Source organism: Palaemon carinicauda, chromosome 43 (assembly GCF_036898095.1).
Source record: "Palaemon carinicauda isolate YSFRI2023 chromosome 43, ASM3689809v2, whole genome shotgun sequence".
Classification (NCBI taxonomy): Eukaryota; Metazoa; Arthropoda; class Malacostraca; order Decapoda; family Palaemonidae; genus Palaemon; species Palaemon carinicauda.
In genome coordinates this window covers 58989934-59062022 of record NC_090767.1, presented here as the reverse complement: position 1 = coordinate 59062022, position 72089 = coordinate 58989934, and the positions used below count along the sequence as shown (strand labels likewise).

The following is a 72089-nucleotide window of genomic DNA, read 5'->3' as shown; positions in this document are numbered from 1 at the left end:
ATTATGCCAATAGTATTCACATTAGCTTCGGCGATTTAGGTAGCCGATCTTGTATACGCTAGGCTTCCTAGCCTAGGCGTTCTAGTTTAATTTCTTGCATGTTATTGGAATTAAATGAAGATATTAAGCAATTCATACATGTAAGATATATCGACTGCATATAAATTTTCCTCTTCCAAGATAGTATACGAGAGAGCTTCGATGAATTAGGTAGTCGATCTCACTGTCATTAGGCTAGTAGCCTGGGGGCTTTAGTATACTTTCATACAATCTCCCCGGTTACCCTCATGTATAGGGTAATCCCTCCTTCCCTCTCAGTGTAGCCTAAGGCTACAATCCTAGTTGGTCTTGCCTTGAGTTGTCATTCAGGCAAGACTAGGCTAGGGTTTTTTCTGCCCCTTCCCCTAGCTACAGATGGTGAGCTTTGGGTTTAGGTCAGACCCTCAGAGTACATGTCATGTGCTGGCAGCTGGTCGGCAGGATGAATAGATTCCTATGTCGGTTTATGTTGTGGGCATAGGAGGCTTAGCCTCCCTAGACTGCACTTGAAGGGGTCATATGATTTCTCCCCTTCTCCCTGTGGTTTAGCAGACTGGTCCTGTATTTGCAGACCCTAGGCTGATGAATAGATATTATTCTGCTGCCTAGGAAGGTACCAGCACTGGAACTCTGTTTCTCTGATTAAGGGTGGTGGCTAGATGACTGCCGGCCCCCTTACTGTATTGGTAGACCCTAGGCAGGGAATAAATTCTCTGTCCGCCTAGGATGGCGCCGATACTGAAACAGAGCTTCCTTAAGGTGTGGTAGGACCGGCATGCTGCCGTCTCCTCTCACACCTTATACAGGACCCTCTTTCCCCCCCCCCCCCCCTGTCCTTTAGTGATGGCCTAGCCATCACAACCCTTTGGCCGTCGTCCTGCAATCTCACCGCTTGCCGGCAGGTTGTAGGGCCGGCTTGGGCTTCTGCTTGTATGGCCTAGTCACTCAGCTTCCCTTTCGGACACAGAGCTCCGGGATAGCTGTGTCGGTGGGACCAGTTGCCGGCAGAAGATCCCTTTACTATAGAGTGTTCTTCAGTCCTCCCTTGGACTGCCATTCACATCCTGTGCCCGGCAGTGACCGGCAACGGAGGTGGATGGGTGGAAGCTTGATTATCTTATATTCTCTCCTTCCATTAGAACCCTCATTCCGGAGAAAGGAAGTGAGACAGTGCTCTTACATCACCCTTCACTCCTTGCTTTCTCTCTCTCTTTCGGCTAGTGCCGCCAGGTACTAACCTAACTGGCGGCCACTAACCTAGTCGGCAAGACGCTGGCTAGATTTGGGTTCCGACAGCCAATGATTCGCTGACACAACTGACTTAGCCGGCCAAGTTCTGTCTACCGGCCACCACCCTGTCACATAGAATGCCGACTGGGCTCGTGTGCCGACAGCCGGTGACCCACCGGCAATCTGCCGGGCCGCCGGCCACCATTTTAGTCAATGTTGTGTCAGTTGAACTGTGCCCTAGGTGCTAGCCTTGCCGGCAACATGCCAGCGGCAGCTACAGTATGTGTCTATACAGTAGTCAGTACATTTGCAGTATAGTTCATACTGCAGACAGAAAACTAAGGTATAAAGTAGTTATTTTCCAACATACTCTGTGTGTCCAGGCGCAGTCTATTGTTGAGACCTTAAAAGAAAAGGAATTCTCTTTCCATATACTGATAGATGATCAGTTAATAATGACCCTCATTATTAATCCTTATAGGCTAGACTCTTCCAATGGGCCTCCTGAGGAGGATGACCCTAGGCTTTAATATTGAGGAAGGTCACAGCAATTGGCTGGGCGGGAAACACACGTATGTGTCTTTCCTAATTAATTTCTAGCTTATCTATCCTAAGCTATATGCAATAAAATAAAATGGAAAATATTATTAATATTTATTAGTTTATCTAGTGAGATGAACTACTTTATACTCATTTATTTTCCTCTCTTTACAGGAGGACCATGTGAAGTGTGGCAGCGTCTTCTGCAACGTGCGTAGCAGGGACTTCTGCGGCCACCTGGAGTGTAGGACGCACTCCCATTGTTCCATCACCAAGGGACCTCTCAAATATTGGGACCCCCAGGTATGTACCGTGTGCAAGGACTTGGTTACTGAGGCCTTTGATGACCCCAAGACAACGGAGTCAAGGGATGCAGCTCGGAATAAGCTGCGCAGATGGGTTCATGGCTTTCAGAAAAATGCCACGGGGCCTTACCTTCCGAACGAGCGTATGAAGGCCTATCTATTCCCCAAAGCATCTGCGGATGCTGTTATTCCACAGCCTCACCCTGAGATTCCTTGCGTCCAGATTTCCGTAGACACGGATGTCTCGGATGCGATGAAGGACATCCATCTAGATAACGAGAGGATGTCAGAGGTGTCAGAGGACACCGAAAAGGACCTTCTGGCTGAAGGTTAAGAAGAGGAGTCAACGTTGGCTCCAGAGACGGAAGAGGATGAAGTCAACACAGTGTCTGTTTCGTCGGTTCCAGCCCCAGAACCAGTGCCCTCTACGTCCTCCGCTCCTCCACCTGATAAGTCGGATAAGACCCTGTCTGCCATCATGGCCATGATGGAGACCTTTCAGAAGATGAGCGAAGAAAGGGAAGCTGCGCTGAGGAAGGAGATTCATCAGCTTGCAGCGGCCCGTGGGTGTCATAAGAGACTCAATGTCAAGGATCTTCCCTCGTGCTCTGAGGTAAACCCATGGAGGTATGCAGAGTACATGCCAATCACGAATGGAAAGATCTTTATCTCAGAAAAGCTGGGAGCTGTCCTAATCGAGGACAATGAGTTCTGGCCCAGCTTTGAGTCCTATCCTGACTGCTTTGTTCGTCTAAAGGCGGAACCTGTATCCAAGGAGGAGACAGAGCCCAAGGAGGTCATAGTGCTTGACCATACAAAGGCTCAAGCTCTGTTGGCCAGCAGTCTGAAGGACAGGGGCTTCACCAACTCTAAGGTGCCAGCCCTGAGTAAGAAACACCCTTCCTTTCTTGCTCCAGCGAAAATGGCCTTCCCCTTTGCAGAAAAAGGGTTCAAGGCGGTGATCAAGGCAGTGGAAGCTGGGAAACCTTGCCCTACACTGGAGGAGTGTAGGCCCCTTTCCCTAGCACTGCCTACAGATCACAAGGACTGGAAGGATATTCAGCTTACCTTCTCAGTCGTGAAGTTGGAGGCCGATATCGCTGGACGTCAGTTTAGCGAAAACCTCCCTAAGTTGTCTGATTTTCTCCTGCGTAGGGAGCAGGATACGAAGGAGAGGCTTGCTGCCTCTCTGTCCCTCCAGGTTACCTTGGAGGCAATGGCCAGTGAACATAGGTCCCCAGATATGTTCATGGTCGTAGCCAAAACACATTTGGCAACCCTAATTAAAGACTTTTATAGCTTTGTTAGGGCTAGAAGGGCTTGCAGGGAGTTCGTGTTTGCCTCGGCTGCGGTAAGACACGAACCCAGGAAGTTGATATCTTCCAATATCTGGGGCAAAGACCTCTTCCCGAATGAAGTGGTCAAGGAGATAGTTGACAAGGCCGCCACGGAGAATAGGACTCTTCTCCAGAAGTGGGGTATGTCGGCTAAAAGGAAGTCTTCCCCGGATGAGGGTCCCCAACCGAAACGGAAGACAAAGAGGCGAAGGTTGCCCTCTCGCCCTGCTAGAAAACAACAGCAACTTCCCATGACTGCGGTGCCCAAGATGGTGGCACAGCCCCAACCCACCTACCAGATGGTACCCCAGCAGGTGGTGACTCAGTCACCAGCCTTCACTCCCGCCTATGAGAGGCAAACCACTACCTTTCGCCCTAAAGGTAGAGGATCATATAGAGGTTCCTCTGGACGTCCCTCAAGAGGAGGAGGGGGTGGGGGAGGACGCGGTCAAGGAGGCAAGCCCTCTGGAAACCAGAAGCAATGAGATGCTTCCGGTAGGAGGAAGACTCCGATTATTCCGTGATCGTTGGACCTTCGATCCCTGGGCCCGCAGCCTAATCAAGAACGGACTAGGTTGGAGCTGGAAGACAGCTCCACCATCATTTCCTCAATTCTTCCAACACTCCACCCCTTTCCTAGAAGAATATACCCGAGAACTCTTGAATAAACGGGTGATAAGGAGGGCAAAGTCCATCAAATTCCAAGGAAGGCTGTTTTGTGTTCCCAAGAAGGACTCAGACAAACTCAGAGTCATTCTGGATTTGTCGCCCCTCAACAACTTCATAGAAAACGACAAGTTCAAGATGCTGACCCTTCAACACATAAGGACCCTATTGTCCAAAAGGGCATACACAGTCTCCATAGACATGGCAGATGCCTATTGGCACATTCCAATCAATCGCCAACTCTTCCTACCTAGGATTCAGGCTACAAAAAATTAAGTACCCTTTCAGAGCCATGCCCTTCGGACTAAACATAGCCCCAAGGATCTTCACGAACCTTGCAGGAGCAGTCGTTCAACAACTACGCCTAGAAGGTGTCCAGGTGATATCCTACCTGGACGATTGGCTGGTGCAAGCATCCAAGAAAGTGATCCAGTTCCTGGAACTTCTGGGATTCAAGATCAACAGCAAAAAGTCTCGATTATCGCCAGCTCAGAAGTTTCAATGGCTGGGAATCCATTGGAAATTACAGTCACATCTCCTCTCCATTCCGTCAAAGAAGAGGAGAGAGATAGCGGGATCTGTCAAGAGACTACTAAAATCCAACAGGATATCAAGACGCCAACAGGAGAGAGCGCTGGGCTCCCTTCAGTTTGCATCAGTGACAGACCCAGTGCTAAGAGCGCAGCTAAAAGATGCATCAGGAGTCTGGAGAAGATACTCATCAAACGCTCGAAGAGATCTAAGAAAACCAATACTGATCCGACTACGATCACTTCTCAAGCCATGGTCGGAAGCCAAGAACTTGAAGAGGTCAGTGCCTCTGCAACCGCCTCCACCCTCATTCATCATCCACACGGACGCATCATTGGAAGGATGGAGAGGTCACTCTCATCAACGGAAAGTTCAGGGAACTTGGTCCTCTCTATTCAAGACCTTCCACATCAACATTTTGGAGGCCATAGCAGTCTTCCTTACAGTGAAGAAATTATCCCCTCGCCCTTCAGTCCACACAAGACTGATTCTGGACAGCGAGGTGGTAATGAGATGCCTGAATCGTCAAGGCTCGACATCACCTCAACTCAACCAGGTAACGTCGGCCATCTTCCGCTTAGCGGAAAAGAAGAGATGGCACTTATCAGCAGTTCACCTTCAAGGGTTCCGCAATGTGACGGCGGACGCTCTATACAGGCTAACGCCGATAGAGTCAGAGTGGTCCCCAGACGCAAGATCATTCTCCTTCATCTTACATCAAGTCCCGGAACTGCAAATCGAACTCTGCGACGAGCTACAACAAGAAACTTCGAGGACCCTCTAGTGTTTCCCAAACATTTTTAAATGATTACCCCAAAATTTTATTTCCAACTAATCAATCACCCGATTGAACATATACCCGGTAACATCGGATGTTGTTTTGCAGCCACCTGATGAACTGTATGGATCATGTAGCCCGCTACTGGCTGCTTATAGTTAAGGATCCAAAACAAATGCAAACTTTTCCATTTTAATGGATATCAAAATGAACCATCATCAGTGCAGGGGGGGCAGCGTTGAGCTGCCTGCCACACGGACCAAATTATTGTACAGCAATGTTAAAATTATTGAGTTTTCCTATAAAATAACTATTGCAGATTTTGTGTATGAATTATGGCAATAATTATGGGAATGCGAATAACTCAATTTCAGAACATCTTGATTACCCCAAAAATACGGGTCCATTTACCCCACTGGGGTAATATACCCCAGGGTTGGGAAATTTAAAGACATCCTTTAACAATTCGGTTTTGATAACACTCTCTCTCTCTCTCTCTCTCTCTCTCTCTCTCTCTCTCTCTCTCTCTCTCTCTCTCTCTCTCTCTCTCAGTATCAAATCCATTTAAATATTAAATATTCGGAAGTGTATCCCAAGATATAAATTATTTGTAAGTTTAGACTAAGTCAGCCTCATGTCATCTCATCACGTGCATTTACACAGAAGTGTTTGATAGAATAAGAGGCTTAATTTTGATCTTTAAGGGACTTACATACCACCAATACATTAAAAATAAGTCAATTAAAGTAGGAAATTACCGTGATAAAAGCCCAAGTAGAAACACGGCTTTATATTTAAGTTTTTTAGAAAATGTTCTTGGGAAAACGATTTATAGAAACGATCTATTTTGATAGCAGAAGTCATGGACGCCATGTTCCTCGACTGGAACAGATGGACCAGGATTTATCTGTTCCCTCCATACAAACTGCTGATGAAGGTCCTCAACAAGCCAAGATCCTTTCAAGGAACAGCAGCCCTAGTGGCTCCCAAGTGGCCCCGGAGCAACTGGTTCCCTCTAGGATTGGAATTGCAGCCGAGGCTGATTAACCCTGCCGGACCCAGTTCTGTCTCAACAAGTACAGAAGTCGACTGTCTTCGCTTCATTACAGAAAACCCAAGACCTTCATCTCATGATTTTCTGTCCCTAGCAATAAGAAAACGGTTTGGGATCTCGAAAGAAAGTACAGTCTTCTTAGAGGAATATAAGAAAAAGGTTTGGGATCTCGAAAGAAAGTACAGTCTTCTTAGAGGAATATAAGGAAAAGGTTTGGGATCTCGAAAGAAAGTACAGTCTTCTTAGAGGAATATAAGGAAAAGGTTTGGGATCTCGAAAGAAAGTACAGTCTTCTTAGAGGAATATAAGAAAAAGGTTTGGGATCTCGAAAGAAAGTACAGTCTTCTTAGAGGAATATAAGAAAAAGGTTTGGGATCTCGAAAGAAAGTACAGTCTTCTTAGAGGAATATAAGGAAAAAGTTTGGGATCTCGAAAGAAAGTACAGTGTTCTTAGAGGAATATAAGGAAAAGGTTTGGGATCTCGAAAGAAAGTATAGACTTCTTAGACGAACATAAGTCTAAATCTACCAGAAGGCAATATGAGTCGTCTTGGAAGAAGTGGGTAGCCTTCGTCAAGGCAAAGAAACCAAAGGAAATCTCAACCGATTTCTGTTTATCTTTCTTTATTCATCTTCATGAACAAGGTTTAGCAGCCAACACGATAACTACGTTTAAATCTGCCTTGACTAGACCTTTGCTTTACACTTTCCAAGTAGACTTTTCTAATGAAATTATTAACAAGATCCCTAAGGGCTGTGCTAGGCTTAGGCCTGCAGCACCTACAAAGCCCATTTCATGGTCTTTGGATAAAGTACTACATTGTGCTTCGATATTGAACAACGTAAAATTGCTCTCTGAAAGATTTCACTCAAAAGGTTATATTCTTGTTTGCTCTAGCCTCAGGGGGCTAGAGTTAGTGAGATAGTGGCCCTTTCTCGGGAAGAGGGCCACATCCAGTTTACTGAAACGGGAGAACTGAATCTCTTTCCTGACCCAACGAGGGCCATATCCAGTTTACTGAAACGGGAGTACTGAATCTCTTTCCTGACCCAACGAGGCCCATATCCAGTTTACTGAAACGGGAGAACTGAATCTCTTTCTTGACCCAACGAGGCCCATATCCAGTTTACTGAAACGGGAGAACTGAATCTCTTTCTTGACCCAAGGAGGCCCATATCCAGTTTACTGAAACGGGAGAACTGAATCTCTTTCTTGACCCAACGAGGGCCATATCCAGTTTACTGAAACGGGAGAACTGAATCTCTTTCCTGACCCAACGAGGGCCATATCCAGTTTACTGAAACGGGAGAACTGAATCTCTTTCCTGACCCAACGAGGGCCATATCCAGTTTACTGAAACGGGAGAACTGAATCTCTTTCCTGACCCAACGAGGGCCATATCCAGTTTACTGAAACGGGAGAACTGAATCTCTTTCCTGACCCAACGAGGGCCATATCCAGTTAACTGAAACGGGAGAACTGAATCTCTTTCCTGACCCAACGAGGCCCATATCCAGTTTACTGAAATGGGAGAACTGAATCTCTTTCCTGACCCAACGAGGGCCATATCCAGTTTACTGAAATGGGAGAACTGAATCTCTTTCCTGACCCAACGAGGCCCATATCCAGTTTACTGAAACGGGAGAACTGAATCTCTTTCCTGACCCAACGAGGGCCATATCCAGTTAACTGAAACGGGAGAACTGAATCTCTTTCCTGACCCAACGAGGCCCATATCCAGTTTACTGAAATGGGAGAACTGAATCTCTTTCCTGACCCAACGAGGGCCATATCCAGTTTACTGAAATGGGAGAACTGAATCTCTTTCCTGACCCAACGAGGCCCATATCCAGTTTACTGAAACGGGAGAACTGAATCTCTTTCTTGACCCAACGAGGGCCATATCCAGTTTACTGAAACGGGAGAACTGAATCTCTTTCCTGACCCAACGAGGGCCATATCCAGTTTACTGCAACACGAGTACTGAATCTCTTTCCTGACCCAATGTTTCTCGCCAAGAACGAGCTACCCACCAAGAGGTGGGGTCCCTGGAGAATCTGCCCGCTGAGGGAAGATGTCTCGCTGTGTCCAGTGGAGAGTCTAAAGGTCTATCTTCGTAGAACTTCAGACTTCAGGGGAGGACAGCTCTTTAAAGGAGAAACATCGGGCTCAAACTTATCCCTGAAACAACTAAGGGCGAAGATCACCTACTTCATTCGCAGAGCGGATCCTGACAGTACACCCGCAGGTCATGATCCTCGGAAAATTGCTTCATCGTTAATTTTTTTCAAGCTCATGGATTTCGGGAGCCTTCGCTCGTTTACTGGATGGAAATCATCCAGTGTTTTTCAAGCACTACGCGAAGCAAGTGCAAGAATTAAAGAAATACGTGGTGGCGGCAGGTAGTGTACTAAAACCTGGAGCCTAGTGCTGCGAGGAACAGTGAATTATTTGGGACTATAATTCTATAGGGTGTACATGTTAGCACATTATAGTGTAACATGGTAAATGAAATGTCATCAAAGTGACATTATGGACTGTTCCAATGTGTAAAGGTGAAGAAACATAGACTTAACACTAGTGCCGTGTAAACACACAAGTGTAAATAGACAGACTTTCTCAGAAAAGTATTAGAAAATTATTAAATTTCCAATTAAGTGGCATGAACTTTTGTTTTCAGATAAAACAAGTATTTCTGGTCCGGCATGTATTTTCTATGTTTATAAGAAATTTTATTCGCTTGCATTTTTTATGTTATGAAATGTATGCTGAAGTATTCATTGATTGACAATAAATGTCTAATTGTTTTTGCGTCCTATTTCGCCCCAAACATATATAAATATTAGAAAATCTTTAACAGGGGGCAGTACAAAAATTTTAGTGATGAGTCATGTAATATCAAGGCTTGATTATTGCAATTCTCTATACTACAAATTGCCCAATACACTACTAAGAAAGCTTCAAAATGTGCAAAACCGGGCGGCTAGACTGATAAAAGGCATTAAACTAAGTGTCTGATGGAGGGCGAGAAATAAACCCGTAAAAGTAAGTATGCATGAGCATTACTTTTTATTCCTTATTATTCTGCATAATAACACTGAACAACGGTAGTACCTTTGTTCCTAAATGTAAACAAACCCTTTTCTGGCCATGCTTACCTTGTTTCGACATGGATATAAACTTGTCTGTTGTGGTATACAGCTGATATACCTTAGATGCTACGGTGGCTTATGAGAACCTGTGTTCGTTTTTTTAAAATGCGAACTTTGGCTAAAGGCATACAGCGAGACCTGTATGCCCCCTTGGTTGCTAGGTTCGTCGTATGAAATATGCAAACTTCGAGACTTTTCCCGAGTCTAGGATGACTCTTCCCTGTAGAGGGCAGGAAGCACTAACATAGTTCATGATTAGAAGCAATGACGTGTAACGGTAACGTTATAGGTCTCTAAGGTCTAAGTGACCAAGGAAATATTGTCTTGAGGTTTAAGGCACTACAAGGAAATCCACAGATACATTAATGCTCTGGTAAAGTTCCATCAGGACGACATGGCCTGAGCCCAAAAGCCCAAATCTATTTTTGGGTGAGATAGCCATGTCGTCCCGATGGACCCGCCCTCCTTTCCATGAAAGGCCTTGGCAGGATCCCTCCCAATAATACTGTACCTATAAGTACCGACTCAACGCTACAAGGAATAAAGATGGCGGCAATTATGGCACCGAGTACTCAAACAGTAACCGAGGAAGCGAACCTTATTAACGGCTCCTCTTTTATTTTGCCACTTTTCCCCCTCGAAGCGTAAACGCTATGCGGGGTGCAGATTGCTATGTGGCGTGTCAAGAAAACGTCCCCTGATATTATGCGATATCATAAAAGGAAACTTTAAGGATATTCGCGCCAGGAGTTAGAATTCTGGAGACCTTAAGTTAAATTCTCTGGGAATATCACTGTAGTCAAATATACCCTAGGAAGCTACTCTTAAAGGAACCTTCCATCAGGACGACATGGCTATCTCACCCAAAAATAGATTTTTCGCTTCGCTCAAAATCCGTTTATTATTGTTATTATTTCAACCTAATAAGGTGAAAAAATAATGCTCTGCCCTATTCCAGGTCAATACTTAATGAATTTACGAAGTAACATAAATGGATAAAAACAGAAATAACTATTACAACAGGTTGGTAGCAAGATTCATTATATTTAGAAAAGCACCATACCTGGTGTTAGATAAACGCAAGTAGTCGATACTGTAAAAGGAACAGAATAAAAAATAAATGAGGGTAAGTATGTTAGCAATGGAGAACTCGGTAAAGACGCCGGCCGTGACGTCATAATTCTGAGACCCAGGCCTTCTATATCGAGACGGCAGTGGTAGAGCCCCATAAACAGTAGAACTTCAAGAGTTCAAAGTTGGAGCAAATGTTTTTATGTTGACCAGGCTGAGATGAGTCTTTTTATAGTTTATATATGACATATCTGTTTTTGATGTTGTTAATAGTTTATATATGACATATCTCTTTTGACATGACTTTTTTTAGAATGATTTATTGTTAATTTGTTCTCTTCAGTTATTTATTTCCTCATTTCCTTTCCTCACTAGGCTATTTTTCCCTATTGAAGCCCCTGGGCTTATAGCATCTTGCTTTTCCAATTAGGGTTGTAGCTTGGATAGTAATAATAATAATAATAACTGCCAGTGGAGTCTCTACCACCTCAGAAGCTGGGAGAAGGATCCCTTGGGCAACCAGGAGCCCTAAGTCTGGGAACCTGAAAAGGAAGGTTGATTTAGTCACCTTACTTGTAAGCAAATTCATTCTAAAAAACGATTAAAGAAACAATAACTAAATTGAATATAAAAGCAGAAAAAATATAAACAAGAATATGACAAAATCAAATGGTAAAAATAAAGAAATGCTGAGTTGGCATATTTTGCCGGGTGCTGGTCCCTCAAGCAAATGCTCTGCTTCGGTGCCTCCCTATGTCGATCGCCCTGAACACGAAGGAACTCTCGAGGGGAATCCTCAACCAATTGCTCACGGGAGGCGAGCTGATCTTGGTCGGCGACTTTCCCTAGGAGACAGGCGCTTGCGAGCCTGCGAGAGAATCAGAGCAGTTGGTCTCTGTGACACCTGCAAGGGTAATTGAGGAGGAGGCAAAGAGCCGCCTTGTGGCAGGCGAGTTCCAAGATAAGAGTCTGCAACCTCTAGGAGAGAGTCAACGGCGCTTGACTGGAGAGCACCGGAGAAGTGGAGAATGCCGCTCAAGCGGGTGGCGAGACTGGTGATCGTCTCACCTAGAGTCAGGGTTTTTCTGTAAAAAGACGATCCCTCGTCCCCTGGAAGAGTGACGGTGGCTCATCCGGAGACGAGTGGCTCATCTGGCGAGAGCCCGAACGCTCAACGAGACGAGAGCACGAAGGCTCAGGATCACGAGAGCCCAAAGGCTCAACATGACGAGGCCCCGAAGGCTCAATGGGATGATAGCCTGAAGGCTCAGTGTGACGCGAGCCCGCAGCTTCTGCGTCACGAGAACCAGGAGGTTCAACCAAACATGAGCACAGAGGCCCAGGGTCACGAGAGCTCGAAGGGTCAGGGTCATGAGAGCCCGGAGGCTCAGTGTAACGAGAGCCAAGAGTTACAAGAGCCTGAAGGCTCAGCGCGACGAGAGCCGGAGGGCTCAAACAGGCATCTCCTTATCGAGGGGGGGGGGGGGGGAGAGCACGCACAAGGTGATGAGGAGTTAAAAACACCTCCACCCGACGCGACGAATCCCCGAAGTAACTGGTCACCAAATCTCACTCGAGGATGAGAGGGATGTCCTCCCGAAGGAGGACACTGCTTTTCCCCAGCCCCAGGGGGAAAAGCACTATCCTCAGCGTCAGCCACAGGGGACCTGAAGTCAGACTGTTAAGCAACAACAACACCAGTGTAGTCCAGTGCCGCGCCAAAAAGGGGAAGGACCCACCTCTGAGGAAGTTGGAATACGCTTCCTCTCAACACCCAAGTGAAGGAGTTAGAAGAGCTTTCTTCAACGGAGGACAACGGAGGACCATCTACATCCAGCGACGGCCACATCTGCAACAAATACGAAAAGGAGCAGGCGCTCCAAAGGGGGGAAGATGCGGAACTGCATTGCTAGGGGAAACGGTACCGTCCCTCGAACCTCGAAGTTGAACTGGTGTTAATAGGGCTGCGCTATTACTCGCCTGCTCCCGAGAGATGACCGGTTCGGGAGCAGCTTCGGGAAGAAATTGGGGGGGTAAAAGAAGTCAGAGATTTCTTCGAGTTTGAGGAAGACCCAGGAGAAGAATCTCGCTTAGACTTCATTTTCCTGCGACCAAACCTCTCCCACTGGGAGCCAGACCACTCCCGACACTTCGGACAAATGCTGTCCGTGTCACATCGTTAGCCTCGGCAAGACGGACACAGTTGGATCCATCTCAAGGCCGGATATGAAGGTACCGCAGGAGCGGTAAGAATGAAGTACGCACACACTCTAAAAAGAGAAAGAAAAGACAGAATTAATTGTTGATAAACCAAATGGCATGTCGAGTTTAAGGCAGGAAAGAGCGGCAACGACCACACTCTACCAAGCCAAAAGCAAAGTGGGTGCTCACCCAAGGTGTGTGAGAGAGCGGCCCTCCCGATAACTAGCAGTTGGGGTAGTTATCTCTCGCAGAAATCTTATAGCTCTAGTTTCATCTATGCCGAAAGTAATATCCCCTATAGATAGCGAGGGTTTGTATGGAGTAATGGAACAAAATTATGATTCATTTCCAGAGCATAACTACAAGTACTAAATTATGGATGACATAAATATTAAACACCAATCAATTACTTTTACCCCAGCTTCACCGATGTCACTCGTATTGGAGCACGATGGTTTGAATTCATGTAGGAACGAATTAACAGACTCCTCAGCCTTTCCATTTAAGTGCAGAGAAAACGGCAGAGAAAAAGACACTTCAAGTTTTTATTTATGTTTAATATTTTGGATGAAGACATCAGCCTTGCCCTCGAACGCTCACGGACGAAGGGCGGCGTCATGTTAAGAGTGAACCGTCGTCGTCGTCGCTTCTCGTACGCGCGCACTACGGCCTCTCGGCAGTCGTTGGGAGAGTCCGAACTCAAGGCCGATCCCCGTACAAAAGAGAACGCGTCGGAACGGTGCTTGCAAAACTCCTGTTCATTCTTCACCTCTCGCCATCCTCCTCCTCCTCCTCCCGTTCTTCGTTCTTCCTCCTCCTCCCGTTCTTCGGCTTCTCCCTCTTAATCCCCTCCACGTCGTTCTTCTCTGGAAGAACAGACAGACACCTGAAACCAGTTTTCAATCATTATCTGAATAGAAGCGACGATAAGCGGATGCGGTTAGTGAAAGCGGTCATGCATTAACACAGAAGACCATTGGGAGTGTAAGGGGAGACTAAACACTTTCCATTCAAGCGTTAGAGATCGCCAGATGACGAATCAAGTTGGCGTCACAAGCAATGATGGGATAAGATTCGTGAATCTGGACAGATTGGCCATTCACGAATCGCATGCAACTACAGCTGAAAATTGTTGGATAGGAAAACAGAGCAATATGTAAGAGGGGATACAGAATACAATGGGAACGAGCATTCTTGGTGCAACAGGGAAATTTGCCGACTCGTCATTTTTTTATCTGATTTTGGCATACTTCTTTATTAACTATTTTTCTGCTTTTCTGTTTAATTTTAACTATTGTTTCTTTAATCATCATTCTTATAAATTTAGTCTGGTGTTCAACCCTTACCCCCAGGCTCTTTGGAAATTTCCAACCCTTAACCCCCAGGGGTTAATTTTTTTTCAAGCACATTTTGCAGTATATTTCTTTTAAATTGCTCTAACAGCCTCAATTTTTGTCATAGAGAGGTCAGGTTGGTCTCATTCTCTTGGAAAATGCCTGAATTTTCTCAAAAAATTATCAAAACTATGAAAAAAAAAATTTTTATAGCATTTTTTGCAAGGACGTACCGGTACGTCCATGGGGGTAAAGGGATGAGTTTTGTGAAACGTACCAGTACGTCCTTTGAGGGTAAAAGGGTTAAGGTTATTTTCCTCTTGATTTTATACATTTTTCTAAAAAAATTAAGTTTGTTTCTAATAAAGGGATTTTGACAAAGGAAAAATCTATTTCTGGGCTCAACCTGTGTCGCTCCATGAAATGCTCCTTAAAGCACCATTTCAAAGGTATCAATACTGCTAAATATACCGGAGAAAAAAGTTGCATGGAATGCTAGGAATATATCCAGCTCGCTCACCCCTAAAAGGGTGTCGGAATTAAAACTGGGGCGAGTGATACCACTACCAGAGGTCCCTTTCCAATTAGACTTCTCCCTCATGAAAATCACCCGTTACTACGAGGTGTCTACAGCTACTGCCCCCCCGCACCCCCCCCCCCACCACCACCACCACTAACTAACCTTCTCCCATCATTCCTTGTTGGCACCCGTGAACGTTCGGACGTGTTTTTCGTAGCTCTGTGTTATTTTGTGCTTTGAAGATGTGAGGCGTTTTGGAGATCCCTGCTCCCAAATCGAGTATTATATTTGTCTGTTTGGGATTTCTAGGTAGCGGAACATGCAACTACAACATTGAAATGCTGGAGAGCAAAAGAGAGCTAAGGTAGAAGGCTAAATATCATTGAAACTATGGACAGGCGGGAGAATGCTAAGCCATTCAAACTAATATCTACAGCGCACAGCATGAGGTGGACTGGCGACACTATCCTGTGAAGACAAGCCATCTTGAATTTACAAAAATTAACCCCAATACAAAAGCCAAAGTTCTTGGAAAGTATTACCATATGAAGGTCATGTATTTCAAGATATTTCAAGATACAGTGAACCCTCGTTTATCGCGGTAGATAGGTTCCAGTCGCGGCCGCAATAGGTGAAAATCCGCGAAGTAGTGACACCATATTTACCTATTTATTCAACATGTATATTCAGACTTTTAAAACCTTCCCTTGTACGTAGTACTGTTAACAAACTACCCTTTAATGTACAGAACACTTAATGCATGTACTACAGTACCCTAAACTAAAACAGGCGCAAATATTAAAGGTGATTTTATATCATGCATTTCCTAAACATGCTAAAAAGCCCGATAAAAAATGGCAACCAATGTTTTGTTTACATTTATCTCTGATCATAATGTAGAAACAAACTGGAGGTAGAGCTTTGCTTATTACCCAGACATATTTCCCATACTTTTCCTTTAGAACTACATCACATCTTCCTACTTTAGATATATATATATATATATATATATATATATATATATATATATATATATATATATATATATATATATATATATATATATATATATATATATATATATATGTGTGTGTGTGTGTGTGTGTGTATATATATATATATATATATATATATATATATATATATATATATATATATATATATATATATATATATATATATATATATATTTATATGTATACACATATACATACCTACATATATACATAAATACATGCATACATATATATATATATATATATATATATATATATATATATATATATATATATATATATATATATATATATATATATATATATTACTGTATATATATGGGTTATGGAAAAAATCTGCGAAGTGGTGAATCCGCGATGGTCGAACCGCGAAGTAGCGAGGGTTCACTGTAACTATAATCGTATTTGGTGAAATTAAATACAGTACAGAAATTGAGTTTGTAAATATATCTTTATTCTTTTCATCAAAATGGAAAAAGAAGAGGTACGAATTATTCCAACATTAACTTTGTTTATAAAAAATGTTAAATTATTGCTCATATTAACTGAATATGTTGAATCTTTATAGATATAGATACTAAAGTTAATACTTATATTTATAAATAAAGATTATGAATTAAAACAAGGAGACTTATACTAAATACTTATATTTATAAATAAAGATTATGAACTAAAACAAGGAGACTTACGCTAAATACTTATATTTATAAATAAAGATTATGAATTAAAACAAGGAGACTTATGCTAAATACTTATATTTATAAATAAAGATTATGAGTTAAAACAAGGAGGCTTACGCTTAACACGACTTTCGTAGCTGAAACAATACTAAAGTGTTTTAAGATAACGATGATAACATGCCGTCGTGACAATTAACGTACCAGTTTTATTTTGTGAGTTTTATTCTATTCTACCTTTCTTCTACCGATTGGTTCCATTGTTCAATTCAAATTGAAACAAAACGGAGAGAAAGATCTAGGGTCCGATACAAATTGGTGGTCATGTGACACTTATCGTACCAGTTTTATTTTATAAATTTAATCTATTTTACCTTCCTTCTACCGATTAGCTCCATTGTTCAATTGAAATTGAAACAAAACGGAGAGAGAGATCTAGGGTCCGATACAAATTGATGGTCATTTTGAAAATAAGAATAGATCACTTGAAACATTCGAATGATTGAAGACATTAAGGCTTTCAAGAGGAAACTCAACTCTTATTTCACAGTCATACAACAGTGACGATTTAACAGTAAATGAACAATACGCGATACGAAACGTTAAATACTCTGAACGAACGAGGTAAATCGACAGTGGTAGTCCTGTAGAGAGTGGGGTTCCCCTGCTGTATGGGACCGGAAAAGCAGCCATTAAAGTAAGTAAAGTAAGAAGAGATGCTTATCATTTATTATCATTATTACTATTATTATTATTATTTATTACCAGCTGAACTCGGTTGAGTCCCTTGTTAGGCTGGGAGGAACGTAGAGAGTAGAGGTCCCCTTTTTTGTTTTGTTTCATTTGTTGATGTCGGCTACCCCCCAAAATTGGGGGAAGTGCCTTGGTATATGTATGTATGTATTATTATTATCATTGGTTCTCCAGTAACAATAAACTTATAAGAAACTATCTCAATGTTTGATATTAATTTCCTTTCAGCACTTGTATTGTATTCTGTGAATTGTGTATCTAATTGTCGGAAGGGACGTGTATAACCATGTGGTCTCGAGAGAGAGTGAGAGAAATGGCTGGTGTTGAGGACACAATTCTGATTAGAGTGGAAGATATTCAGAGGAGATGGTTTGGGCATGTACAGAGGATGGAACAGGACAGATGGCCAAAGATAGTGCTTCATGGTCGAGTGGCCGGAAATAGACCAAGAGGACGACCAAGAGATTCATGGGTGAAAACCTTCAAGAAAGCAAATAGAGGCGAGACATTTCAGCAGCTGGCACAGATGGCATTGGATAGGGGCTCTGGAGAGAATGGCGATATCAAATGCGGGACCCAACCCAGAGAATTCCGGACGGGATTTAGTGAGTGAGTGTGATAGATTGTACAGAAATAATTAAAGGACGTAGAGTGGTGTACGATAAGTAAATTCCAACCAAAATAAAAGGTCTATATCCTATAGCACAGTAATAAGACCCGTGTTAACGCATGGATCGGAAGCGTCGACTCCAAGACGAAAAGAAGAAGCAAAACTTGAAAGAACAGAGATAAGAACGCAGAGGTTGGTTGAGGGAATATCACTGTTTGGAAGATTGGAAAAAAGATGAAATAAAAATGGCAGGAGTAAAGATTACAGAATAAGAGTTTCACAATGAGATGGTGTGGACATGTGGTGAGGATGGATGGTGGAGAGAAGAGTTTTAACTGAAGAGGATGCCTTTGAAAGAAGGCATTGGAGACGGCAAATTTACAGAAGTGGTAAGAGTTTCACGACTGAGATGGTGTGGACATGTGGTGAGGATGGATGGTGGAGAGAAGAGGTTTAAATGAAGAGGATGCCTTTGATAGAAGGCAATGGAGACGGCAAATTAGGCAACCGACCCCTTAACCCTTTTACCCCCAGGCTATTTGGAACTTTCCATCCCTTAACCCCCACTGGTTATTTTTTATTCAAGCACATTTTGCAGTATATATTTTTCAAATTGCTCTAACAGCCTTAATTTTCATCATAGAGAGGTCAGGTTGATCTCATTCTCTTGGAAAATGCCTGTAATTTCTCAAAAAATTATCAAAAAAATAAAAAAAAATTGTAAATAGCATTTTTTGCAAGGACGTACCGGTACGTCCATGGGGGTAAAGGGATGTATTTTGTGAAACGTACCAGTACGTCCTTTGGGGGTAAAAGGGTTAATGTAGGGATGACTGATAAGTGTGATTCAACCCTCAAAGTTCATAATGAATTATAAAACTATATCATATAATCGAATGGCGTAAGCATGTCCTTTGCAATATGAAACGACACTATCTAAAAGTTTAAAGGCCGCTCATGAATGGCAGGGGCAAGGGACAGTGACATTCCACTAGCAAGCAGGACAATGTCCTAGAGACTAACCATATTACATATGAGCGGAGTGCAAGCCTCCTCTCCACCCAAGCTAGGACCAGGGAGGGCCAGGCAGTGGCTGCTGATGACTCAGCAGATAAACCTATAGGCTCCCCAAAACACCTCAACCTTAGCTTACAAGGACGGTAAGGTTGCAGACACTAATGGCACTAACGACTGAGCGGAACCCGAATCCCCGACATAACCAGTAGGGTGACGTTTGGAGATGAAAATCGTAAGCATGCGAGTTAGACCAATCCTACCCTAGGATAATATTTAGCAAAATAAGACTTACACAGACGGCTTCTTGAAACCTACAAGGTTTGTAGGCTGAGAACTTTCTGTAATGACGGATACTGACGGAATACAGAACACAACTTCTGAAAAGAAAATATCAAACATTGAGAAACTTTCCTATAAGCTGAGTGCTGCTGAAGAAGTAAATATTATCATTATTATCATTATTATTATTATTATTATAATGATTACTATCATTAACACAGGCCTCCCTCGGTTACTACGCATGCTACAAACGGCGGAGTAGATACAGAATTCTACGGTATATTAATTCTCCATTTTCTTATAATTGTTCATAATTTCTTTTAACATCTATATAAATTCAAGTTTCAGTAAACCAAAAAATTACTATTTTAAACAAAAGAAATTATAAAAAAATAAATAGAAACTTATCTATCAGATAAGTTCATAGATCCGAGATGTACCACAAACCAAAGGGTACTAACATATCATTATTATTATTGGAATGCAAGAGTTGACGGGAGAAGTACAAGAGGAAGGCCAAGGTTTGGGTGGATGGATGGAGTGAAGGAAGCTCTGGGTGACAGGAGGATAGATGCGAGAGAGGCAAGAGAGCGTGCTAGAAATAGGAATGAATGGCGAGCGATTGTGACGCAGTTCCGGTAGGCCCTGCTGCTTCCTCCGATGCGATGCTTTAGATGACCGTGGAGGTAGCAGCAGTAGGGGATTCAGCATTATGAAGCTTCATCTGTGGTGGATAACGGGGGAGGGTGGGCTGTGGCACCCTAGCAGTACCAGCTGAACTCGGTTGAGTCCCTTGTCAGGCTGGGAGGAACGTAGAGAGTAGAGGTCCCCTTTTTTGTTTTTGTTTCATTTGTTGATGTTGGCTACCCCATAAAATTGGGGGAAGTGCCTTGGTATATGTATGTATGTATTATTGGAAAAGCAAGAAGCCACAAGCCAAGGTGCAAACACGGAAAACAGCCCAGCGCAGAGAGAGAAATAAAATGGCGGGAAAGACGAGGAATTATTAAAACAAGACCGATGCGATACGACTATAAAAAAAAGCCATAATGAATTAGCACATCTTAAATAACACATTAAAATGATATAAGAAACCTTAAGGTAATATATATGTCTCAAATGCTGACTTTGAAATAGGAGTTGATTCTATAGTCAGTGTTTATCATTGGACAAAGGACGCCTCTGTTTATCACTGGACATAAGAATCTTCTGTTTATCAGTGGACAAAATACTCTTCTGTTTATCATTGGGCAAAAAACTTCTGTTTATCAGTGGACATAAGACTCTTCTGTATCATTGGACATAAGACTCTTCTGTTTATCAGTGGACATAAGATTCTTCTGTTTATCAGTGGACAAAAAACTTCTGTTTATCAGTGGACATAAGACTCTTCTGTTTATCATTGGACAGAAGACTCTTCTGTTTATCACTGGACAAAAGACAGAAATTCAGAAAAGTTATTTAGAGATGAAAGTAGCGCTTGAATAAACCCTTTTTATAACGCTTACAGTCCTCCTCCAAAAGGACACAGAACCAAAGACCTTACCTTCTTTATCCTGTTCTTTCTCTTCGGCTCTGAAAAGGAAGAAGGTAAAAGAGTGTTGATTATTAAATAAGTGAAATTGCTGAATTTAAGGAAAACTGAAATTGCTGAATTCAAGGAAAATAGGAATCGCTGAATTTAAGGCAAACTGAAATAGCTGAATTTAAGACAAATTGAAATTGCTGAATTTAAAGCAAACTGAAATAGCTGAATTTAAGGAAAACTGAAAAAGCTGAATTTAAGGAAAACTGAAATAGCTGAATTTAAGGCAAACTGAAATCGCTGAATTTAAGGAAAACTGAAATCGCTGAATTTAAGGCAAACTGAAATCGCTGAATTTAAGGCAAACTGAAATCGCTGAATTTAAGGAAAACTGAAATAGCTGAATTTAAGGAAAACTGAAATTGCTGAATTTAAGGAAAACTAAAATTGCTGAATTTAAGGAAAACTGAAATTGCTGAATTTAAGGAAAACTAAAATTACTGAATTTAAGGAAAACTGAAATAGCTGAATTTAAGGAAAACCGAACCTGCTTAGACTTCTCGGCTCCGTGCAGTAAGCCCAGATCCCCCGCGTCATATATCGCAATCTGGACGGTAGAGTCGGGGGCAGGAGGTTCCTTCACGAGTCAAAGCCGTCTGAAACAGACAGAATGGAAATTGAAACGAGATTGAGACGAAGTTGATAAATCTGTGAGGAAAAGGATATTTTTATTCACTAAACTGAATCATTTTTTAACCCTTTTACCCCCAGGCTCTTTGGAAATTTCCAACCCTTAACCCCCAGGGGGTTATTTTTTTCCCACCACATTTTGTAGTATATATTTTTTAAATTGCTCTAACAGCCTTAATTTTTGTCATAGAGAGGTCAGGTTGGTCTCATTCTTTTGGAAAATGCCTGAAGTTTCTCATAAAGTTATCAAAAATATGCCAAAAAAATGTGAAATACAGTTTTCTGTAAGGACGTACCGGTACGTCCATGGGGGTAAAGGGATGAGTTTTGTGAAACGTACCAGTACGTCCTTTGGGGACAAAAGGGTTAAAAACAGCTCCTTGGAACCGATTAAATCTGTAAGTTAAGGACCTGTTTTTCAACAGAAGAAATATAATCGACAAACGGAAGAAAATGCCGAACCTGCTTAGACTTCTCGGCTCCGTGCAGTAAGCCCAGATCTCCTGCGCCATATATCGCAATCTATACGGTAGAGTCGAGGGCAGGAGGTTCCTTCACGAGTCAAAACCGTCTGAAACAGACAGAATGGAAACTGAAACGTGATAGAGACGAAGTCGATAAATCTGTGAGAAACAGGATACTTTTATTTACTAAACTGAATCATTTTTTAATAGAAAACTCATACGACATGCTGGGCCGTTGAGCGGAAACCTCTCTCCTGATTTGCCTTTTTTAAAAATACAAAAATTCAAATATTTTAACATTTTATCAATATAGACAATAAAATAAGTGAGAACAAGATTAAACAGACACTAGTGTCATAGCCTCTGTGTTATGGTCTTCCACTGACTTGGGTTAGAGTTTTCTTGCTTGAGGGTAAACTCGGGCACACTATTCTATCTAATTTCTCGTCATTTTGAAAATACAAAATCTAAATATTTAAACATTTTATAGATATCGACAACAAAATCAATAAGAACAAGATTAATCCGAGACTTGCTCAATACTATAGGTCATAATTTATGTCTACAGTACACAATGCAAGGCATACTGTAGCATGAACAAAAAAAGAAAGAAAATTTAGCACAAAAATTTAAAAAATGAGTTCTATAATCAATATTATTTTTCTAAGAGTTTCTAACAACAAATAAATATTTTCATGAATTGTATTTTGAAAATGAAAAAGTCCCATTGAAAATAATCTTTTCGATAAAACCCCATTAATCCAAAATACCCATATTATTATTATTATTATTATTATTATTACTTGCTAATATTCATGGATTGGGTTTAATCAAAGTCACTCCAATCTTGATGGCAAAAAGAAGGTACTGTACCGCCTAGAGATGAGATTGAATGAGGCGATTGGGAGGAGAGAGGCCAAGGCGAAAGAGTCAGAGGTGAATGAGTCGAAGGCGAAAGAGTCAAGAGATGAATGAGTCGAAGGCGAAAGAGTCAAGAGGTGAATGAGTCGAAGGCGAAAGAGTCTCAGAGGTGAATGAGTCGAAGGCGAAAAGAGTCAAGAGGTGAATGAGTCGAAGGCGAAAGAGTCAAGAGGTGAATGAGTCGAAGGCGAAAGAGTCAAGAGGTGAATGAGTTGAAGGCGAAAGAGTCAAGAGGTGAATGAGTCAAAGGCAAAAGAACCTAAAGCACTCAGAGGTGAACGAACATAGGGTGAAAATGTCTAAGGTGAAAGTGTGTAAAGTGAAAGAAGTCTAAATTGAAAGTGTGTAAAATGGAAGAAGAGTCTGAACGGAAAATCCCCCGTACCTAACACGACTGCGGTTTGTGTTCACGGAGCGAGAATAATTCCAAATTCCTCCTCACAGCCGCAGCAGCAGTTTCTTCCACGCACTCTCACCTGAAAAGTCCCAGAAATGGTTAACGAGATACTTCTACTTACAGGCGGACACTAATGCGTTAAAGATTGTCTACATAATTCCAACATTGCCTAAATAATTATATAATCTCTCTCTCTCTCTCTCTCTCTCTCTCTCTCTCTCTCTCTCTCTCTCTCTCTCTCTCTCTCTCTCTCTCTCTCTCTCTCTCTCTCTCTCTCTCTCTCTCTCTCTCTCTCTCTCTCTCAAGTAGGTCTCCTTTCTACCAACTACGATCACAACATTCATCATCAGCTCTTGACAAACTCAGAAATTTAAAATCAATTTGCATTTTCCTAAATATAAAAACCTGAGATCGTTAATAGGCATACCATAATATCGGCAAATCTGATGCAATCACTAGACTTTTTAAAAAAGGTGAATATGAAAAACCATTTGTCTTATAAATAGGAGACTCATCTATTGGTGGGAGGCAGACCATACGAACCAAATTCTGCTTGGTCCAACCTTCCCGGGGATGTGAATCCGCCTGATCTTGAAAAGGAACGAGGGGGACAGTGTCCGAAAGACTGAAAATACATACATACGATCAATGCCCAAGTCCCCTCTTCACCCCAAGACGAGGGAGGCCCAGGCAATGGTTGCTAGACCAGACAGGTAAACTTATATGCTGGCCTCTCCTTAGCACAAGTACTGTGAGTTTGCTACTATGGAACAATATCAGGTTCAAGTAAGGCTTCAACTCCTCGCTTCCAATAGACTACCAAAATCAAACAGCAAGGTCTCGATCTGATACACCGCTCCAACCTGTTGAGGAAGAAGCATTTTTACTTCTTTGTGGACTGTTGGATAAACATCTTTCAGATCAATTAAAAGTAGGAAACCTCGCTCTCTGATGAGACATACTAAACGTACCGTCGCCAAATGGGGTTTAACGGACAGACCTATTACTAGGAGAGGAGTCAATGACCGATCTCCACCACCAGTTGACTGTAGGAACTCAGAGAAACCCATCTTGAATGACAACGCACATTTTCCTCCTTCATCACTTTCACCACTTTTACCAAGGCTAGAATTTTCCACAAGTCAAGTGTGTCTGTAGGTCCTCCAAAGGCAGTAAGTAAGCATCTAGGACTATTTCTACCCACAGCTGCTACATGTCATGAAAGGCAGCTGAAGGAGAAGGACTACCCTTAGCATTTCCTTCCTCCTCCCCTTTCACCCAATTAGGACTGAACAGCTTAAAGGCCCTTGTCCTCTCCTAGGGGAAGAGGCTTGGGTAAAGAAACAAAAATGAAAAAAAAAAAGAAGTATTAAACCTGATGTGGAGGAAAAGACAAAACAGCATAAGATGATAATCTTTGGAGGCGCCGTTGCAAAGGCTATGCCTCACCCCGAACCTACCTACCTACCTATTGGGAGCTTTCCTCAACACAGATCCTGAAGGCCTCGTCACATCAAAGGCTGCAGTAGTCTTCACAGGTTTACTTCCTACAATGTATATTAGAGCCATGACTATCAGCCCTCTACTTCATCACCGCCGTCTCAACATCCCTCTTCGGAAGGAGTGATACAACTTTCAGCACTGAAGCGATTCTCAGTTCCACCTCTGCTTGTGGTCCCAGCTGGTCTCTCCTATTCAAAATCTAGTTACTGGTGTGCAAGTAAGGTCACTGACTTTCTACCAGGCACTACCAGCTTCCTATACTTTGTCATATACTCAGGATTTGATAAAATCCACCCCAACTACTGCCCAGCCCCAGGGAAGGACAATATCCTCGGCTTAGAGCAAGAGGGACCACCCCAACAGTAGAAAACTCTCAGATCTGCAAATCTGATTAATGTATTTACCCCGTCTAATGTCACACGAGTGAGATCAGACCATGGCAGCTCCTTGGAGGACTAGGATCCTTGAAAGGTGCTCAGTAGCGTTCATAGCATTGCTTCTCACAAACGAGTGCAAGGACATTCACAAAAGAACATTCTGATTCGGGGTTCTCTCTGCCTCTGATGTACCGAACTAAGTCGGGAAACTTTAGAGGCCTTTCTCCCTGAGTCGCATAGGAGCTCCTTCGGGAGAACAATCTTCTGGAGACCGCAGACTTGAGTTGGACAACTTTAGAGGCCTTTCTCCCTGAGTCGCATAGGACCTCCTTCGGGAGAACAATCTTCTGGAGACCGCAGACTTAAGTTGGACAACTTTAGAGGCCTTGAGTTGCGTAGGAGCTCCTTCGGGAGAACAATCTTCTGGAGACCGAAGATCATCTGTGTGAGTGCTCAGACCAGTAAAGAGGCTAGCACTGGTAGAAAGAACCTGGGTGCCTTTACCTTCCCTGGCAGGGTTGGAAGCTGGCAGCAAGAATGAGAAAAGATTGCCAGGAGCCTCAAACGGTCCTGGAATTCTTATCATTACTACAATTATTACTAGCTAAGCTACAACCCTAGTTGGGAAAGCAGGATGCTATAAGCCCAAGGGGAAATAGCCCAGTGAAGACAGGAAATAGATTATATGAGTTACAATGAAAAATATAAAATACCTTATGATCAGTCATATATAAGATATGAAGAGAGACTCATATGCTGTAATTCTGAGCTTCCAAAGTTCCGATTCAACTGCTTGATAAGGAAGATCATTCCACAATCTTGTCACAGGTGGATTAAAACTTTTAGAATAATCTGTAGTATTGAGTCTCATTCATGAAGAAGGAAAGCTCTAAAAGATCTAAAGGCAAAGGATGGTCAAAATTACGAGAAATCTCATGCAACGTACACACAGAACCGAGTGATGCTGTCAAAGATTAACATTAGAAGTTACATCAGCATCGAAGAGGTGAACTCCGGATAACTAATTGAACCGGGGAAACCATAAATGGAAGCAAGTTCTCCATCGCAGGCACAGCTATCACAGGGGCCGGGGATATTAACACAGTAGTGGCCTACAGTCTTAGCATTCTCTTGCCTCTCGCCATTCCTTCCTATTTCTAGCACGCTCTCTTGCCTCTCTCACATCTATCCTCCTATCACCCAGAGCTTTAAGTATGAATATAAAATCACCAGTTTCCAATCGCAAGTGAAAAGAAATTTCACGAAGACTCAATACTTGAATTCTAAAAAAACACAAAATTGTCTAAAATATATATGGCAGGAACCCAACAGAACAATTTAGGTACTTAGGATCTACTATAAATCAGAAGGAAGGATGTGAGACTGAAGTTGAGATTAGGATTGAAGCAGATTGGCGGAAGTGGAGTGAAGTATCGTGAGCTGTATGGGATAAGAAAATGCCATCCAAGCTAAAAGTCAAGATCTGTAACACGGTAATAAAACCAGTGTTAACCATTTTACCCCCAAGGCTATTTGGAACTTTCCAACCCTTAACCCCCATGTGTTTTTCTTTTTCAAGCGCGTTTTCTTATATCTTTTTTTTAGATTGCTCTAACAGCCTTAATTTTCGTCATAGAGAGGTCAGGTTGGTCTCATTTTTTGGAAAATGTCTGAAGTTTCTCATAAAGTTATCAAAAATATGCAAAAAAAAATGCAAATAGCGGTTTTTTGCAAGAACGTATCAGTACATCCATGGGGGGTAAAGGGATGAGTTTTGCGAAACGTACCAGTACGTCCATTGGGGGTAAAAGGGTTAACCCCCATGCATTTTTCTTTTTCAAGCACGTTTTCCAATATATATTTTTTAGATTGCCCTTACAGCCTTAATTTTCATCATAGAGAGGTCAGGTTGGTCTCATTCTTTTGGAAAATGCCTGAAGTTTCTCATAAAGTCATAAAAAATATGCAAAAAAAAATGCAAATAGCAGTTTCTTGCAAGGACGTACCGGTATATCCATAGGGGGTTAAAGGATGAGTTTTGCGAAACGTACCAGTACTGTACGTCCATTGGGGGTAAACGGGTTAATGTATGGATCGGAAACCTGGCTTTAAGACGAAAAGAGTAAGCAAATCTTGAGAGAACATATATGAGAATCCTGAGGTAGATCATGGGAATATCACTGTTTGAAGAATTGGAAAATGTTATTTTCCTTAGTAAAATAAATTTTTGAATATACTTACCCGATGATCATATAGCTGCATCCCTGCTGCCCGACAGAAAAAACCTACGGGAGGAATACGCCAGCGATCGCTATACAGGTGGGGGTGTACATCAACAGCGCCATCTGTCAAGTAGGTACTCAAGTACTCGATGTCAACAACGAACCAATTTTCTCCTCTGTCCCACTGGTTCTCTATTGGGGAGGAAGGGTGGGTCCTTTAATTTATGATCATCGGGTAAGTATATTCAAAAATTTATTTTACTAAGGAAAATAACATTTTTCAATATCAAACTTACCCGATGATCATATAGCTGATTCACACCCAGGGAGGTGGGTAGAGACCAGCATAACAAGTTGACATTATGAGCTAAGTATTCCGTATTTCATTTTAGCAGTTATTCAAAATAACAAGCATAAAATAAATAAGTACCTGGTAAGGAAGACGACTTGAACAATTACTCTGCCTTTTTAAGTACGTCTTCCTTACTGAGCCTCGCGATCCTCATAGGATGCTGAGCGACTCCTAGGAGCTGAAGTATGAAGGGTTGCAACCCATACTAAAGGTCCTCATCAAAACCTCTAATCTAGGCGCTTCTCAAGAAATGATTTTGACCACCCGCCAAATCAAGTAGGATGCGAAAGGCTTCTTAGCCTTCCGGACAACCCAAAAATATTTCAAGAGAAAGATTAAAAAGGTTCTGGAATTAGGGAATTGTAGTGGTGGAGCCCCCACCACTACTGCACTCGTTGCTACGAATGGTCCCAGAGTGTAGCAGTTCTCGTAAAGAGACTGGACATTCTTAAGATAAAAGACGCGAACACTGATTTGCTTTTCCAATAGGTTGCGTCGAATATATTTTGCAGAGATCTATTTTGGTTAAAGGTCACGGAAGTTGTGACAGTTCTAACTTCGTGTGTCCTTACCTTCAGCCAAGCTTGGTCTTCCTCATTCAGAAGGGAATGAGCTTCTCGTATTAACAGTCTGATAAAAAAAAAGGATAAAGAATTCTCTGACATAGGCAAAGATGAATTCTTAACTGAACACCATAAAGCTTCAGACGGGCCTCGCAAAGGTTTTAAAGTAGAACTTAAGAGCTCTTACAGGACATAATACTCTTTCTAGTTCATTTCCAACCATACGATAAGTTTGGAATATCGAACGATATTGGTCAAGGCCGAGAAGGCAGCTCGTGTTTGGCTAGAAAACCAAGATGTAGAACATGTAGCCGTTTCGGATGAGAATCCGATGTTCTTGCTGAAGGCATGAATCTCACTGACTCTTTTAGCTGTGGTTAAGCATATCAGGAAAAGAGTCTTAAAGGTGAGATCTTTCAGGGAGGCTGATTGAAGTGGTTCGAACCTGTCTAACATAAGGAATCTTAGAACCACATCTAAATTCCAACCAGGTGTAACCAAACGACGCTCCTTCGTGGTCTCAAAAGACTTAAGGAGGTCCTGTAGATCTTTATTGTTGGAAAGATCTAAGCCTCTGTGACGGAAGACTGATGCCAACATGCTTCTGTAACCCTTGATAGTGGGAGCTGAAAGAGATCGCTCTTTCCTCAGATATAAGAGGAAGTCAGCTATTTGAGTTACAGAGGTACTGGTCGAGGATACGGATACTGACTTGCACCAGTTACGGAAGATTTCCCACTTCGATTGGTAGACTCTAAGGGTGGATGTTCTCCTTGCTCTAGCAATCGCTCTGGTTGCCTCCTTCGAAAAACCTCTAGTTCTCGAGAGTCTTTCGATACTCTGAAGGCAGTGAGACGAAGAGCGTGGAGGCCTTGGAGTACCTTCTTACGTGTGGCAGACGTAGCAGGTCCACCCTTAGGGGAAGAGTTCTGGGTACGTCTACTAGCCATCGAAGTACCTCGGAAAGTTATTCTCTCGCGGGCCAGAGGGAAGCAACTAGTGTCAACTTTGTCCCTTCGTGAGAGGCGAACTTCTGCAGTACCTTGTTGACAATCTAGAACGGAGGGAATGCATATAGATCTAGATGAGACCAATCTAGTATAAAGGCATCTAAAAGAACTACTGCTGGGTCCGGGATAGGTGAGCAAAGTATAGAGAGCCTCTTGGACATCGAGGTTGCGAAGAGATCTATGGTTGGCTGGCCCCAGGTGACCCAAAGTCTCTTGCATACATCCTTGTGAAGGGTCCAATATGTTGGAATTATTGTCCCTTCCTACTGAGACAATCTGCTAAGACATTCAAGTTGCCTTGGAAGAAACTTGTTACTAGCGAAAAGTCTAGACCTGTTGAACAGGAGAGGAGGTCACTTGCGAACTCGTACCATGTCAGAGAGTAGGTCCCTCCTTGCTAGGAGATGTACATCAAAGCAGGGAGTTGTCCGTGTTCACCTCCACTACTTTGCCTTGAAGGAGAGACCTGAAGCTTTTCCAGGTCAGACGTACTGCCAGAAGCTTCTTGCAGGTGAAATGCATTGTCCTTTGACTCGAGTTCCATAATCCCGAGCATTCCCTACCGCCTAAGGTCGCACCCCAGCCTACGTCCGATGCGTCTGAGAAGAGAACGTGGTTGGGAGTCTGAACAGTCAGGGGAAAACCCTATTAAAGGTTGATAAAGTCCTTTCATCAAGTCAGACCAGACTTATCTTCCGGAAACCGGGATCGAGACCGCTTCTAGCGTCTTGTCCTTTTCCAGTGAAGAGCTAGATGAAACCGAAGAGGACGGAGGTGTAGTCTTCCAAGTGACACCAATTGAACCACGGATGACAGTGTCCTAACCAGACTCATCCACAGCCTGACAGGGCCGTGTTCCTTCTTCAGCCTCTTCTGGATGGATAGCAGGGCTGGGGGTTGATCGTCTTGTTCAGCCATGTCCTCATCAGAGGGTTCCTCATCCGAAACTGATGAGGAAACGGCAACGGAGTGGGCAACGTCTGACTCGCTGAATCCGGTCGCACTGGTGGATGCGTGACGGAGCCGGACACAAGATCATGGTACTGCTGCACAGTCTGTGAACCATGGGGAAGCGAGGAAGTACAGCGACAACCCGAAACTGTCTAGACTGTCTGGGTTGTGCAGACAACCCCTTAACGGGTTGCTGAGGTTGCCGCACTGCGTCACAACAAGTCACCTCTGCAGGTTGTTGAACGTCTTCCCAGTGACACACTGAACGTCCACAACCACCTCCGAGAGTCGCTTAACGTCAACGTGCGACTGGCAACCCACACTGGGTCGCACCGGTGGAGGAACCATCTCAACTGGCGGACGTGAGTAGGATACCTCAGCGTCAACAGGGCGTACAACCAACCGGTAGGAAGGTTGTTGGCAAGAAGGTTCTTCTCCGTAAAAAATCCTCTATCAAGGACTAAGCTTGGACTGCATGTCTTGCAACAAAGCCCAAGGTCTATGGGAGCAGGTGTGGCAACAGACGGGGTTAGCGACTGAAGCGGAACCATTTACCCTCCCTGGAAGCATGTTATGCTTTAATTAAAGTCCATAGGAGGCTAAGCAGCTTAAGGCTCCTCTCCAAATGACAGAGTCCTCAAGGGAATATCAGAAGGAGGGAGAACAGCACTTTCTCATCTACAGGAACCATGTCCGAGAAAAGCTAGGTTATCTCAGTGAGGGTTTCACTGGTGCATAAGCAGCAGACCAGAAGGCAACGTTATGAAACTGCTTGACAGTCTGTGAACTGTCAAAAACTGAACTGTCAACCCCAACAGGTGCGTGAGGACATACAGCACTGGTGTATAAGTAGCACACCAGAAGGCAACGTCATGTAACTGTTTGACAGTCTGTGAGTTGGCAACAACCAAAGCTGTGTGGGGAAGCCTCAACTCCTGACTGACTAGTATGCTGCGGGCGAGTGGCGGTAACCACAGAGTGTTGCGGAGGCTGACACACCGTGTCAAAACACGGCAGCTTGTGGTAGCTCACGCACGGCAACGGAGTGCTCCGTGTGTCTGTGGGAGTCAGCATGCGTCTGGCAGAGTCGACTGCGCATGGGTGGAGGAGCTCTCACAACAAGAGTGTGGGAGCAGGCAGCCATGCCGGGCGCACAACCGTGGCAGGCTGTAGGCCAACGGGTGCATCGTCAACCTTCTCCGCAGCAGAGTTGCCAAATTAGCGATTTTGTGCTAATTCATTGCCTTTTTACAGTATTCTATTTTAGCTACTTTCTTTAGAGAAGTTCCATATGACTTTAGCTACTTTCTAGCTACTTTTGCAAGCCTATCTAGCGACATTTGAAAATTTGAGTTGGCAACCCTGCTCCGCAGTCGGAGTGTGGGAGCTGGCAACAACAAAAGCGGAGTGCTGGTGCGTGGGAGGGATTGCCTTGGGTTGCGGATCATGCCGCATTGCGGCAAAACACGGCAGCTTGACAGCACCTTCCCACTGCTGATGCGGTAGCTCACGCATGTCAACGGAGGGTGCAGCATGAACATGCGTCTGGCAGGGTCGACTGCGCATCGGTGGTGGAGCTCTCACAGGTGGAGTGTGGGAGCAGGCAGCCGCAGTATCTGCTGAGCGCACAACCGTGGCAGGTTGTAGGTTAACAGGTGCAGTGTCAACCTTCTCAGCACGATACTCCTGCATGAAGGAAGCAAGCTGAGACTGCAAACCTGCAGCATGGACCAATAGGGTCTATAAAAGACGGCAACAAACGGAGCTACTGTCCGTTGTGACTGAGGGTCTAAAACAGCTGGTGCGGCAACAGACGGAGTTACTGCCTGTTGCGGTACCACCTTGCCTCTCTCGGAAGGTGTGCAGTCGTCGGATGACTGCAGCGAGTCCGAAGTGACCCAGTGGCTACACCTAGGCCGTTGGACTTGCGCGGAAGGGACCGACTTGCATTTAAAAAGCTGCAAGATTTGGTCCATGGTTTCTGCGAGAAACCTCTTCCGCAGACGAGGAATAAATGGGCTCTCTCGTCTTTGTGTGGGTGGGGTGATCACGTCGGCAACGTGTGTAGATACACCCGAAACCACGGAGGGAAACGTCTGTTCGTCGATCAAGGCCTGTGGAACCCATAAGTCCTTCGACATTACTTCTCCCCTGGGCTTGGGAGCTTGTAAGAGGTATCGGACTAGGTGAACAACTGGCACGAACAGACGAACCCTCGAACGCAACACTGTAACACTTTGCGCATATCACTTTATCACTTTTGATTTTCTGTTTGCACTTATTTCACTGAAATTGAAACTTTAACTGATTTCCACCTGAAACACGCAATCCTATCCTTCGTTAAAAGGTAGTAATTGCGAAAACAGTTATACAATGCAACAGAAAAACATAATTAAAGATAAAGAATTCAGTGGCTGGAAAAGAGACTAAACACTAGATCAAATAAACTACGTTTAAAATCTCTCACCGCATAAAGCCTGGGAACAAGAATAAAACTCTAGAAACGTTTTACCTTCTTCCCCTACAGCGACTAGGGAGAAAGAAAAAAAAAAAAAAAAAAAAAAAAAAAAAAAAAAAAAAAAACAAGAACAACGTTACCCGCTTGAACGAAACGTTTATTCTCCTCTCTCTCCCTCCGTCTCTATCTCTCTCTCTCTCTCTCTTGACTTAGAACCTGAGAGAAGAGCCCAATTATATATCGTTAAAACATATTATTTGCTAAAGGAAAAAACTGAAAGGTTTCCCAAAGAAAAAGTTCCTTTATTAGAATTAAAACCATTTAAACTAAGAAAGAATGAACGAAACGCTAGAATCGGTTTACTCTTACTGCAACGTGAAACCGTGAAAAACTCTCTCTCTATCGTAACGATAGAGCGCAAGTTGAACGTTCTGAACGTCAACAACTGCGGAGACTAAACTAAACGTTAGTTCATCTTTGAAAACAGTACGAGACTATCAAAGAAATTCTTTCAAAAACATTAAAAAGTATAAATTCTTAAAAGGAAAAAACGATATGACGGGCTCAACGTTAATTAACTTCGGTTCCAAGTAAGGACCGCCTACTATTAGGAAAGGTCGCAAATAAACAAACATAAAAATTAATTTTTTATAAGTTTATAATAAATGGAAAGTTAATCGAAGAGGCCTATAAAGGCGGAGAGATATAAAATAAAAAGATCTAAAGCTTGTTAAGCAAAATTACCAAAAACCTAAACACACTTCCGTCTAAGGGAAGGGTCGGCCATTTAAAAGTGAAAGAGAGTCCATACTCTCTTCGTCACCAACACTTCCGTCTAAGGGAAGGGTCGGCCATTTAAAAGTGAAAGAGAGTTCATACTCTCTTCGTCACCATAATTAAATCTATCCAAAACGAGTTCAAGTTTTGAAATGAAGATAAAACCCCTGCATAGCGAAAGCTCAAAACTGGAATAGTGTACTTCACCAAATCGTTGTGAAAACAAATCCAGTTAGGGACGGCGAATTCAATAGGTCTTGCCTGTGGCACGACAGAGGGAAAATTGGTTCGTTGTTGACATCGAGTACTTGAGTACCTACTTGACAGATGGCGCTGTTGATGTACACCCCCACCTGTATAGCGATCGCTGGCGTATTCCTCCCGTAGGTTTTTTCTGTCGGGCAGCAGGGATGCAGCTATATGATCATCGGGTAAGTTTGATATTGAAAAATAAGAAGTAAAGATTACTGAGATGGTATGGGCACGTAGTGAGAATGGATATAGAGGGAGAGAGGATGGCTTGGGAGGAACCTGTTACGGGAGAGGATCGAGATGGAGGCAGAGAACTAGATGGCGAGAGAAGGTGAAGGATGATATGGAGAGAAGAGGTTTGGTGCAAGAGGATGCCTTTGATCGAAGGCGTTGGAGAGGACGCATCAAGCAACCGACCCCTTAATGTAAGGATAATGGCGGGAAAGGAAAATTAACCCAAGTTTATTTCCTTAGAATGGAAACTAGAAAAACGTAAAAATGCGGAATGAAAACAGCTCGGAAACTATTAAGAGATGCAGGGTTGATTAGGGTAAAATCACAAATTTTAAGTAATTTGTATTTTTCCTAACAGTACTTACCTCGAACTACTTTCTTAAGAGTATCTGGGATCTCCTTCGCATCCGACCAGAGTTTTGTGTAGTTTACCCTAAACCCATTTTCTATGAGGGGTAACCTCAGGCGGAGTGATACGAGCCCTGAGGCTAACCCCGGGTCAGAGAGCATGCTTGCTCAGGTCTCGACCTCCAGTAAGTTCTCTGGTCGCGTCGCGATATCATCTCGCCGCTCTCCTTAATCCCAGTGTGACTTGTGTGTCCCCGACCCTTTGTGTCCCACGCGGTACCCACGTGGTTCAATTGTGCTTTCTCTTTGTGCTTTCCCTGTGCGCGCTTGTGTCTCGTAGTGCTTCTCCTTCATCATGGAACATCCTCGCCGTTGTCCTGGGCCTATGGCCGGCAAATCGTGTGGAGCGTTCCTCTTACTTTAGAAAATTTGTGATTTGATCCAACAAGAATATTGCCCTATAATAAGAGACTTACCACCAGGAAGGAAGGAGTCCCTAAGAACCAAAGTTCTGGATGGTTCAACTTTCCAATGAATTGTCAGAGCAACTACTCCTGTATAGAAGCAAAGCTGATAATGCCAGCTATCCTACTAACAGTCTGTGCATAGGGATGCTACAGGAGATAGGACAGGGCCGTAGCAAAACTACAGGGCGCTCAGTCACGGGAAAACCTATATGATCGTACAGGAATATGTTGACGGGATGCATCTGCGGCTACAGAAACTCCCCATCTTACATATATTTGGAGATACAGACATAAATCCAATTAAAAATAACAAAGAGAGGATAAAGAAATATAGTAATAAAACAATATTGTATTATCTAATATGGTAAGCTGCTAAAGCACTAAGCACGCGGGTAAGGCACTAAAGACCATGTGGTAACCCCGTGGCCTCGAGACACAAAGGGTCGCACTGAGAACAGAGGAGCGTCGTGTGATACCGCGACGCGACCAGAAAACTTACTGAAGGGCTACGACCTGGGAAACATGTGGCCTAAATTGGTTTGCCCTCAGGGCACGTTTTCCCCCACTAGGCCTACCACTATAGAAAATGGGAGTAGGGTAAACTACACAAAATTCTGGTCGTTTGAGAGGAGATTCTAGGTAACTCCTAAGAAAGTGTTTCGAGGTAAGTCTCTGTGTTGGAACAAACAACATTTGTATTAATCTGATATTTATTTCATACGAAATCCGACTATTTGTTGACTTTTGTAGCAGGAAATCATAGGCATGGAATTCAGGTTATGTCTACCCTCCTAAGTCAAAATGTAACAAGTTAAGGACCTTCTGTGCCTATCCTAGTATTTACGGCCACGGCCGTTCCCTCTAGGATATTTTCCTCCCCTGGAGGACTTTGTGCCTTTCCTGTCCCTGATTGTAAAGAGCTTCTTAGACACCGTCTGCTTTACCGTCGTCTCGCTCGTAGAGGTCTTGGCTAAGTTAGTGTGAGCTAAGGATTAGGGTTTTGGGGGTGCGAGTAGTTCTACCACTGCTTGGTCTTCCCTGGCCATACTTAAACAAGAGGGGCCATGGGTTATGATCATATATGGTCAGTCTCTACGACATTGTACTTCTAGCTGAGGCAGTGTCACTTTCGCTTTCCTCATCCTAATATGGAAGAACTCGTCATAGGGGACAGGAGTTATACTGCCCGTAAAGAGAGATTACTCTCCTATGAAGATCGCTTGCCTCTGACGTCAGGTCCAGTCCCTAGCGGCCTCGACTGCTGCGGCTCCAAGAGAGGGGGAAGGAAGAAATATTGAAAGCACAGTAACTCCATCTTTCATTCTAGGCTTACGTCGTATTCGCTTTCTTAGACGAGATGCATCTTGTCCCGTGAGGGAACTACGAAGGCTACATACATTGTTACGCAACTAAAAAAGGACCATGGGGAGAAAAGATACCCAAGGACTTTTGGGTATATTCCCACATGTAGTGGAAGGTAAAGATTGTCTGCTGTTCCCAGACTCCTGTCTTAATACTTGCTCCACTGGAAGGTTCTTCCCAAGTGCTAAAGTTAATCCGATACCCTAACTTAATTAGCCCTTGTCCAAGTTGGACCACCAACCCACACACTATTTGAGGGACAGTTATTAGTTGCATCACAAAGCTAGAAAGAAAGTGTTCTTAGACATCTTTGTCTTTATCCAGCCAGTGCTGAGAAAAGTATCTTTGGTGGTCAGGCCTGAAGTGCCGAGTCTTCTTGAGATAACATCATGGAGCCCTGACACCAATAGGTAAAAGTGGCAAACACTCTAGTACACAGCTGTAGAGGAACATTACATAGGCCCAGGCAATGGTTTGCATCCATGTGAGAACAATCAAAACGTTTAAAAGTAATTTCAATTTTTCCTAACAATACAAAATCCAAGTCCTTGAATAAGTCTTTGAAACTTAACAACGTAGTTCACCTTTGGAAGTCAGGGAAAAGTTCTATAAACTTACAAAGTTCCTCATCGTCATATCTCAGGATCCTCACCATAGTTCACTGCTATTCTAGCTAGATTCTGCGGCGATATCTCATCCCTCAAACGTTCCAATCAAGACATTGCGATGGTTTGTCAAGACCCAAGGCTTAGAGTCACACTCTTCGGTAAGATGCCGTCCTGTCGACTCCTGATTATGAACCGTTTCTTCTTGGAAGGACGTCCTCTTCAGCGTAAGGAGAAGCTTCTTTCATGAGTCACTTGTTTGGTTTTCTGCAAACAAGAAATGAACATGCCTAAAGTCAATAAAAGTCTACTGTCAATAAAAACAAATGTAATTGTCTAAAAAGTTCCTGAATCTTTTCAGTAATTTCTATATAAAATTAATTATCATATTCATCTATGAATAATGTATTCATTTATGCACCAACAAACTGTTGAATAAATGACCTGGCACTAATACTCACGACATACCAGGTGAGAAATCCTCGATAAGATAAGACCAAGGGACGTATTTAGACTTAAACATCTTTAGCTTCACTTCACAGCGACTTATCTTTTGACTCGTATAGAACCTGTAATATAAACAGTTGAATTATTACAAATCCTGAAAACATACTTCATTAGACATAGATTAAGACAGTCAACGATTCTTTACACCTTTAACATCTCCCAGCTATTTCTCTTGGAGATCCCTTCCTTGTCGTTAGGCTATCGGAACAAATGGTGGAATCTCTGCATTTCATCCCAGATAAAAACCGTCACGTATGGGCAGGTAAGTCATTAGCTTGTGGATATAAACAAATTGTGATAATCAGGGAATTTACATTGGCAAATAGAATTATAATGTTTTCAACATGTAATAGTTTATCTAATGTCGTTTTCTCAAACTGAAGACGTTTGCTTAACTAACGAGAATGAGAAACGAAATTTACTAAAGTCTTAATGAGATTCAAGATTAATTTGCTCAATAATTTAAAGAACCAAAAGTCATGTCTTTGCTTGAGGTCAACTCAAAGCGTCCAGAAGTTGACCCTGTAAGGAATACATCACGCAACATTTAGGGTCAAGGTGAAGTGCATTAGGGCCCCGGTATCATACAGGAAATGTGAACTGATGCAATCTCATTATGACGAGTCACGGTATTCCGTCTGTCTTCCTTTCCCCTTATAATGAAATATGTTTCTTTAAATGATAAATCTTTATCAGTAAACCAGCAACATCAAATAGTGAATCCTTTCGTACGTCTCTGACCAAGGCTAAGAGCCTGCGAGCTTATTCATCTAGGGCAGAGGTCGGCAACCCTTTGAAGACAATGTGCCGCTTGATAATTATTACCACTATTTTTCCTACCTTGCGTACCAGTTGTTATTTTTTAACCCTTTTACCCCCAATTGACGTACTGGTACGTTTCACAAAAGCCATCCCTTTACCCCCATGGACGTACCGGTACGTCCTTGCAAAAAAATGCTATGAATTTTTTTTTTCATAGTTTTTATAATTTTTTGAGAAATTTCAGTTTTTTTCCAAGAGAATGAGACCAACCTGATCTCTCTATGACAAAAATCAAGGCTGTTAGAGCAATTTAAAAAAAATATACCGCAAAATGTGCTGGGAAAAAAATAACCCCCTGGGGGTTAAGGGTTGGAAATTTCCAAATAGCCTGGGGGTAAAAGGGTTAAGCACTATATAAGATTGATTGATTGATTTAAAGTTTTCAGGCATCCTATTTTCTAGCACTATATAAGAAGATTTAAATTAAAATTGTTCAGTATGTAGTAACCATTTTAATTATAATTTATTTTCCTGAACATGCATAACATAAATATAATAGCTTTGTTGCATTTAGTATTTGTCGTCATAAAAATATCTTATAATTTAAGTTTATACCTCAACATATAATGAGATTCTTTCCCTTGCTTCCCAAAGGCCAAAACTGAAATTCCAGGTGAATATTTGCGGGCCACGTGGGAACACGCGGGACACAGAGTCGGGGACACAAAGGATCGCACTGAGACAAGGAGAGCGTCGAGATGATATATCACGACGCGACCAGAGAACTTACTGAGGGTCGAGACCCAAGCTAACACGCGACCTGGCTCGGGACTAGCCTCAGGGCACGTATCTTTCCACCTGGGATAGTCCTCACAGAAAATGGAAGTAGGGTAAACTACACAAAACTCTGGTAGGTTGAGAGGAGATTCCAGGTAACTCCTAAGAAAGTAGTTCGAGGTAAGTCTCTGTGTTGGAACAAATTGAAATTCCAGGTGAATATCTGGACACCTTGAACTTCACACAACCACCCGAGTGATCGGTTGTAAGCCTGGTGCGATGGGGGCTTAATGTGTGAAAATAATTTTCTTGATGAACTATTTAGTGCAATTTCATAATGGATTGCCCAATTCTATCATCAACCATTTTGTAAAGCCTTTATTTTTCCTACCAGAACAGGAGCACCATATGTTGTAATAGCAAAAATCTTTCCTATATCTTCTCTAGTTTCAAAATGGTCAGTGATTGCCTTCAGTTTGTCTTTTCCCTTGGTTTTGTCATTCCCAGGTTCAGGACAACACATCTCGTGTACCTCTGTGTTACTATACCTGGCAAAAAACCGCCAAGCAGGGAATGGCATTGATACCCACGCTTTCTAGTTCACACTGAACACATTTGTACTTTTTACATACATACATATACCAAGGCACTTCCCCCAATTTTGGGGGGTAGCCGACATCAACAAATGAAACAAAAACGAGAAAGGGGACCTCTACTCTCTACGTTCCTCCCAGCCTAACAAGGGACTCAACCGAGTTCAGCTGGTACTGCTAGGGTGGCACAGCCCACCCTCCCACATTATCCACCACAGATGAAGCTTCATAATGCTGAATCCCCTACTGCTGCTACCTCCGCGGTCATCTAAGGCATCGGAGGCCGCAGCAAAATGCTGCCGATTTACATTATCAGCCAATTCAGAAATGTCTCTCCACGGTTCTATCTGAGACAGACATGTATTTTATCCATGAGAAGATAATATGACAAATTCGTAGATAATTTGTATTTTTCCTAACTATACAAACCTTAGCTATTTACATGGGGTAATTACTTCGGCGTAGCTGAATGACGAGCCATAAAAGTTTTAACGAGGGTTTACTACCCCACCGCTAGTTAGCGGGGGGTAGGGAGGGGTAGCTAGCTACCCCCCACCCCCTCACACACACCGGTGAATGCTTCACTTTGCTTAGAGGTAAGACTTGTCTTAAGGGCCAGGGTTGGTGGGTAAATATGTGTAAATAGCTAAGGTTTGTATGGTTAGGAAAAATACAAATTATCTACGAATTTGTCCTTTGTTCCGTAACTGAAATACAAACCACGCTATTTACATGGGGTGACTTAACCCTTAGGAAGGGCGGTAAATCCAATGCCATACTGGCTTTAACTTGCCCGGGGACCCCAAATTCAAGTGTGTAGGTACTCAAGAAGTAAGGGGTCCTGCTCCTCGCTGGCAGCTGTAAAACTGCTGCGGCCTACGTAAGCTTTGTGTGAAGGTGAGAAGTGTAACTCGTCCTAGGAAGTTGACCTGGAGTTCTTCAGATGGAAATCTAGGCTAGGACTCTCCCAATACCACCTCGTCAGGGTATGGGGACATGACAGTATTACATCTTAATAATAGGAACACAAGGGAGCATGGTTTACCTGCAGAGGTTCGAGGTCAGCTGTGCAAGGAACCAAGGATGCTGCTTTCTCCAAGGGAGGAGAGGATGAAGAAAAGAATAAGGGCCAGGCAGATCTTTTCATTCACGCAGACTAAAACCGGGTAACAATGCCCTCAACCTTCTGCTACTTGTCCAATAAGGAGCCTGAGGTTAGACCAGCTGTTGTGCAGCCACCACAGGGCCGATAGAGAACGTATCGAGCCTCCTGTGTGTCACGTCTTGCAGGTAGTGGGCCGTGAAGGTGGTATGACGCTTCCACACCCAAGCTTGTAAAACCTGCGTCACTTAAAAGTTCTTCTTGAAGGCCAGGGACGTAGCTACGCCCCTGACGTCATGCGCTCTATGGCGACGTGACGGAGAAGGGTCAGGATTCAAGGCCAGATGTATCACCTTGCGAATCCAGGCCGAGATGGTATTACTGGTGACCCTCCTCTTCGTCTCCCCGGTGCTCACGAACAAGGCTCGCACCTGGGGACGAACTGCAGCTGTTCTTTTAAGATACAACCTCAGACTCCTAACTGGGCACAGTAGGAGATGGTCTGGGTCATCTGTTACAGAACGGAGACTCGAAACCCGGAAGGAGTCGAACCTTGGGTCAGGCACTCCCGGGTTCTGAGTATTGGCAACAAACTCAGGGACGAATCTGAACGTTACCTCCCCCCATCCCCTTGAATGGGCGATGTCATACGAGAGACAATGAAGTTCGCTGACTCGCTTGGCCGAGGCCAAAGCTAGCAGGAATACCGTCTTCCAGGTTAGGTGGCGATCTGATGCCTGGCGTAATGGTTCATAGGGAGGTCTCTTAAGAGACCTGAGAACTCGAACCACGTTCCATGGGGGAGGTCTCACTTCCGACTGAGGGCAGGTAAGTTCATAACTACGTATGAGTAGAGAAAGTTCTAGCGATGAGGAAATGTCCATTCCTTTGAGCCTGAAGGCTAGACTTAAGGCTGAGCGATAGCCTTTCATTGCCGAGACTGAAAGGCGCATTTCTTCACGCAAATACACGAGGAACTCCGCTATTGTTGGAATAGTGGCATTGAGTGGAGATATACCCCTTCCACAACACCAACCACAGAAGACTTTCCACTTTGCCCGGTAGACTGCTGCTGAAGACTTTCGCAGGTATCCAGACATCCTGATCGCAACTTGTTGCAAAAATCCTCTCTCAGAGAGGAGATGATGGATAGTCTCCAGGCGTGAAGCTGTACTGAACCTACGGATTTGTGGAAGATGTTGGCATGTGGTTGTTTGAGTAGATTGTGTTGTGGAGGGAGTTCTCTTGGTGGCTCCATTAGGAGTTGCAGAAGGTCCGGGAACCATTCTGCGTGATGCCATAGCGGAGCTATGAGGGTCATTGAAAGATTGACCAATGTTATGGTCTTGTTGAGTACCCTCCTCATCAGACAGAACGGGGGAAGGTATAAACGTTGATGTTTTCCCACCGTTGTTGGAAAGCATCTTGCCAGAGAGCCTTGTGGTCTGTGACTGGGGAACAGTACAGCGGGAGCCTGAAGTTCAGGGCCGTTGCGAAGAGGTCCACAGTCGGAGAACCCCACAAAGTCAGGACTTTGTTGGCTACTAAATGATCCAAAGACCACTTGGTGCTCACTATCTGAGATACTCTGCTCAGGTTGTCGGCGAGCACATTCCTTTTGCCCGGAATGAAGCGTGCCGATAGTGGTACTGAGTGGATTTCGGCCCATCTCAGTATCCCTACTGCTAGATGGGATAGTTGATGCGAAAAAGTACCTCCTTGTTTGTTGATGTAAGCCACTACTGTGGTGTTGTCGCTCATCACCACCACAGAGTGACTTGCCAGGTACTGTTGGAACTGTTGAAGGACCAGAAAGACGGCCTTCATCTCTAGGAGATTTATTATTATTATTATTATTATTACTATCCAAGCTACAACCCTAATTGGAAAAGCAAGATGCTATAAGCCCAGGGGCTCCAATAGGGAAAAATAGCCCAGTGAGGAAAGGAAATAAGGAAAAAAATAACTGAAGAGAACAAATTAACAGTAAATCATTCTAAAAAAAGTAACAACGTCATAACAGATATGTCATATATAAACTATTAACAACGTCAAAAACAAATATGTCATATATAAACTATAAAAAGACTCATGTCCGCCTGGTCAACAAAAAAGCATTTGCTCCAACTAAAAAAGTGGAAGTACTTTTCTGACTCTGACCAGAGGCCTGAGGTCGTGTGGTGCAGCATGTGGGGCCCCCATCCTTTTTTTGAAGCATCCGAAAACAGCATCAAATCCGGGGGGAGGACGAGAAGATCCACTCCTTTTCGTAGATTCTCGTCTGCCACCCACCACTGGAGATCCGTCAGTTCCGCAGGTCCCATGGGGATCTGGATGTCCGGGGAGTTGTATGCTTGATTCCACCGGGACTTGAGTCGCCACTGGAGGGATCTCATCCTGAGGCGACCATTGGGAACTAGACGGGCCAGCGATGAAAGGTGACCGAGGAGACGTAACCACGATTGGGCGGAACTTCTTCTCGTCTGAGAAAAGGTCTTGCGACCTTCCTCAGCCTTGCCATCCTGTCGTCTGATGGGAAGGCTTTGTGGAGAGTGGAGTCTATAACCATGCCTAGCTACAGTATACCAGTCTTTGAGTGGGAAGCAGTGAAGACTTCTCGAGATTTACCATGATCACCAGATCTTGGCAAAGTCTCAGAAGTTTGTCTCGGTGTTGAAGAAGGGTTGACACCGAGTCTGCTAGGATTAACCAGTCGTCCAGATAACGGAGGAGACGGATGCCAATCCTGTGTGCCCAAGATGATACTAGGGTGAACACTCTGGTGAAGACTTGTGGTGCTGTGGAGAGACCGAAGCACAGCACCTTAAACTGGTACTTTCTGTTGTCTAGGCTGAATCTTAAGTACTTCCTTGAAGACGGATGGACTGGGATTTGGAAGTACGCATCCTTTAGGTCCAGTGTGCACATGAAGTCTTGCGGTCTTACTGCTAGTCTGACCATGTCCGCCGTCTCCATGCTGAACAGAGTTTGCTTGACAAACTTGTTCAGAGCTGAGAGGTCGATGACTGGTCTCCAGCCTTCAGACGCCTTTCTTACAAGAAAGAGTCAACTGAAGAAGCCTGGAGACCTGTCGAGGACCTCTTGGAGAATGCCCTTCTTCAACAGGGTCTGGACTTCTGCCCGAGGGGCTTGCCCCCTTGCCGATCCCATGGCAAGGGAGTTCAATGACACTGGATTCGTCGTCAGGGGAGGTAGAGATGTTATGAACGGGACGCGATATCCTAGACTGATTACGGAGATTGTCCAGGAATCGGCCCCGAGTTGCTTCCACCTGTTTGAGCTACTTTGTCGGCATCCCCCCACTGGTGGACATGCAGGGGGACTGCCTATTCTAGCGTTTGCAGCCTCAGCTGCTCCCTCTAGGATTCTTGCCTCCCCTGGAGGACTTTTTGCCTTTCCTTTCTTTGACAGGAAAGGGCTTAGACACCAAGGTCTTCGCTGCTGTTGTCGTCTCAGTGGTCTTGACTGGATGGGACTGCTGTGGTGCTGGAGGCTTATAGGGCTTGGATGTTAAAGCCCTATGAAGGAGGGAGTCTTGATGAGATTTCCTCCACCTCTCAGCGGCATGTTCCACATCCTTAGGCTCGAATAAGACGGATCCCTCTAGTGAGGAATGTCTGAGCCTATTGATCTCGGTGCTAGGGACCTTCTGATGGAATCTCTCAGCTACTGCATCCCAACGTTTCAGGATGGTATTTGCCCACAAGTTCGAGACTTGGTGGACCAGAAACTCGATCGTGCGAGTACCTGAGAGAAGGAAGGTTTCCATAGCTTTCCTGGTATGTTCTTTGGAGAAATTCTCAGAACGTTTCAGGATACCTAAGGTCCCCAACCAGATATCGAGCCACAAAGTGGCCTGCATAGCACACTTCGCAACTTTCTCCTGGCTGAGGATCTCGGCTGCCGAGAATGAAACCTGCCGGTTGGAGAGTCTCTCAAGAGGGACTCCCCTGGTTAGCTCTTCCAGCGAGTGGTGGAGAAGAGCTAAACAAGGCTCCTCAAGGATCTCGAAGTACCTCCTCTGCTGTAGGCGAGGAGGTGGGAGGAGCTTGTTGGTGGCACCGGAATGGTTGGAGAAGGACATCTCGGAGAGCTGTTGTGAGATCTTGTCCCTGGTACTCTTAACCCCTTGAGACCAGGGCAGTACTGCACTGGTCTTGGAGGGTTTCTGAGTACCAAAGACACGGTCTAAGACCATGTCCGATCTCTTGGTCGATAAACCCGTTGAGAGCCCTCATTAGAGTCAGAACTTGCCAAAACGCTTGTTCTGACTCTTGCTGGTCTCCTGCTGTAGGACTTGTAGCGAAGTCTCCTTCTATCCTCTACTCCTAGTAGAGGACTTCGGCAATATTTTGGAGTCTTTAGATCCCTTCCTGGGAAGAATGTAGGACTCCAACACTGACGAGGGTGGCATGTTCCTTTCAATCCCCGACTGAGTAGACTCCTTGGCGCGAGGAGAGGTTTCCCCCATTGGTGCGATGGGGGAAAGTCTCTCTTCGCGTGATTCCCTTGGGGACGGGAAATCTTCATCCGAAAGGGAAGGAGAGGCAGCCTGAGGAAAAGAAGGAACCTGCCTCGAAGGTCTGTGTGGAGTCAGTTTTGCCCTTGGGGAAGTGACCGTGTCTGGAACTCCTCTTTTTCTCTTCAAAGGGGTAGAAGAAGCCATGGTTCAGAGAAGAGAGGCTTGAAAGCTTGCGTTACAGCTCTGATCAGTGCATCGAACCAGGGTTGTTGGCTGACAGATGCGCTGTCAGACATACCCCTTGAAGGGACAGGGATTGAAGGATCCCTGGGAGGAGTCCCCATCATTGGTGGGTTCACCTGTGGTGGCTTTGAGATCCTGGACCCCTCTGGATGTTTCCCTTCTCCCCCAATGCGCGGTGGTATGCGCTTGCGGGGAGGGGAATGAGGCGATGGCGACCTTGTCGTGCGTGGTTCAGTAGTCTCGCGCACGGGAGGATATTGACGCTCGCGCGAGGGAGAATATCGGGGCTCGTGCGCGGGAGACAGTTGGCGCACGTGCGGGAGAGTATTCGCGCGCGTGGGCACGCAGGATTAATACGTTGAGTGTGCGGGGGCGTGGGAGAGTGTTTGCGTGCGTCTCTACCAGCCGCAGGGCCTCACACGCAGTTGAATCACGTGGGGCGCACGGGAGCTCGACAGAATGTTGGCGCGCATCCTTTGGAGAGGCTGGGCGAGCTTGCGCATGGCGAGTGTGCGCAGGGCGTGCGCGCGTATCCTTGTGGATGCGCGCGAGAGAAGACTGGCGCGCAGGTAAGCGCTGGCGCGATGGTACTGGTTGGCGCGTGGGAGAAGCCAGCATTGCTGACTTCCCAGAAGTACTACTTTCAGTAGATCGTTGGCGCGCAGATTTTTCCTGGCGCGTATGATGATGAGCAGCATGGCGCGCAGGAGAATTGGATGTTGGGCGCGTATACACAAGGGCAGGAGACTGCCATTTCGAAGGAGGTTGATGGCGCGCAGCTGGGCCCGGGCTCGTAGGAGAATGTTGGCGTGTAAGTGTAGGGCGCGCAGGCAAGACCTAGCGCGCAAGAGAACGTGCGCGCATAGGGCGTGATAGAGCTATGCTCCTATTGGAGCGTATGCACGTGTTGGCGCATACGCCCTTGATGCCTTGTGTTAGGGTTCAGTGATGGGGCCTGACGAGCTACTAAGGAGCGTTCGTCAAGTCTCGTTGGCGCGTAGAGCGTATGTGGTTGGCACGCAATAGCGTGCTTAGGTAGAGCCTTGTTAGGCCCATGTAGAAATGGTGACGGCAGGTCGGCAGGTCTGTCGGATGGAAGGTCGACGTGTCCTTTAAAAGGACGACCTTCCAACGAAGGAGATCGCGAACGATCTGCAGAAAGGTCCAGGACCAATGCAGGTGCAGAGACGGATGATTGGTCTAGAGGCTCCTCTGCGGTGGACTGCATCGAAGATGTTGAACCAAAGAGGTGCCTCCTCACCGCAGGTGAGGAAAGGCCTCCAAGGCGAAGAGGAAGGCGAGCCTTCCGACGAATGCGCCCTCTGGGGGCCGTTGGATCAGCAAGCTGACCTTCTGCAGTCCTCCGAAGAGGAGTTTCTGTAAGTGAACTCCCCGAGGGAGAGAAACACCAGCAGGAGAGACTGACGATGGACTTAGTTTCTCCCTCGTATGTTGAACAGGAACGGGAGAAACTAAGCCATCAGCTACCGTAGAGTTTGGAGTGGAAGAGGTGATGGGACTGTTGAAGGGACAGAAAGACAGCCTTCATCTCTAGGAGATTTATGTAGAGGTACTTTTCTGACTCTGACCAGAGGCCTGAGGTTGTGTGGTGCAGCACATGGGCCCCCCACCCTTTTTTTGAAGCGTCCGAAAACAGCATCAAATCCGGGGGGAGGACGAGAAGATCCACTCCTTTTGGTAGGTTCTCGTCTGCTACCCACCACTGGAGATCCGTCGGTTCCGCAGGTCCCATGGGGATCTGGATGCTTGATTCCACCGGGAGGGATCTCATCCTGAGGCAACCATTGGGAACTAGACGGGCCAGCGATGAAAGGTGACCGAGGAGACGTAACCACGATTGGGCTGGAAGTTCTTCTCTTCTGAGAAAAGGTTTTGCGACCTTCCTCAGCCTTGCTATCCTGTCGTCTGATGGGATATCTTTGTGGAGAGTGGTGTCTATAATCATGCCTAGGTATTAGAGTAAAGTAAATTTCTAAATTTTTTAAGTTAACCTTTGTCTAGTTTTAAGTGGTTTCCACTATAGCTTAAAGTAGTTTTAAAGTGGTGTGTTGTTGATTGTTTCTCGCCTACTCCCCGCTCAATTACCTTGTTTTAAACTATCGTGTTAACGATTGTATTTTGTTTGCCCGAGTGAGGATGTAAGCGAGTCGATGACGGAGGTGAGTGCTTGGACAGAAGACAGTTCGGGCTTGAGCACTCCCCCATCCACAAACCCTAAGCTGCATTGACCATTGAAAATTTTCCTGACGACCGCTTATCTGTTGATTGTGACCACGGCTCTGGAAAGTGATTGACGGATTCTCGTCTTGGTGTATCGTCTGCAGGTGCTCTTGTCACCTGCGACTCGAGTGTTGCCTTGCTTTTGGGACAGTGTATTCCAGAGACTGGCAGGTACTACTGTCACCTGCAACTGGAGTCTGGCCCGCCGTTTTCTGATGTGAGGGAGATCCCAGGGAGTTGGTCGAGTCTCTGGCTACCTGGTCCCAGCTAATTATTGCAGCTGCAGTGGTGTTGGGAGCTTGCATGCTCATCAGGTGGCCAGTAGGGAGGCCGTTGCCAGGTAAGGCAGAGTATCTGTTTGCTTGTTAGCGGATTATTGGACCTGGCATACTGTGGCTGCTCTACTTATTGGAAGGAAGAGAGGATAACGTCTTTTAGTTGTGCCTCTCCCTTCATTTATTCTTACTGAGTAGTGAGGAATCTTGTTTTCATTTTTGTAGTTAGATTAGTGTATTTATATACATATTTTGTGTCATATTTCTTTTGTCGTGGTAACCATAGGTACTGTTATCCCGGTGAAGATAGTTAAAGGCAAGCTTGCTTTGTTGTTTTATGATAGGGAAATTAATTATAATTATTTTCATGTGATTAGTAGCTACGACTTCTTTTAGTCTATTAATTAATTTAAGGTTAATGTCTGGTCTGGCCAGCTAAGTTTAAGGATCCTATAGGGTTAATTATTCATTTTTATTATACCTTTGTTTGAGCCTCAGCTCATTAATTATGGAATCCTGAGTGATTCAGGCTTATGTGTATTGTATATTTTTGATCGTATGGTTGTGGTATTTGCAATATCAGACAAGGTTGACTTGTATTTGGTGTTAGATTTAAGTATTAAATATTGTGAAGTTTATTGAGTGTTTTGTTTCCTCTGACCTTTAGCCCTGAGTTACATTTTTACTGACAACAATCATTGAAAGAACTTTAGTTACGTCTCCCAGAGGTCGTAACACTAGGTATACCAGTCTTTGAGTGGGAAGCAGTGAAGACTTCTCGAGATTTACCATGATCCCTAGATCTTGGCAAAGTCTCAGAAGTTTGTCTCGGTGTTGAAGAAGGGTTGACACCGACTCTGCTAGGATTAACCAGTCGTCCAGATAACGGAGGAGACAGATGCCAATCCTGTGTGCCCAAGATGATATTAGGGTGAAGACTTGTGGTGCTGTGGAGAGACCGAAGCACAGCACCTTGAACTGGTACTTTCTGTTGTCTAGGCTGAATCTTAAGTACTTCCTTGAAGACGGATGGACTGGGACCTGGAAGTACGCGTCCTTTAGGTCCAGTGTGCACATGAAGTCTTTGCGGTCTTACTGCTAGTCTGACCGTGTCCGCTGTCTCCATGCTGAACAGTTTGTTTGACAAACTTGTTCAGAGCTGAGAGGTCGATGACTGGTCTCCAGCCTCCAGACGCCTTCTTTACAAGATAGAGTCGACTGAAGAAGCCTGGAGACCCATCTAGGACCTCTTGGAGAGCACCCTTCTTCAACAGGGTCTAGACTTCTGCCCGAAGGGCTTGCCCCCTTGCCGATCCCATGGCAAGGGAGTTCAATGACACTGGATTCGTCGTCAGGGGAGGTAGAGATGTTATGAATGGGACGCGATATCCTAGGCTGATCACGGAGATTGTCCAGGAATCAGCCCCGAGTTGCTTCCACCTGTTTGAACAACTTTGTCGGCATCCCCTCACTGGTGGACATGCAGGGGGACTACCTATCCTAGCATTTGCAGCCTCGGCTGCTCCCTCTAGGATTCTTGCCTCCCCTGGAGGACTTTTTGCCTTTCCTTTCTTTGACAGGAAAGGGCTTAGACACCAAGGTCTTCGCTGCTGTTGTCGTCTTAGTGGTCTTGACTGGATGGGACTGCTGTGGTGCTGGAGGCTTATAGGGCTTGGATGTTAAAGCCCTATGAAGGAGGGAGTCTTGATGAGACTTCCTCCACCTCTCAGCGGAATGTTCCACATCCTTAGGCTCGAACAAGACGGATCCCTCTATGGAGGAATGTCTGAGCCTATTGATTTCGGTGCTAGGGACCTTCTGATAGAATCTCTCAGCTACTGCATCCCAACGTTTCAGGATGGTATTTGCCCACAAGTTCTAGACTTGGTGGGCCAGAAACTCGATTGTGCGAGTACCTGAGAGAAGGAAGGTTTCCATAGCTTTCCTGGTACGTTCTTTGGAGAAATTCTCAGAACGTTTCAGGATACCGGTCCCCAACCAGATATCGAGCCACGAAGTGGCTTGCATAGCACACTTCGCAACTTTCTCCTGGTTGAGGATCTCGGCTACCGAGAACGAGACCTGCCGGTTGGAGAGTCTCTCAAGAGGGAATCCCCTGGTTAGCTCTTCCAGCGAGTGGTGAAGAGAAGGGCTAAACAAGGCTCCTCAAGGATCTCGAAGTACCTCCTCTGCTGAAGGCGAGGAGGTGGGAGGAGCTTGTTGGTGGCACCGGAATGGTTGGAGAAGAACATCTCGGAGAGCTGTTGTGAGATCTTGTCCCTGGTACTCTTAACCCCTTGAGACCAGGGCAGTGCTGCACTGGTCTTGGAGGGTTTCTGTGTACCAAAGACACGGTCCAAGACCGTGCCCTTGCCCTCTCGAGGAGGGATCTCTGGGTCGGAAAACCCGTTGAGAGCCCTCATTAGAGTCAGAACTTGCCAAAACGCAAGTTCTGACGCTTGCTGGTCTCCTCCCGCTGTAGGACTTGCAGCGAAGTCTCCTTCTATCCCCAAAGGCTCTTCTTGGGAGAGTAGCGGACATTCCCTGAGTGGCTAGCTGGCTCCATCCTAGTCCTAGTAGAGGACTTCGGCAATATTTTGGAGTCCTTAGATCCCTTCCTGGGAAGGATGTAGGACTCCAACATTGACGAGGGTGGCATGTTCCTTTCAATCCCCGACTGAGTAGACCCCTTGGCGCAAGGAGAGGTTTCCCCCATTGGTGCGATGGGGGAAAGTCTCTCTTCGCGTGATTCCCTTGGGGACGGGAAATCTTCATCCGAAAGGGAAGGAGAGGCAGTCTGAGGAAAAGAAGGAACCTGCCTCGAAGGTCTGCGTGGAGTCAGTTTTGCCCTTGGGGAAGTGACCGTGTAAGGCACTCCTCTTTTTCTCTTCAAAGGGGTAGAAGAAGTCATGGTTCTGTGTCCCAATTCAGAGAAGACAGGCTTGAAAGCCTGCGTTATAACTCTGATCAGTGCACCGAACCAGGGTTGTTGGCTGACAGATGCACTGTCAGACATACCCCTTGAAGGGAGAGGGATTGAAGGATCCCTGGGAGGAGTCCCCATCATTGGTGGGTTCACCTGTGGTGACTTTGAGATCCTGGACCCCTCTGGATGTTTCCCTTCTCCCCCAATGCGCGATGGTATGCGCTTGCGGGGAGGGGAATGAGGCGATGGCGACCTTGCCGTGCGTAGTTCAGTAGTCTCACGCGCGAGAGGATATTGACGCTCACGCGAGGGAGAATATCGGGGCTCGCGTGCGGGAGAGTATTCACGCTCAGGATTAATACGTTGAGTGTGCGGGCGCGCAGGAGAGTTCGTGTGCGTCTATACCAGCCGCAGGGGGCGCTGGAGCGCGAGAGAATGTTGGCGTGCATCCTTTGGAGAGGATGGGCGAGCCTGCGCAGGGTGCGTGCGCGTATCCTTGTGGATGCGCGTGGGAGAAGGCTGGAGCGCAGGTAAGCGCTGACGCGTGGGAGAAGCCAGCATTGCTGACTTACCAGAAGTATTACTCTCAGTAGATCGTTGGCACGCAGGTTTTTCCTGGCGCGTATGATGATGAGCAGCATGGCACACAGCAGAATTAGATGTTGGGCTCTTATGCGCGCGGGCAGGAGACTGATGGCGCGTGGGAGAGCGCTGGCGCACAGGAGAGCGCCATTGCGCAAGTGAGTGTTGGCGTGCAGCTGAGCGCGGGCTAGCGGGAGAATGTTGGCGTGTAAGCGTAGGGCGCGCAGGCAAGACCTGGCGCACAGGAGAATGTGGGTGCATATGCGCATGAGGGCGCGCATAGCGCATGATAGAGCTATGCTTTTGTTGAAGCGTATGCGCGTGTTGGCGCATACGCCCTTGATGCCCTGTGTTAGGGTTTAGTGATGGGGCCTGACGAGCTACTAAGGAGAGTTCGTCAAGTCTCGTTGGCGCGTAGAGCGTATGTGGTTGGCACGCAATAGCGTGCTTAGGTGGAGCCTTGTTAAGCCCATGTAGAAATGGTGACAGCAGGACGGCAGGTCTGTCGGATGGAAGGTCGACGTGTCCTTTAAAAGGACGACCTTCCACCGAAGGAGATCGAGAACGATCTGCAAAAAGGTCCAGGACCAATGCAGGAGCAGTGATGGATGATTGGTCTAGAGGCTCCTCTGCGGTGGACTGCATCGAAGATGTTGAACCAAAGAGGCGCCTCCTCACCGTAGGTGAGGAAAGGCCTCTAAGGCGAAGAGGAGGGCGAGCCTTCCGACAAATGCGCCCTCTGGGGGCCATTGGATTAGCAAGCTAACCTTCTGCAGTTCTCCGAAGAGGAGTCTCTGTAAGTGAACTCCCCGAGGGAGAGAAACGCTAGCAGGAGAGACTGACGATGGACTTAGTTTCTCCCTCGTAGGTTGAACAGGAACGGGAGAAACTAAGCTGTCAGCTACCGAAGAGTTTGGAGTGGAAGAGGTGATGGGTGATACCGCATTGGATACCTCTGACACCACAACGTCGACAAGAGACAGAGGATCAACCTCTGACGGTGACGATGATTGCTTGACAGCGGCACCCAATCGGATGTAGTTAAGCAAAACCTCCTTGGAGGGCGAACCCGTAAGCCCCAAGGAGGACCAAAGCTGAAATAAGGAGGTTAATGACATATCCTCCCCCAGGGGGAGAGGTGGAGCTGCTTCGCTAGGGGAAGCAACGTCATCTCTCGAGTCCCGAGGTTGGCTACCACTCGACGGTCTCTCAAAAGAGACCGACCGAGTGGGAGCTTCAGAGGAGGTTTGGGCAATGGAAGAAGAGGCCTTGGGTTTTTTCCTTTCAAAGAAACCTTCGAAGGAGAAATATCCCGTTTGGTCTTCTTCCGTCGTCGCGAAAACCTCTCCCACTGGGAGGTAGACCACTCCCTACACTCATTACACCTGTTGTTGCTATCACACCGTTGGCCCCTACAAGAAGGACAAAGGGCGTGAGGACCAGTCTCGACCGCCGACATGAATGTTCCACAGGGGCGGTCGGGAAACCCAGGACAGGTGCACATGATCGCAGAGGCCAACTTCACATATTGTCACGTACACCCTGTTTGTGAATCTCTGTTTGAGGTCATGTGAATGACCTCTGGTCACCGGCTCGCTTGGGGGGAGTGTGACTTATCAGCATCCACTGGAAAAGAGGTTGTCTCCATGCCAAACTGCCAACGAATGGTTTTCTGCCTCCCTCCTTATCTTGCAGATTTTCTGGGGGAGTCGAAAGGCGGGACTTGAGGGAACAACGGCTCAGGAGGGCTTAGGCCTACCGGTTGTATCTGGATTACTGTGACGAAGGTGGCTATGATTGGTCATTCTCTTCTGACGTCATGAGGTCACACCCTACAATGCCGGTGAAGCCTTACGATGCCTAATGAATCATACTGATAAGTTGTAACAATTATTGCCCCTTTGCCATAACCAAAACCCTCATTTTTAGACTTAGAGATTATCTTTGACTTTTATGCTGCCTTTGAAAACTGTACTAACGTAAATGCGAAGTCTTCGTTCCCTGACCATTCTTCTCACAAGTTGTCCTTTGTGAATCGCTATCATGAAATGAAGAGCACGTATTTTATTTAAAAAACATTGCAAGATTGAAACTTATAGACTTAATCAAAAGTGCTCAGACCTGTGTATGATTTATTGTGAAAATATATTGCTCAATACAAATTCAACTTTGTTTGACCCACCTCTTGAATATTAATGTTTTAAATATTTGCCATTGTCGTGACACATATACAGAACTAGAAAAAGAAAAGACAAAAAGCATTAAATGGCTGCCAAATGACGGCGCAGATGAGAGCGGACACGTCCGACCACCATCCAAGCCGAGAGCAAAGTGAGCTCAAGCACAGGTGTATGAGAGGGAGGGGGGTAGCAAGCTACCCTTCCCTACCCCTGCTAACTAGCGGTGTGGGTAGTAAACCCTCGTTAAAAATTAATGGCTCATCATTTCAGCTACGCCGAAAGTAATACCCCTATTAAATAGTGTGGTTTGTATTCCAGTTACGGAACAAATATGGTTTGTATCACCTTAGGAACAATTAAAAATATTATAAAGTAATTTGTCTTTTTCCTAATTATACAAACCTGAATCCTTCAATGGATTTTAAAACTTGATGAGGTAGTTGACCTTCATCATCATAATCTTCGTCTCCTCCTACGTCTATTGACACAAAGGCCCTCGAGAGGATTCATTGGCTAAATTCATCAAAGGATAGCCAGTTCTTTGTGATGCGCAGTGCTTATCTAACTAAGGCAAGTGACCCCTGCCAGTCCATAATGATTCCAGTAAGATTGTCCACCAGGCCTTGAGTAGAAGCCGAAGAGACATCTTGTCTATCGCCTTAAACCCAATCCGTTACCCTGCTGCCAGTGACTTTCATCGAGATTTAGGGAGGCAGTTCCTCCACAGGCAAAGTTCTCGTTACTCCATGTTGCTCATCCACTTATACTCATAAAACCGTTGGCAAAGATATACCGCGTAGCACGATAAAGGCCAACATACCCACAAACCACATCATAGTCATATAATGTACCAGGATCCTTACCACGATTTACTTCTATTCAAACCAGATTTCTCCGCGTCATCTCATCCCTCAAACGTTCCAATCAAGACATTGCGATGGTTTGTCAAGACCCAAGGCTTGCAGAGTCACACTCTTCGGCAAGATGCCGTCCCGTCGACTCCTGATTATGAACCATTTCTTCTTGAGGACGTCCTCTTCAGCGTAAGGAGAAGCTTCTTTCATGTGTCACTTGTTTGGTTTTCTGCGAACAAGAAATGAATATTCATCAACTGAACAGAAATCTATTGTCAATAAAAACAAATGCAATTATCTAAAAGGTTCCTGAATCTTTTCAGTAATTTCTACATAAAATTATCATATTCATCTATGAATAATGTATTAATCCTTTTACCCCCATGCTATTTGGAAATTTCCAACCCTTAACCCCCAGGGGGTTATTTTTTTCCCAGCACATTTTGCAGTATATATTTTTTAAATTGCTCTAACAGCCTTAATTTTTGTCATAGAGAGGTCAGGTTGGTCTCATTCTCTTGGAAAATGCCTGAATTTTCTCAAAAATTTTTCAAAAATATGAAAAAATGTTATTTTTATTAATAAAATAAATTTTTGAATATACTTACCCGGTGATCATATAAGCTGCAACTCTGTTGCTCGACAGAAAAACCTACGGTCAAAATACGCCAGCGATCGCTATGCAGGTGGGGGTGTACATCAACAGCGCCATCTGTCGAGCAGGTACTTAGTACTCCAAGTAAACAAAGAACCAATTTTCTCCTCGGTCCACTGGGTCTCTATTGGGGAGGAAGGGAGGGTCCTTTAATATATGATCACCGGGTAAGTACAGTATATTCAAAAATTTATTTTATTAATAAAAATAACATTTTTCAATATTAAACTTAGCCGGTGATCATATAAGCTGATTCACACCCAGGGGGGTGGGTAGAGACCAGCATTACATGTTTACATTATTATGAGCTAAGTATTTTGTATTTCATTTTAGCAGTTATTCAAAATAACAAACATAAAATAAATAAGTACCTGGTAAGGAAGTCGACTTGAACAATTACTCTGCCTTTTTAAGTACGTCTTCCTTACGGAGCCTCGCGATCCTCTTAGGATGCTGAGCGACCCCTAGGATCTGAAGTATCAAGGGTTGCAACCCATACAACAGGACCTCATCAAAACCTCTAATCTAGGCGCTTCTCAAGAAATGACTTTGACCACCCGCCAAATCAAGTAGGATGCGAAAGGCTTCTTAGCCTTCCGGACAACCCAAAAACAATAATAAAACATTTCAAGAGAAAGATTAAAAAGGTTATGGAATTAGGGAATTGTAGTGGTTGAGCCCTCACCCACTACTGCACTCGTTGCTACGAATGGTCCCAGAGTGTAGCAGTTCTCGTAAAGAGACTGGACATTCTTAAGATAAAAAGACGCAAACACTGATTTGCTTTTCCAATAGGTTGCGTCGATTATACTTTGCAGAGATCTATTTTGTTTAAAGGCCACGGAAGTTGCGACAGCTCTAACTTCGTGTGTCCTTACCTTCAGCAAAGCTTGGTCTTCCTCATTCAGATGGGAATGATCTTCTCGTATTAACAGTCTGATAAAATAGGATAAAGCATTCTTTGACATAGGCAAAGATGGATTCTTAACTGAACACCATAAAGCTTCAGACGGGCCTCGTAAAGGTTTTTAAATAGAACTTAAGAGCTCTTACAGGACATAAGACTCTTTCTAGTTCATTTCCAACCATACGATAAGTTTGGAATATCGAACGATATTGGTCAAGGCCGAGAAGGCAGCTCGTGTTTGGCTAGAAAACCAAGTTGTAGAACATGTAGCCGTTTCGGATGAGAATCCGATGTTCTTGCTGAAGGCATGAATCTCACTGACTCTTTTAGCTGTGGTTAAGCATATCAGGAAAAGAGTCTTAAAGGTGAGATCTTTCAGGGAGGCTGATTGTAGCGGTTCGAACCTGTCTGACATAAGGAATCTTAGTACCACGTCTAAATTCCAACCAGGTGTAACCAAACGACGCTCCTTCGTGGTCTCAAAAGACTTAAGGAGGTCCTGTAGATCTTTATTGTTGGAAAGATCTAAGCCTCTGTGACGGAAGACTGATGCCAACATGCTTCTGTAACCCTTGATAGTGGGAGCTGAAAGAGATCGTTCTTTCCTCAGATATAAGAGAAAGTCAGCTATTTGAGTTACAGAGGTACTGGTCGAGGATACGGATACTGACTTGCACCAGTTTCGGAAGATTTCCCACTTCGATTGGTAGACTCTAAGGGTGGATGTTCTCCTTGCTCTAGCAATCGCTCTGGCTGCCTCCTTCGAAAAGCCTCTAGCTCTCGAGAGTCTTTCGATAGTCTGAAGGCAGTCAGACGAAGAGCGTGGAGGCCTTGGTGTACCTTCTTTACGCGTGGCTGACGTAGAAGGTCCACCCTTAGGGGAAGTGTTCTGGGAACGTCTACTAGCCATCGAAGTACCTCGGTGAGCCATTCTCTCGCGGGCCAGAGGGAAGCAACTAGCGTCAACCTTGTCCCTTCGTGAGAGGCGAACTTCTGCAGTACCTTGTTGACAATCTTGAACGGAGGGAATGCATATAGATCTAGATGTGACCAATCTAGTAGAAAGGCATCTATATGAACTGCTGCTGGGTCCGGGATTGGTGAGCAAAATATTGGGAGCCTCTTGGTCATCGAGGTTGCGAAGAGATCTATGGTTGGTTGGCCCCAGGTGGCCCAAAGTCTCTTGCATACATCCTTGTGGAGGGTCCATTCTGTTGGAATTATTTGTCCCTTCCGACTGAGACAATCTGCCATGACATTCAAGTTGCCTTGGATGAACCTCGTTACTAGTGATATGTCTAGACCTTTTGACCAGGTGAGGAGGTCCCTTGCGATCTTGTACAATGTCAGAGAGTAGGTCCCTCCTTGCTTGGAGATGTACGCCAAAGCCGTGGTGTTGTCCGAGTTCACCTCCACCACTTTGCCTTGAAGGAGAGACCTGAAGCTTTTCCAGGTCAGACGTACTGCCAGTAGCTCCTTGCAGTTGAAATGCATTGTCCTTTGACTCGAGTTCCATAATCCCGAGCATTCCCTACCGTCTAATGTCGCACCCCAGCCTACGTCCGATGCGTCCGAGAAGAGAACGTGGTTGGGAGTCTGAACAGTCAGGGGAAGACCCTCTCTAAGGTTGATATAGTCCTTTCACCAAGTCAGACAAGACTTTATCTTTCCGGAAACCGGGATCGAGACCGCTTCTAGCGTCTTGTCCTTTTTCCAATGAAAAGCTAGATGGTATAGAAGAGGACGGAGGTGTATTCTTCCTAGTGACACAAATTGATCCACGGATGACAGTGTCCCTACCAGACTCATCCACAGCCTGACTGGGCAGCGTTCCTTCTTCAGCATCTTCTGGATGGATAGCAGGGCTGGGGGCTGATCGTCTTGTTCAGCAACGTCCTCATCAGAGGGTTCCTCATCCGAAACTGATGAGGAAACGGCAACGGAGTGGGCAACGTCTGACTCGCTGAATCCGGTCGCACTGGTGGATGCGTGACGGAGCCGGACGCAATATCATGGCACTGCTGCACAGTCTGTGAACTGTCAACAACCATGGGTGCGCGAGGAAGTACAGGGTCAACCCGAAACTGTCTAGACTGCTGGGTTGTGCAGTCAACACCCTACCGGGTTGCTGAGGTTGACGCACTGCGTCACAACAAGTCACCTCTGCTGGTTGTTGAACGTCCTGAACGTCAACAACCACCTCCGAGCGTCGCTTAACGTCAACGTGCGACTGGCAACCCACACTGGGTCGCATCGGTGGAGGAACCACCTCAACTGGCAGACGCGAGTAGGTTACCTCAGCGTCAACAGGGCGCACAACCGACCGGTTGGAAGGTTGTTGGCCAGAAGGAGGAACCACCTCAACTGGCAGACGCGAGTAGGTTACCTCAGCGTCAACAGGGCGCACAACCAACCGGTTGGAAGGTTGTTGGCCAGAAGGTTCTTCTCCGCATTTAAGTCCTCTATCAAGGACGCAAGCTTGGACTGCATGTCTTGCAGCAAAGCCCATTTAGGGTCTACGGGAGCAGGTGTGGCAACAGACGGGGTTAGCGACTGAGGCGGAACCATTTACCATCCCTGAAAGCCTTGTTATGTGTGACATAATAGTACAGCAAAACTTCAAAGGCTCGACAAAAGTTGAGAAGTTGACCTGTAAACAACTTGGAGCGTCTCCTGGCTAGGCGCCAGGGCGAGTCTACCAGAATTGAGAAGTCTATCTGGGCAGAGGCATGAACTCCCAAGCCGAGAACTTCTCTCGTGTCCTATCAGACTCTCGCTCTATAAGCCAGTTTAAAAGAAGGGAAAGCAAAGGCTGTATCCCTAAAACTCCTCCTGGTGCAAAAACCAGTCGCCTAGCCAACGTAACGCTCTCTAGGAGAGCGAGAGAGCACTAGCTTAAAAACAACGGCTTCGAAGTAGCTAGGCCTAGTGTAAGTTCTGACGTTTAGGCGAACGAGGAGCAGCCGTTACAAGATCCGGACGAAGATCCTTAAAAAATCATCATGATTTAATTAAAGTCCATAGGAGGCTAAGCAGCTTAAGGCTCCTCTCCAAATGACAGAGTCCTCAAGGGAATATCAGTAGGAGGGAGAACAGCACTTTCTCATCTACAGGAACCTTGTCCGATAAAAGCTAGGTTATCTCAGTGAGTCTCTCACTGGTGCATTAGTAGCAGACCAGAAGGCAACGTCATGAAACTGCTTGACAGTCTGTGAACTGTCAACAACTGAACTGTCAACCACAACAGGTGCGTGAGGACATACAGCACTGGTGCATTAGTAGCAGACCAGAAGGCAACGTCATGTAACTGCTTGACAGTCTGTGAACTGTCAACAACTGAACTGTCAACCACAACAGGTGCGTGAGGACATACAGTGTTCACTCGAGACTGCTTTGACTGTCTATACTGAGCAGTCAAAACAACTCTAGAATGCGGAGGTTGACGCACTGCGTCAAAACAAAACAACTTAGACTGTTGTTGTACCTCGCGAACGTCAACGGAAGGTTCCGTGCGTTACTGAACGTCAACATGCGGCTGGCAGGGTACACTGGAACGCATGGGTGGCGGGACTCTCTCAGTTGGAGTGCGGCAGAAGGTCGCCTCAGCGTCCACAGGACGCACAACCGTGTTGGTTGTAGGCTAGAGGTTGGTGCAGTGTCAACCTACTCCGCACGAAAGTCCCGCATCAATGACGTTAACTGAGACTGCATGGTCTGCAGCAAAGACCACTTAGGGTCTACAGGAGCAGGTGCGGCAACAGACGGTGTGACTGCCTGATGCGGTACCGCTTTGCCTCTCTTAGGAGGTGAGCAGTCGTCGGAAGACTGCAGCGAGTCCGAACTGACCCAGTGGCTACAACTGGGCCGTTGGACTTGCGCGGAAGGGACCGACTTGCGCTTAATAAGCTGCGAGACCTTGGTCCATGGTTTCTTACGAGAAACCTCTTCCGCAGACGAGAAATAAATGGGCTCTCTCGTCTTAGTGTGGGTGGGGCGATCTTGGGTAGATACGCCCGAAACCACGGAGGGAAACGTCTGTTCGTTGATCACGGCCTGACGAACCCATAAGTCGTTCGACATTATTTCTCCCCTGGGCTTGGGAGCTTGCAAGAGGTCCCGGACTAGGTGAACGACAGGCACGAACAGACGAACCCTCGGACGCAACACTGTAACACTTTGCGCATATCACTTTATCACTTCGATTTTCTGTTTTGCACTGATTTCACTGAAATCGAAACTTTTACTGATTTCTACCTGAAACACGCAATTCTACCCTTCATTAAAAGGTAGTAATTGCGAAATCAGTCGTATAATGCAGCTCATTAATACTAGCAAAAAACAGAAAACATATATAAAGATAAAAAATTCAGTGGCTGGGAAAGAGACTAAACACTAGTTCAAATAAACTACGTTTACAATCTCTCACCGCACATAGCCTGGGGACAAGAATAAAACCCTAGAAACGTTTTACCTTCTTCCCCGTACAGCGACTAGGGCGGAGAGTAACACGAGAACAACGTTACCCGCTTGAACGGAACGTTTTCTCTAATCTCTCTCCCTCCGTCTCTATCTCTCTCTCTCTTTCTCTCTTGATTTCGCACCTAAGAGAAGAGCCCAATTATATATCGTCAAAAAAACATGTTATTTGACTAAAGGAAAAAACTGAAAGGTTTTCCAAATAAAAAGTTCCTTTAATTTAGAATTTAAAACATCTAAGCTAAGAAAGAATGAACGAAACGTCAGAATCGATTTACTCTTACTGCAAAGTGAAACCGTGATACACTCTCTCTCTATCGTAACGATAGAGCGCATGTTGAACGTCCTGAACGTCAACAACTGCGTAGTCTAAAAAAAAAAAAAAAAACTAAACGTTAGTTCATCTTTGAAAACAGTACGAAGACTATCAAAGAAATTCTTTCATAAAACATTAAATTTAAAAAGTTTTAAATTCTTTAAAGGCTAAATACGATATAACGGGCTCAACGTTGATTAACTTCGGTTCCAAGTTAGGACCGCCTACTATCAGGAAAGGTCGCATATAAACATAACATAAAAATTTATTTTTATATGTTTATAATAAATGGAAAGTTAATCGAAGAGGCCTAATAAAGGCGGAGAGATATAAAATATATAGATCTATAACGTGTTAAGCAAAATTACTAAAAACCTAAACACACTTCCGTCTAAGGGAAGGGTCGGCCATTTAAAAGTGAAAGAGAGTCCATACTCTCTTTGTCACCATAATTAAATCTATCCAAAACGAGTTCAAGTTTTGAGATGAAGATAAAACACCTGCATAGCGAAAGCTCAAAACTAGAATAGTGTACTTCACCAAATAGTTGTGAAAACAAATCCAGTTAGTAACAGCGTATTAGTAGGTCTTGCCGGTAGCCCGACAGAGAGAAAATTGGTTCTTTGTTTACTTGGAGTACTAAGTACCTGCTCGACAGATGGCGCTGTTGATGTACACCCCCACCTGCATAGCGATCGCTGGCGTATTTTGACCGTAGGTTTTTCTGTCGAGCAACAGAGTTGCAGCTTATATGATCACCGGCTAAGTTTAATATTGAAAAAATAATTTTTATAGCATTTTTTTGCAAGGACGTACGGGTACGTCCATGGGGGTAAAGGGATGGCTTTTGTGAAACGTACCAGTACGTCCTTTGGGAGTAAAAGGGTTAAATTATATATCAACAAACATGTTGAATAAGAGCCTTAGAAGTAATACTCACGACATATAGGAATTAAAATATCCTCAATAAGACCAAGGGAAAAATTTAGCCTCAAATAATATCTTCCGCTTCACCTCACAGGGAGTCAAACTTATCTTTTAATTCATCATATATAACCTGTAACGTAAAGAGTTGAATTATTACAAATTCAGAAAACATACTTCATTGGACATAGATTAAGACAGTCAAGAAATCTTTACACCATAAACATCTCCCTACTGATTCTTTTGGCAATCCCATAATTTTTCTTTAGGCTATTTCGATTTTAATATAGTTATAGATGGGACAAGATTTTCTACTAAAAATAGATATTTCCCATAGAAAACTGTCCATACCTATAATTTTGCCGTGATTTCCTGTTTTCTTTATTATTACTACTGGTAGCCATTTGCAATATCCAATCAGTGATGTATTACCGTCATGCGAGTTTTTCTTGGCCAATCTCCTACTTACACATTTCAGCCTCTGCATTTATTAACCCTTCTACCCCCAATGGCCGTACTGGTACGTTTCACAAAACACATCTCTTTACCCCCATGGACGTACTGGTACGTCCTTGCAAAAAACTGCTATCTACATTTTGGTTTGCATATTTTTGATAACTTTATGAGAAACTTCAGGCATTCTTCAAAAGAATGAGACCAACCTGACCTCTCTATGACAAAATTTAAGGCATTAAAAAAAAAAATTCTATTTGATCAGATATACATACTGTCTTTATCAAAATTATCCATAAGACAAGGCCATTTCCCTTATCAGAGGGAATAAGAACCGTTATCTGGTCTACTCATAAGTGTTTAGACATTTTTAGGATTGTCGAAAAAACATTTGTTCCGTAACCGAAATACAAACCACGCTATTTACAAAGGGTTATTACTTTTAGCGTAGCTGAAATGGCGAGCCATTAGAATTTAACGAGGGTGTATTACCCCCGCGCTAGTTAGCGGGGGGGTAGGGGAGTGGTAGCTAGCTACCCCTCCTCCCCCTCACACACAGGTGAATACTCACTTTCACTTTTGGCTCGGACTGTGACAGACGTCTCTGTCTTGGTCCTCGCTTGGCAGCCATTGTCTGTTTTGTCTTTACTTAATCGCTTACTTTTCTTTTACTCAATATATATGTAAACATGTTTTCATGTTTGTATATATATTTGAGTATAGAAATAAGTAAGTTTCCTTTTCAGATGTGTGTGTGTAGTGTACGATATCTACGTGGAGGCCTCGGCAGTTAGGCCACCACGGCCTAATTTTATGGGTTGCGATCGAGTTTGACTTCGGTCTTTCTCTCTCTCTCTCTCTTGAGGTCGTTCACCCTTTTACTATGTTTTACTACGCCCTTGTAGCTTCCTTCCCGTGTGGGTGGGGTTGCTACGCCGTACATTTTGTCTCAATTAGTTTATGAATCTAATTGTAGTTGTTAATTTTTCAGCTTGTAGAACGATTCCTTTCGGGGTTTTCGTTTTTTTCTTTAGTGTTCATTCATTTTTAAATTACATAATTACATAGTTACATAATTATAATTGTTATAATTCTGTTTTGGTTACAGCTCTCCTTCCGCGAGTGTAAGTGGTTGTGAGGGCACGTGCCTGTTGTGTAATTCTTGTTCCTTTTCCTCGGGATTCCTCTTCGGAGCCTTCCCGGGGGAATGAATGTGTACTAATATTATTTGTTTTATTTTTTTACAGTTACCGATCTAGTTCGTTTCTGTAATATAGCAACGGTGTGAGCTGTCTGGTTGAGTCCTGGGGATTCGGCTGTTGCTGCCTCCCCCCTTGTATTGTCGTCAGGGGCGTGTCTCCTTCTACTGGTAGTACTCCCGTGTCGACGGACAGCTCTCCAGTTCATTTTAGAACAGTCAGGAGGCTTGCCTCCTTGGGCGGATAACTTTCCTTCCGAGAGAAGTTTTTTCCTGTCCAGGCTTGAGCTTTTCCTCTTTTGGGGGGTTCTTCTCTTGCCTTTTTTTTTCGTGCGACTATGCTCTTGGTGCTGAGCGGTCGCACCTGCAGTTTCGCTCAAGGGGCTGGGCAACTGCAGGAGCTCCTCTTCGGAGGATTGCCCCTTTTAGGTCACTGGCTGACCAGTCTCTTCCACGAAGTGTTTCTCTTTCGTTCGCGAGAGAGTACACTCATAGAGACTCCTCTTCGGAGGTTTTCTTCTGTTGCTGTTGCTGTTGGCCTCCCTCGCCGTAAGGCCCTCCGTCCGCCTCGTCGTAAGGGCCTCTCATCTCCCTATAAGGGTGCTTGAGGCGCCTTTTTGATTCTCCGTTTGCAGCCTACAACTTCTTTTTCTCGATCTTCCGTCTTGGTGCAGATGGACAGCAGTCTAATCTCGTCTTCCGACGGGCAACGGTCTTCCCGACGGACAACGGTCTTCCCGACGGACAGCGGTCTTCCGACGGACATCAGTCTCCCGGCGGACAACGATCCCTTCGGGGCAAAGGGTTGCCCCCACGGGGGTTCTTCCCTTGCGTGTTAGGGTTTCCCTGCGCGCCCTTCTGTTCGTCAGCGCTCTCCTGTTCGTCAGCGCTTTCAAGATGATCTTCCCTGCGGTTCCTGTTACGTGCCCTGTGCGCCCACGTTCGCCCTCGCGATCTAGAACTTCGGTTCAGGTCGGGGTCAAGGACTCTTCTTCTTTGCGCAGGCTTCCACGCGTAGCCTTCTGCTCGTCAGCGATCATCAGCTCGTCAGCGATCATCAGCTCGCCAGCGATCGTCAGCTCGTCAGCGATCATCAGCTCGCCAGCGATCTCCGGATCGCCCACGTGTGTTACAGCTGGCACGCCAACGTTCTCCAACACTTCTGAAGGAACATGGTTTGCCAGCTACTAGCTCAACTGCGGATGCTGATCGCCATCGCGCGACCCTCAACTGCGGATGCTGATCGCCATCGCGCGACCCTCAACTGCGGATGCTGATCGCCATCGCGCGACCCTCAACTGCGGATGCTGATCGCCATCGCGCGACCCTCAACTGCGGATGCTGATCGCCATCGCGCGACCCTCAACTGCGGATGCTGATCGCCATCGCGCGACCCTCAACTGCGGATGCTGATCGCCATCGCGCGACCCTCAACTGCGGATGCTGATCGCCATCGCGCGACCCTCAACTGCGGATGCTGATCGCCATCGCGCGACCCTCAACTGCGGATGCTGATCGCCATCGCGCGACCCTCAACTGCGGATGCTGATCGCCATCGCGCGACCCTCAACTGCGGATGCTGATCGCCATCGCGCGACCCTCAACTGCGGATGCTGATCGCCATCGCGCGACCCTCAACTGCGGATGCTGATCGCCATCGCGCGACCCTCAACTGCGGATGCTGATCGCCATCGCGCGACCCTCAACTGCGGATGCTGATCGCCATCGCGCGACCCTCAACTCCTGAACGATCGCCCTCTTGCGGATGCTGATCACCATCGCACCCTTTCACGCGATCATTCACCTGCGCATGCTGCTCGCCATCGCACAACCCTGAACGATTGCCCGCTTACGCATGCTGCTCCTCATCGCACAACCCTGAACGATCGCCCTCTTGCGGATGCTGATCACCATCGCACCCTTTCACGCGATCATTCACCTGCGCATGCTGCTCGCCATCGCACAACCCTGAACGATTGCCCGCTTACGCATGCTGCTCCTCATCGCACCACCCTGAACGATCGCCCTCTTGCGGATGCTGATCACCATCGCACCCTTTCACGCGATCATTCACCTGCGCATGCTGCTCGCCATCGCACAACCCTGCACGATTGCCCGCTTACGCATGCTGCTCCTCATCGCACAACCCTGAACGCTCGCCCTCTTGCGGATGCTGATCACCATCGCACCCTATCACGCGATCATTCACCTACACATGCTGCTCGCCATCGCTTACCGCCAGCGATCTTCTTCACCTACGCGGCAGCACGATCCCTCGCCGTCACGCCCATTCGCCTGCGCGCCCGCGCGATCGCTCGCCTGCACGCCCGCGCGATCGCTCGCCTGCGCGCCCGCGCGATCGCTCGCCTGCGCGCCCGCGCGATCGCTCGCCTGCGCGCCCGCGCGATCGCTCGCCTGCGCGCCCTCGCGACCGCTCGCCTGCGCGCCCGCGCGACCACTCGCCTGTGCGCCCGCGCGACCATTCGCCTTTGCGCGACCGTTCGCCCTCGCGCGACCATAGTTCGCGGCGAATTCCACAGCCGGTGGTAGCAGCAGGGACGCGTGCTCCTAGGCGGCACTCGGGATCACCTCCATCCAAGCACAGGTTGGTAGTGCAGGACGAAGACAGGTCAGTACAGCATTCTTCCCACCTTCTTTTCAGGCAGGAACCGTCGTGTCCTCTCCAAAGGATCGCCCGATCCCTTTCACCTTAGCGAGGATTTCGGACTCTGTGTCCTTGGAGCAGCAGACATGGTTTGATCCGCTGGCACGGGCGTTAATGAGGTTTATGAAACCAGCACTCACCGGCCAGGGTAACAAACCAGCGGCTGTCTCTCCTACGCTGAAGAGAAAGAGAGGAGTGGACTTCGTGGTGACTTCCCCCAGGGCGAAGTTGGTTCCCAAGAGGTCGGTCTCGAGGGTCCCCTCTCCTGCACGAGTACTCTCTCCTTCTCCCGCCCTGGAAGGATTTTTGGCGGGGGGGCTTTCCGTTGAAGATTTCTCCATCGGACAAGGGGTGACGGCTTACCTCTTCCTCTGGGAGCTTACCAGGTTCTTTCCCTCCTCGGTTACGGCCCGAGGTTTGGTTCAAGGAAGCTACAGGAAGATCAAGGGTACTTTCCTCCTCTCGAGCTCAGGCACCTTGGCCTTTCGTCGTTAAGTATCTACTTGCGGACAAGCTCGATGTTGTACCATCTGGACGCACTGACTGAAGGCTTCCTTCGGGTGTCTCATCTGTGGAGGTCAACGACCTCAGACACCCTTCCATCCTTGAGAAGAGTTTTGTCTTTGCCCAAGGACAGAGACTTAAACATCTGCTGTGCGGAGTAAATCGACTTCCGGTTTCACTCCTCCAAGGCGCTTTCTTCCAGACTCTGCAGGGCTCCAGCTCCCTTTTCTTTCAACCACGTCGGCCTAAGTTATCGGCTACGACAACTGGGACAAGGTGTCCAATTGCAGTTTCCTCCTGTCAGGAACAGATGGCACGGGAGACTCCCCCGGGGGGGCATAGTCCTAAAAGGAGTTCACGAACTCTAGGATTGCAGGTTTTTTTTTCGCTGGGAGGATGCTTAAGGTTACTCATCCGAATGACAGCTTCCCGATGCCCATTCCCGCACAATCTCTGTGAGTAGCCAAGGATATCGCGCCTGCCGTCTCTGTCAGCGAATTCAGTGTCTCTGAACCTCTATGCCATAGCATCAGCAGAGTTGCCCGGTTGGGCAGAATGATCCATACCTTAGGCGAAGGTCTTCCTTAGGATCATCGACGGCTTCACCCCCGGCCCCCTCAGTCGATCCTTTCTTGTAAGGAAGGATCTGAGAGGGGATGTCCATAGTCGACCTCTCAGCCCTGATCAAGTTTGTCGAACAAACTTCGGCCAGCGTAGACCAGCAGAATCGATCAGACTGGTAACGAGGCGACAGGACTCCTTTAACCCTGGATCGGAAGGACGGGTACTTTCAGTTTCCATTCCATCCATCTTCCAGGGTGCTCGTCGAATTCAGCCTAAACTGCAAGTATTCCTGCTTATGATGCAGTGTGGCTATCCCGCCGTGGCATAGCAGGTTTGTTTCCCCAGAGAACTCTCCCTGCCTTCCTCTTGGCCGCTCAGGTGCAGACTTCCGCCTCCTCTGCTGTTTGGAGGGCTGGTCAACTCCGGTAGGCTCGGGTTTCGACCTTCTTCAGCGCCGGGAAAAGCTTCCGAATGCTGACCATGAGTGTGGGCTCATGGTATTTTGCTTGGAGCCTTCTCTTCCTCTGCCTCAACATCTGGAGTATCTGGCCATGATATTGAGTCAACCGCCTTACCACGTTGGAAACCCCGCTTCTTGTCCGTCCAGCGAGGTTAAGCAACGTCGGTACTTGGATGGGTGACCACCTGGGGACGCCAGATTCTGTTACCACATCCTCCGAGCCTTCCTTTCGGTTCACCGTGGCAAGACTGAGGAGAGTCGCAGTACCTGTTCTCAGTCAAGCAGAGTTTTCAGCCCTACCTTGGAACGTTTCCTAGTTCTTCTTTCCTCATTGACCCGTTTATAGTCCGAACGGTCGCCTCAGGATAAGTTCCATGTGGGGCGATCCAAGTTCCGGTGGCTTCAGGCAATGTTTAACCGGACTCCCTGGCCCTATGGGACCAGCGGAACTATTAAACCTGCAATGGGTGTTGACCTATGGAGCCTCTTGATGGTAGTGGATATTCTCGTCCTTTCCCCACATTCTTGATGCGGTTCTCGGACTCGTCAAAGGAAAGGGGGGGGGGGGCATGTTCCGGTCCAGGCCTATGGTCAAGACCTGAAGGATACCTCCATCATTCAGGCAGGCTTAAGGGCCTTAGTCTGGCCCCTCTTCAGATCCTACCGCTCCTGCCAAGTCGCCCCGTTGCGTGTCGACTTCATGCTAACCAGCAGGGGACGCATTTTCACACCTTCACATCTTGCAGTAGAGATATCGGGATGATTGAGATTCTCTCAATTCCACCATCGGCTCTCTCATTCCAGGCAGGGGAATGTTTTCTCTCAGACTATCCGAGCAGAGCCTCATAGAGAGAGTGTACCTAGGGGTCTTTGACCTTGGGTAACCAGCAAGTGCTGGTCTGGGGGACCTGATCGCGACAGCTTGGAACCTCAAGCTTCCGCTAGTTTTCCCCCCAGTCTCAGACCCCGAGACTCTGGCAAGATGCATTCCGGTGATGGTGGGACAACTTCGACGCCTGCGTCTTCCCTCCTTTTTGTCTGCGGACAATGGGTCTCAACAAAACCAGGTTGTCTGTCAACCTTTCAATGGGAGAGCTCCACTGGGACTATGTGCAGAACGGTTTCTGGACCCTCTGCTTCCCCTGACGGAACTCCCGGGAGAGCTTCTCCCACGGCGCAGACTACTCAAGCAACCACACTGCGACATCTCTCCCGAACCGGGGCGTCGCTTCGGCTTCATGCCTGGAGACACTACGCTTCCTCCTCTAGAAGAGACAACCCGCTACAGTCGCGGTACGGAGGTCGCGTCATCTGCGATAGTCATCCACAGGGGTCTCCCAGGCAAAGTGAAGAGTCTAAGGTGGTTGGTGCCGTGGGAGATATACCTCTTCCCGTGAGGCCTCTTCTCCAGCAATAACGGTCTTATTGCCTTTCGGCGGGAGGAAACTCCTTTCCGCTCTTGGCAATGAAGCCTGTCGCTCAGCCTTTCCCTGACCTTCAGGCTTAAAGGAATAACTTTTTCCTGCCCGCTGGATCTATCCTCGCTCATGCGAAGCTACGATCGTCCCTGCCCTAGTCGGAGGAAGACCTCCAACTTGGAGCATGGCTCGGACTTTTAGTCCTTTAAGAGATCTTCTCAAGACCCTTTTACGACAGGCCTCGGATTGTATTCCGCCCTGGGTCTTCTGCTCACTCTGGCCACGGCCAGTGTGTAAGCAATCTTCTTGGTCTCTTACTACTCCCCCCCTTTCTAAGGAAGAGGGGAAGGCAACATTCAGGCTCGCTCCTGAGTTGTTGGCTAGACTCAGAATCTGAGGGTCCCGACCCTTCGGTCCGATTCACTCAAGATTTTGAGTCTCCATTCTGTGTCTGATGTCCCAAGACCTTCTCTTTCTTGCCAGTACAGGAATCGAGAGGTTAGCGCTGGGAACAGCTGCAGTTTGGCCTCAGTTGCAGCCGATTTGGGAACACAAGGAGGACATGGGGGGAGAGTCACCAGTATACCTCTTCAGCCCGGACTCAAGGACATTCATCTCGACCTGTCTTCAGACCCTCCCCCGTCACGTCGCCCTACAGCACGATGTTGGATACATCGCAACGTCCCTCGCCTTCGAGTAATACTACTCTGTGACGCAGGTGCTACAAGCTGGAGTCTGGAAGCGTCTGATGACCTTCGCAGCCCGCTTCCTGCAGGGCGTGACCCACAGGAGTCTCGATAAGTTTTCTATCGCTCTGTGGTGGCTACACAACAGCTGGTCTAACCTCAGGCTCCTTTTTGGACAGGTAGCAGAAGGTTGAGGGCATTGTTATCAGGTTTTAGTCTGCATGAACGAAAGAAGTATGTCTGGCCCTTACTTCTTTCTTCATCATCCCCTCTACGGGGAAGCAGCATCCTGGTCTCTGCATAGCTGACCTCGAACCTCTGCAGGTAAACCATGCTTCCTTGTGTTCCGAGTATTGAGTCAATACTGTCGCGTCCCCCATACCCTGACGAGGTGGTATTGGGAACGTCTTAACCCAGAGTTCCTTCTGGAACTCCAGGTCAACTGCCTAAGACGGGTCACACTTCTTCCTTCACACACAAGCTTACGTAGGCCACATGGTTCCTTGCGGTGCAAGGAACTTGTGAAGTGCAGGGACTCCTTTTCTCGAGTGCGACTCACTCGGATTCTGAGTCCCCGGGTAAAGCCAAAGCCAGTATGGCTGGGGACTTTCCACCCTTCCTAAGGGATAAGTCACCCTTTGTAAATAGCGTGGTTTGTATTTCGGTTACGGAACAAATGACAAATTCGAAGATAATTTGTATTTTTCCTAACCATACAAACCTTAGCTATTTACACATATTTGCCCGCCAGCCCTGTCCCCCAAGACAAGTCCTACCTCTAAGTGAAAGTGAGTATTCACCTGTGTGTGAGGGGGAGGAGGGGTAGCTAGCTACCACTCCCCTACCCCCCCGCTAACTAGCGCGGGGGTAATACACCCTCGTTAAATTCTAATGGCTCGCCATTTCAGCTACGCTAAAAGTAATAACCCTTTGTAAATAGCTAAGGTTTGTATGGTTAGGAAAAATACAAATTATCTTCGAATTTGTCATATTTAACAAATTTCAAGGACAAATTAAACTAGGCTTCACATCCGGTATACTTATATATTTATTTTAATGTTGTTACTCTTCTTAAAAATTTAATTTTCCTTTTTTTTTCCTTTCCTCACTGAGCTATTTTCCCTGTTGGAGCCCCTGGGCTTATAGCATTGTGCTTTTCCAGCTAGGGTTGTAGCTTAGCAGTTAATAATAATAATAATACTCACAGGAAATAGACATAGGGTTACGACTTGTTTTATGGTAAGCCGAGTGAAAATTTCTATTATTTGAATAATTCGGGGTCTTTGCATATCAGCGGCCAGTTCCTCATGTGTTGATTAGAAATGGATATAAACTTTCCCCCCCTAACCTGACCTACAAGCTGTGTCCTTACCTACATGCTTAACGGGGGAGGGGGGGCTGACGCCACCCTGCGACCCCCTTACACTGCTGTATTCTAAGTTAGCAAAAATAATATGTACAGGTGGCCGGTGTGACGGTCTGAACGATTCCCCGGTCTCAGAATTCTCCTTGCCATTGTATAATGGTTCTTTTCCGCCATTAGCTCGCTTCGCTCGCATGGAAATAAAACATCAAGCTCGTATGTACTGGCAAGCGGTAATGTAGAGCTGCGCACGCTAACATTACCAACGTTAAATATAATGATGTTTTATTTTCCATTGATCGTAAGTGAGGAACAAGAACCATTATATTTAACGTTGGTAATGTTAGCGTGCGCAGCTCAACATTCCCGCTTGCCAGTACATACGAGCTTGATGTTTTATTTACATGCGAGCGAAGCGAGCTAATGGCGGAAAAAAAACCATTATACAATGGCAAGGAGAATTCTGAGACCGGGGGATCGTTCAAACCGTCACACCGGTATACTCACAGGAAACAGACATAGGGTTACGACTTGTTTTATGGTAAGCCAAGTGAAAATTTATATTATTTGAATAATTCGGGGTCTTTTCATATCAGCGGCCAGTTCCTTATGTGTTGATTAGAAATGGACCTAAACTTTCCCCCCATAACCTAACCTAAAAGCTGTGGCCTTACCAACAAGCGACCCCTCTTACACTGCTGTATTCTAAATTAGCAATAATATATATGTACAGGTGGCCGCTGTGACGGTCTGAACGATCCCCTGGTCTCAGAATTCTCCTTGCCATTGTATAATAGTTCTTTTCCGCCATTAGCTCGCTTCGCTCGCATGGAAATAAAACATCAAGCTCGTATGTACTGGCAAGCGGTAATGTTGAGCTGCGCACGCTAACATTACCAACGTTAAATATAATGATGTTTTATTTTCCTGTGATCGTAAGTGAGGAACAAGAACCATTATATTTAACGTTGGTAATGTTAGCGTGCGCAGCTCAACATTACCGCTTGCCAGTACATACGAGCTTGAAGTTTTATTTTCATGCAAGCGAAGCGAGCTAATGGCGGAAAAAAACCATTACACAATGTCAAGGAGAATTCTGAGACCGGGGGATCGTTCAGACCGTCACACCGCTACCATACATACAACCCAATAATTCAGTTTCCAGCAATGCTCATCCGAATATATTTTTTAAAAGTATACAGCAGTGTAAGGGGGGATCGCAGGGGGGCATTAGCCGGGCCACCTTCCCCTTGTTAGGTAAGGACATGGCTTGTAGGTTAGGTTAGGGGGAGAAATTTGTTAGTTGATATCAATTTTTAATTCAGGCAGTAGGAACTGGCCACGGTAAATGTGTAGGAGAGCTCCGCGGAAGATCTTGAAGAATTT

At 45.7% G+C, this 72089-nt stretch overlaps 2 long non-coding RNA genes across 2 annotated transcripts; both read right to left on the bottom strand.

The window, feature by feature from the left end:
- Nucleotides 1-13498: 13498 nt before the first annotated feature.
- On the bottom strand, nucleotides 13499-21301 carry LOC137633669 (uncharacterized). Its single transcript, XR_011042344.1, has 3 exons — nucleotides 21184-21301; nucleotides 20658-20686; nucleotides 13499-13771 (listed from the first exon to the last, which is right to left on the bottom strand). It is a non-coding gene; the product is annotated as an uncharacterized lncRNA (long non-coding RNA).
- Nucleotides 21302-36600: 15299 nt separating this feature from the next.
- Nucleotides 36601-61528, bottom strand: LOC137633668 (uncharacterized). Its single transcript, XR_011042343.1, has 3 exons — nucleotides 61409-61528; nucleotides 54178-54343; nucleotides 36601-36830 (listed from the first exon to the last, which is right to left on the bottom strand). It is a non-coding gene; the product is annotated as an uncharacterized lncRNA (long non-coding RNA).
- Between the last annotated feature and the right edge of the window lie 10561 nt (nucleotides 61529-72089).